The sequence below is a fragment of the Vipera ursinii genome (assembly GCF_947247035.1).
Source record: "Vipera ursinii genome assembly, chromosome: 4".
NCBI classification, from domain to species: domain Eukaryota; kingdom Metazoa; phylum Chordata; class Lepidosauria; order Squamata; family Viperidae; genus Vipera; species Vipera ursinii.
In genome coordinates, this window is record NC_139514.1 from 54230170 (window position 1) to 54302258 (window position 72089).

A 72089-nucleotide genomic window follows, 5' to 3' on the forward strand; every position below is an offset into this window, starting at 1 on the left:
ATGGGGTCAAGGATGACCGACAGAGAGCGGCGGCGCTCCTCTGCAGCTGTGGCACGGAGACGTACCAGCTGGCGGTCGGTCTTTGCGCGCCCGACGACATTCACGCCGTCGGGTACAGCAAACTGATAACTAAACTAACGGAGCATTTTAAGCCCGAAACATCAGAAATAGCTTGGCGGTACCGTTTCGAGAAACGGAACTAGCATCCAGGCGAGACCGCAAAGCAATACATGGCTGCCCTGCGACAAGCGGCGAGACTCTGCAACTTCGACAACCTCGAAGTCCGTCTGCGGGATCGGATCCTCTGCGGCTTAAGGGACCGGAAGCTGCGGCAGAAGATGTTTGCCAAGCCGAAGCTGACCCTTCGAGACATCCAGGAGGAGTTCCTAGCCTGGGACGTAGCGGAGGAGTCCGACGCAAGGGGGAACGGGGCCATCCATCAGCTGTCTGGCCACGACGACGCAGAAGGGGGAGACTTCGAGGTGGACGCCATCCACCACCAGCAGCGATCGACAACCTATCCCCGGGACCACGTGAAGGAGCAACGCCCAGCGATGGCCGAGCAGCGGTACCAGGAGTGAGGATGCGGAACAAGCAGCCCCTGGTCTACCCAGTTCTCCGGCTGCAGCACCCATTGTTCCCGATCTACCCAGCAGTGCGGCGGCGGCCCCAGGTCTACCCAGCCCGGCTCACTTGGACAACACCGGTCTACCCCGTGCATCGGCTGCGGAGCAGGAAACTCCAATTGATCTACCCGTTGCGCCAGCTGCGGAGGACAGCACCCCCAGTCTACCTGCCATTTCAAATCGGCGAAGTGCAGAGCGTGCGGGAAGACCGGCCACATCGCGGCGGTCTGTCGGAGCCGACCAAGGGACAGTCTGCATGAGGTGGAGGCGGAATTCCAGCTGGCCACAGGTACAGGGGAGAGGCCGCTGAGGCTTATGGTCAGCCACACGGCGGAATGGTCGGTTGTTTGTGAAACCGAGGGACACCCACCCCTTATTCCAAAAAATCAAACTGAGGGTTAAAATTCAAGGGGTCCCCTGCGTAATGGAACTTGACTCTGGGTCAGCCGTATCCATTATCTCCGCGCGGACATTCAGCGAAATCTGCAAGCGGAGCGGCCAGCGGGTTCCCCTGAGGCCATCCAAACTGACCCTCTCAGACTTCCAGAACTCTCCGATTAAAGTCAGGGGGAGGCGTCGGTGACGGTCCACTACAAAGGGTTTAAGGGGAAGCTGAGCGTGCTGGTCGTCGAAGGACAACGGTCCAGCCTTGTGGGGCTAGGATGGTTCAGGGCATTGGGCATTGGGATCACCGGGATCCACAAAACGCAGAGCCACACCTCCCTGGAGGGCATCTGCAGGGAGTTTGTGGATGTTTTCGACGAACGGTTGGGGAAGTACACCGGGGCCCCGATCTCTTTTAAATTAAATCCCCTAGTCCAGACATGTCAAACACAAGGCCCGGGGGCCGAATGCGGCCCGCGAAGTGGTTTCATGTGGCCCGCGAAGCCATCCTGGAAACAGTGAGGGAACGGTCCCCACTGCCTTGGCCCTGGCTCAGAGACCCTCCTTCTGCCAGAGACCCTCAGATCTGTCCCACTCTTGCCCAGGCCCCCATAGGCACCCTTGATGTGAACGATGTAGAGCTGGCCACGCCCATCCAGTAGGCCATACGCACTCTAGCCACGCCCACCCTGGCCATACCCACCCGGCCCCCTGAGGGCAACCGCAATGCTGATGCGGCCCTCAATGAAATTGAGTTTGACACCCCTGCCCTAGTCCCACTGGTTAGGATGAAGGCGAGGAGAGTTCCCTTTGCGCTCAAGCATAAAATTGAGCAGGAATTGGATAAGTTAGTGGAACAGGGGGTACTGACGCCGGTAGATGGGGCGGACTGGGAGACCCCCATAGTTACCCCGTTAAAGGCAAATGGGGACATTAGAATCTGTGCAGATTATAAGGGGACAATCAACCGGGTGTTAAGTGCACATTCGTACCCGGTTCCCGCCGTAAGCAGCATCCTGGCATCCCTGCAAGGTGGGGCGGTATTCGCAAAATTAGATCTTGCCCAGGCTTATCAGCAGCTGCCAGTAGACCCCGAGGCAGCAAGGGCCCAGACCATCATCAACCACAAAGGGGCGTTCTGGGTAAACCGACTGCAATTTGGGGTGAGCGTAGCCCCGGGGATTTTCCAGGAAGTCATGGAAAAAACGCTAAAGGGGATCCCCGGGGTTTGCCCGTATTTTGACGACGTCCTTATAGTGGCCAGCTCGGAGGACGTCCTGGCATCACAGCTAAAAGCGGTACTCGGTCGTTTTAGGGATGTGGGTCTAAGACTGAAAAGGGACAAGTGTAAAATTGGGGTTACGGAGACGGAGTTCCTGGGATTCAGGATAGACGCGCAGGGCATCCACCCGTCAGCCTCCAAGGTGAGGGCTATCAAGGAAGCCCCAATTCCCAAAAACAAAGCGGAGCTGCAAGCGTTCCTTGGTCTCTTAAATTTTTATCATACATTCCTGCCGCACAAGGCAACCATCTCAGAGCCCTTGCACAGGCTCCTGGACAAACAAACGCCCTGGGACTGGACTGCCACACACACAAGTGCGTTCAGGACCCTTAAAAACATGCTAGCCGGGGACGCAATGGTCACTCACTTCAGGGAGGACCAGCCCATCTGCCTAGCATGCGATGCATCCCCTTATGGGATAGGGGCAGTTCTCAGCCACTTAAGGGAGGATGGCACGCAGGCTCCCATAGCATACTATTCCCGGACCCTGTCAGCGGTAGAGAGAAACTATGCGCAGATAGACAAGGAGGCGTTGGCAGTGGTCGCGGGGGTAAAAAAGTTCCACGACTACCTGTACGGGAGGGAGTTCCTCATTTACACGGATCACAAGCCCCTGCTTGGATTATTCACCACGGAGAAGCAAACGCCACAGATCCTCTCACCAAGGATGCTCCGTTGGTCCATTTTCCTTTCAGCATACTCCTGTAAGCTGATCCACAGACCAGGAAAGGAAATGGGACACGCCAACGGTCTCAGCAGACTTCCCCTAAGGGAGGCTGGACCGGATCCCGCTCCTGCTAATCAGATATTAGCAATACAGGAGCTCGCTGAGTGCCCATTAGACGCTAGCGACATAGCAGCCGAAACTCCAAGGGATAAGATTCTTAGCAGAATTCAGTCCTGGGTTAGCAGCGGGTGGCAGGACAAGTCACCGGGACCTGAGTTCACAGCATTTTTTACGCGGAGGCATGAGCTGTCAACTCATAAAGGCTGCCTGCTGTGGGGGAGCAGGGTCATCATCCCCACAAAACGTAGGGAGAAAGTCCTTCAGTCCCTTCACGAGGGTCACCCGGGAGTGGTAAGGATGAAGGCTCTGGCCAGGAGTTACCTGTGGTGGCCTGGGTTGGATAAAGAGATAGAGGGGTTGGTAGCAGGATGTTACACATGCCAAAGGTCTCGCCCTGAGCAGGCACATGCGCCAGTCCACAAGTGGGAACAGACTCACACCCCCTGGTCCAGGGTCCATATAGATTATGCGGGGGCCATTTCAGGGACACACCTTCTTAGTCATCGTGGATAGTCACTCCAAGTGGTTAGAGGTGGTACCTGTGTCCAACATGACATCAGCAGGCACAATACAGGCACTAAGGGGAGTATTTGCCACATATGGGTTACCAGACGTAGTAGTATCTGATAACGGAGCGCAATTTACCTCCTCAGATTTCCAGGTGTTACTGAGGACCTTGGGGATTAGGCATGCCACTTCAGCGCCCTTTCACCCTGCCAGTAACGGGTTGGCAGAGAGGTTCGTGCGGACTACCAAGGATGCACTCAAACGAATAGTACAAGGGGACTGGAAACAGAGACTGGCCACATTCCTCCTCCATCAACACGCAACACCCTGCACAGCCACAGGAAAGAGCCCAGCGGAGCTCAGGTGGGGCAGACGCCTCATAACTACGTTAGACAGACTCCACCCAGACAGGGTTTCAGCAGACACAGAACCCCCAACCCTCAAAGCAAGTTTTAACATAGGGGAGCAGATCTGGGCCAGAAATTACAGCACAGGCCATCCATGGGTGCCTGGTGAAGTGGTGGAACAGACAGGCCCCCTCTCCTAGAGAGTAAGGGTGGAGGGGGACTCCTGTGGAGGAGACACATAGATCAACTAAGGAAGAGAGCCCCTGAGAGGACGGGTGGAGAATCTAGGGAAACAGCAAGGGAGGAGGCAGAACAAACACACACACAGCCACAGTCACAGTCACCCAGAAGAACAGCAGGAAGGGTTTTGGGGCAGCCATCTGCCTGGCAGGGAGCTGACAGGGAAAGTAGGCAAGAGCCTGAGGGCAGCAGGTCACAAAGAGCCAACACAGAAACACCCGCACACACACAAATCAGACCAAAACAACCAGACCAAGGAACAGGAAGCAGAACCGAAACCACTACAGAGCCAAGCCTGAGAAGATCAAACAGGACACACAAAGCCCCCAGCTACCTCATTGATTATGTTCGCTCTTAAGCCTGGGGGAGGAGGAATCTGGAGGGTTAAATGTAAAAATTGTAAATAAGCTGTATATAGTTAAGAAGGAATGACAGAGGATCCTCCTCACTATGGGGGAAGGGGTGCAGTGTATGCCTCCCAGCATACACAAAGGACAGCACAGCAGGAGGCTGATGGGGCAGATCAGCAGGAGGGTTGGACAGCTCTGGGCGATAAAGATCACCAGGGATAAGCCTAACGACTTAAGCTGTTGACAGCCGCAGGCATGGTCAGCCTGGCAGGAAGCCCAGGGTTGAACTGATTGGCTGCCAGCCACCTGGGCAGGTACAAATAGATGCCAGGTTCCCCTGTTTCCCCAGTTCGTTCTGATCAGAATAAACTCATCGTTACCCCCAGCTCTGTGTCCGTCTCTATGTGAAGCACGCGACTTTACAAGCATAATAATAATGCTTCTGCCAGGTCCTTGAGAATGACTCAATTACATGGATAAAAATTCCAAATCCACTCTGGACATCTCGCTGTGATGAACCATAATAACATAGTTGTAACTGGAGGAATCTGAAATTTCATCATAATTAAAACACAACGAATAATTAGTAGAAAGCCATTTTAATATACTAAAGCTACAAGTTATACTATACCTTTCAGATGATAAACATAATGCTGACATAGAGGTGTGAAGAAGACGAGAGCAAAATTTTGTTCATTTCAATTCTAATAAAGCCACAATATGCTTTATTTTTTGTCTTGATATAATGCTAAGTAAGGTAGGTGTAGCCATTATATAGTTTTCAAAGTGCTGGCTAGGTCCATGTCATCTGAGTAGTTAAAGCAAGAGACATTCTTACCAAAATCTCAGCTGCACCCTGCTTACATGTGCAAAAATGAATTGGCAAGAGTAAAAGGTTTTGCACAACATTCACTCATAACACTGAGGTAATGTTTTTCAACATTCATCTCTGATCGTATGCTGAAAATAAGATTCATAAGTAATCAGCTTAGCTACCCTACCAGTATCAATTTTAATACACAATTCCCTGTGTCTAATTATAATCTTCTCTTGGTTTTTCCTACATTCCTCTTTTCCAATGATATCTTTTTTTGTATCTAGAGATTTTCATTTCATTGACGGATAAGAAAATTTATCACTGAAACCTTCCTCATTGCGTAGTTATGCAGCTTTTCTTTCTGTTACAGGACTGATAGAAGGTTTGTAAAAAGCTGGCATTATACAGAGCCATTGAAAAACCAAGGAGAATTTTGAACTGGTTTTAAGCACTTGAAAATCATATTTTTCTTTTTCATGTTGTAAGGCAATATAGGTTTTTTTTTTCTTTCAGGATTTTACAGTTTGGAGAATTTTACTCTGACCAGAAGAGTAAGGAAGATCCTTGAGCCCTAAGTCAAGACCAGTTTTTTGTCTTACCAACCCTCTCCTCCTACTCCTCTTGGGCGCTTCATTCTCCCCACCACACTCACTCCAGCAACTTGCAATGATTGGTGCCTTGCAAGTCCCTGGCCTTTTAAGGGCTGCCAACCGGTCAATCTAAAGTGACAAGCAGGTGAAGTCCCTCGCAACAGATACTCTCACAAACCAATCGTCTCTTCGTTCATCTGTTCTGGAAATACCCGAGAGCCAATGAAGTGAGGCAGGGGGAAGGACGAGGGACCAGCTGAACTTAGGAGAAGCGGAGATGCCCTGGGGATTCTCTCTGCCTGCCAAGCTGCTGCAGGGCCTCTAACCCTCCGCTTTTTTTTGTGCGCACTGGAGCCTGCAGCCGTGCTGTTTCTGGTGCCAAGTCTCTCTGCAGTGCTGTTGTCAAAATGGTGATCAAAGTGTTTGTGGCAACGTCCTCGGGGTCGACAGCGGTAAGTATATGCATGTGATTTATGCGTGTCTGCAGAAGTCTTCGGAAGCTACTTGTTGGCTTGTTTAAGAAAGGGGCGTGATGCAAAGATGTGCCCCCATATCACTCTCTGTCTCTCTGTCTCTCTTCCCCCCCCTCCTCTCCCCTCTCCGCTTTGAAATTCTGCAAGGGAGCAGCCTTGTTAGTCCGTTGTTGCAACCACAGTTAGTGTCCAGAGCGTCAGAGAAAATATTTTCTTTCTTAGCTTGTCGATTCCTGTAATACAAATTAGTCTATTCACCATGTAGTGAAACGACAAAATATTTATTTCATACAGATGAAAAAGGCACAGCGTGCTAATGTTTTATTTTTAGCAACCTTGGTAAGAACTGGTTAAAGTAGGCTAATTACATATTGGAAGATAATAACAGTCTCTGATCACATTAGGGGAGAAAGCACTTTCTTTTAATAGAAAGATGCAGTGGATATATTAAGGGATTCCTTTCTCCAGCTATTACACATATTATCTCCAATTTCTGTTAAGGTTATTTTAAGCTTTCCTATATTACTATCCTGTATCTTGGTGGTGGTATCTGTTCTTAGAACCATTATGTTTGCTGAAATAAAGAAAGAGTAGGCGAAGGGAAGGTGGGAACTGGCAATGAACAGTTTCCTTTTATATCCAGTTCCCACATGAGCTCAAATTACTGTCTTGGCTGAGCAATCAGTCACAGTGACATCTCTAAACAAACTGGTTGCAGTCGCACATAACTGATTTCATTGCTTGCTGGCTTTCATGAAGACAACCTCAAGAAACCTCCAGAGAAAAACTGTTGGCAAGACTAGATTAAAGAAATTTAGCTGGTGTTTGTTTGTTTTTTCCCCAGCCTGAGGTCCACCAAATAAATAACAGCAGTAGTCTGTGAGAAAGTTGTCTATGTTTCCTGGTTGTGTTAGAAATTCAGAATTTTAACAGGGCAATTAATATGGAACAATGGAAGTTTCAATGGAAAGTAAAATGTTACATAGAATGAACATGATAGAAATTAAAAGCCTTTGCTCTGTCCCCCTCCCCTCCTTTTAAGAGCCTTCTGATCTGAAGTCAGAGAAACCCATCTCCACTGATAAAATGCAATGTTTCCTTAAAGGCAATAAAATGCTGACAGACAGCCCTGTTACCAATCAACATTTAAAAAGCATGGGAGTTTTAACACTTGTGCCAGTCCTCTTACACCTCTGCCTAGCCAGGAAGATCTCTGCTGATAAAGAAGATGACAGAATATTTCCTCTAACCATAAAAGCTATATTTCCTGCTTTCTTGTCATAAAAACATTTCACTCACACCCAAGGCTAATAGCTGTATATAAACCTTGCTGATGTGCCAGTGTGTGGTCAGCTGTTCCAGGAACAAGCTTTGTGCTGTTTCTGACCCAAATATTATAAGAAGCCTCTTCCCAAGCAGCTGCCTTTGCATTTTTTTCCCCCGCGGAGAAAGGATCTCGGGCAGATTCTTGCAACAATTGGCACCTCCAAGATGGGACTCTGAAACTGACTTGATGGACAGACCTGGGCCGCATAAGCTTTTCACCACTGCCAGCAACAATAGACCCTTTTGTCTGTAGGTAAGCTTTCCCGGGCCCTGCCTGTTCAGGGGGAGGTAGTAAAGGGAGTCTTGAGTTCATCAGCTGCTTGGAAAGAAGGTCAGAGTACCACCAAATTTTTGTGCTCAGCGGTGAGTGTGGATGTGTAAGTAAGTACATGAAGGGGGAATCTCCTTTTCTCCTCTGCAGTAGGATCTTGTCTTTTCTGTGCTATTCTTAACCACACCTGGCTTCTTACTAGCCCAAAAAGCTGTGACCAAGGGAATCTGGAAAGGAAGGGGTTTTGGCAAAAATACAAGCCCTACTGCAGGAGAAGAGGACTGTGTGTGTGTGTGTGTGTGTGTGTGTTTGAAAGAGAGAGAGAAAGCTTGCACCTGGGCAACTACCTCCTGATCCCTGAGTAGAGTCCAGCTGTATTAGAAGAAAAATCCCTTACTCTAGCCCAGGGGTAGGCAACCTCGGCTCTTTTATGACTCATGGACTTCAACTTCCAGAATTCCTGAGTCAGCATAGCTGACTTAGGAATTCTGGGAGTTGAAGTCCATGAGTCATAAAAGAGCCGAGGTTGCCTACCCCTGCTCTAGCCAAGCCAGAGTCCTTCCAGACCTAAGGTGTGGAAGCAGCGAATGGGTTCAATACATAAAAACAAAGGGATGCTTACCTCCCTAAGAGGTCCCTTGGGTGCACGTGTGCACTCCAAAAAGACAGGCGACCACGGTTGGATAGAATGGGGAACACCTTGTTAAGAGTTCTCCCAGCAGCAAGACTTTTAGTAGCGCAATATTGTAAGAAGGAGGAACTGCCTACTATAGAAGAGTGGACTTTGAAAGTTTCTAACTTGGTGGAAATGGCAAAGATTTCAGCATATTTGAAAGAACAATCGCAACAGAGATATATTGTGGAATGGAGAAGATGGATCGAATATATTCAGAATAAATATGGGACTAAAAGTTTCATTTAGTATTTGAATAAGTAGTGGTTTTATAAGATGTATTATTAGTTACTTGTTATTTGTTAGTAATATAGTTATGTTTATGGAGAGTTAAAGTGTGATAGAATTGAATGTTTTATTTTTGTTGTTAGCATATTGTAGCTTAAGTTTGTAAGTTTATACCCTGTATTCAGCTCTGGGAAGTCGGGGAGGGGGGAGGGCAGGGGAGGGTTGGGGGGAGGGGAGGGAGGGAGTTTTTTCTATTTAAAAAATGTACTGTAAAACTTTTCAATAAAAAAAAAGATTTCTCCCAGGATCCCCATAGGGGAGGCTGCTAGAAGCATGGGATGACAAAAGTGGCCCAAGCAAAGTGCACGCACAACAATTATGTAGAGAATGGACCCGGTTCAGAGATGCAGCAGGCACTCAGATTTGGCAAAATAAAGGTACTTTCACAATTGAAAAAGAAAAAAGAGGAAAACTCTGATTTCCCCCCATATCTGTGTATTTTGCAATCATTGAGCAATGGATATCTTTATTTAGCTTTTTTGCCTTTGAAAATGAATGTCAGACCCACCCTAGCTGGCCCCTCAGGAAAGTAAGACTGTTGAATCCACTGAGTTGAATCAAAATAACTATTACTGAGAGAAACTTGATGCAGTAAAGTCTGGTGGAACCTGAAGGTCCTGCGCAAAGCGTAAAACAGTTCTTTCGGTTTCCCTGTCCCCACCCCCCTGACCAATTCACTGGCAGCCAATTTGATGCCGAGAAGATGTTTTGAGAACACTGTGGTGCTAGACACATAACAGTTCACACTCAAGGTGTGAAGACCTTGGAACTTGGCAAAAACTGGCTGGGAAGGAGTCCTTTAAGTCTCCAAAAACAGTCCCTCTCCCTAATTCCCAAGTGAACAGCAGAAGCAGAAAAATCCCAAGCATGGGAATGGGGGGGGGGGAATGAGATACTTATACAGTTGATGGCAAAATTGGTAAGCCTTCTTGAAAAGTACCTTCTGAAACAGGAATCAAGCTAAGATCTAAGATGAAATTGACTATGGTGTATAAAACTAAGAGCTCTGATTTTTCTTTCTTTCTGCGTATGTATGTGTATTCAAGTCTTTGTGTGTCCTTGAGGTGAAAGAATAATGAAAATAGTACAGAGAAATTGATGACGCTTTTATGCATCTGTCAAATATCTTTAATCACCAGGGACAAGTTTTTTTTAAAAATTCTGTTAGTAAAATGTTAAAATAAGTCAAATATATATCTTCACCCTTGTTTGCCTGGCTAGGAAAACAGGGCGAAGGGAGCCATGTTCCCTTTTCTCTCCCTGTGCTTTTAAGAACAGCCCAAGTCTGTCAGGAGGGAATGTTCTAAATTCATTTAAAAGTAAAGTTTTATTTTCGATTGTATGTATGTTTTAGGTATGTGTATTGTGGGTGGATTTTGTCTGTAAGCCATGAAGCATGCCTATCTGCAGATGCCTACTTATTTCTATCCTCGTCTGTTTGTGTGTGCATGTCTTCTCCTGTTAGCTCATTTCAGTATACAAGCCAGAAAATAACCTCTTTTTCCCAATAATATCTTTAAGCCTTGGACTTTTCAAATTCTGCTTGCAAACTATTCACCCCACCCCATTCCACTTCTCCATCTCTTCTCCTGACTCTCTGTTCCTCATCCTCTACTCAAATTCTCTACAAGCTAAATGACAATAGGATCTGAATGATTCCCACTGTAGCTGAAGGAACAACTTTGTTGCAATTAAACTTGCATTTGAATTGGAAAAAAGAAAGTAGCCTGTTATAAAAGAGCGGAAAAACTTGGTGCTTGCAATGAAAAGACTAAACTCTCAGTACTCCTTGTACAGCATGTTGAGTTCTGGAAAGTGGGGCTGGTTGGGATCATATCTTCATGATATTCTGCGTGTTTCTTTTTTTTTTTTGTGCTAAGGTATGCTTGATTTTTAAAAGTATATGCTTTGTTTGTGGGTAAGATGATTGATGGTTATGTAAATGGAATATTGATAGCAAATGGAAAGATTATGTAGTGCGTAATGTGTGTGTGTGTGTGTGTATCAGGATCTGAATGATTTCTCTCTGGTTCTAGCCAAAGGACCAAAGATATAAAGCTTGACGTGCTTCTGCTTAATATAATTTAAGATCTAATAAAGCATGTGCATTTGGAAGCCCTTGCTACTACAAAAAGGGGTGACAATTATCATTAAATGTAGATACTAAATCTGCTGTCCTTTTCCTTGGAGCAAAGGGAAAAAAGGCAAAGTTTTTTTTTTAAAAAAGGAAAGAAACAGAGCTACCAATAATTTGGTCTAAGTGGTTAAGGCACTGGCTGGATGACTTTGGGTCAATCATTCTCTCTCAGTCCTAGGGAAAGAGGCACCGGCAAGCCACTTCGGAAAGAGTTGCCAAGAAGATGGATTCAACAGCATAAGCTTAATATTTTTTAGGAAATTGTTATCTAAATTTTCCTTTAATCTTCAGAAAACAAGGCTTTTGTAATAGTAATTTTTTTTCTGCCAAACCTGATGGGGCTGCGGAAAGGTGTGGGGGGGTACATTTATTTGTCTCCCCAGCTACCCTATTCCTACCTGCTGTGATTTACATTCCAACTTAAGGCTGGGCTTTGAAATGCATAACTCTTACCTGTGTCTTTTATCTTCTGTGTGCTTTACCTTTAAAACCCTAGAGGGTCATGAGAACAAGTTTATTGGATTTCCTTCCTGTCCCTTAACATGGCATCTGATAGGGGAGAAAGCGGGGAGAGAAGAAAGTAAAGTTTGGAACATTTCGAAAGGTATAATCTAGGGGTAGGCAATCTTGGCTCTTTTATGACTTGTGGACTTCAATAGCCAGAATTCCTGAACTAGCCATGCTGACTCAGGAATTCTGGGAGTTGAAGTCCTCGAGTCATAAAAGAGCCAAGGTTCCCCACCCCTGGATAATCTATCTGAAGATTTTTTTTTCCTTTCATTTCTTCAACTTTTGGCTCTGGAAGCAATCCATATACTAAGGGGATATACAGTATTGCTATGTATATTCTCCCAGCTCTGCTAGATCTGACCATAGGAAATTAGTAAGGAAATGGGAACGTATAAAAATCCTTTGCAATTGAACGGAGTGGGGATGTGATGGTCAGTCCAGCTTTGCCTCAGGATTATTTGAATCTATTTTGCAATCACGTTAACCTCTTCTAATTTAAAAATCAGCCTAGCAACCTCATCATAAGCAATGGGCCATCCCCATGAAAGGCAAGAAAGTTACTGAGATTTTTCCATCCTCTGCATTGCAAATTCCCTTTTTACAAGTACTCTGGTTACTTCACCAACAGGAAAAATAGAAATGTGGACCCATCAATTTCCTCAAAGTTTTTTCCCCCAGCCTATCTGCCTCCTGTATGACCATTGAAGGAGGGGAATCACCTAGTTTATGCAACAACAAAAAAAGGAAAAAGGTTTGAAAACAAGAGCCTGTTTTCCTACTAGTAGACACAATAGAGAGAGAGCTGCAGGAACCTGGTAAATAATTCCTGTTGTGGAACAAGCCTAACACTAATGGACATAGATGTATGGTGTATGGTGTATGAGGACCCTAGTTTCCCCACAATAACAGTTGATGGTTGTCTTTTTTGGTAGACTTCAATAGGATGAGAAGGACTGTAGTTGCTTCACACGGAACATTGATGCTTTCACCAGAAAAAACAAAGCCTGCCTTTCTCCCTCTTGCATTTCAGTAGCTAGATTCCAATCATTGAACAATATCAACAATTGATTTGTTTTTACTGGGACTACTGCATGTTGTACTCTTTAGCAGATTGACTTAATAGAATTGGGGGTGTGTGTGATAAAAAGTACTGATCTCTATGCTTGCAATTACTGCTATGTTTTCACCTATTCTGTGCAATTATTATATCGTGTAGTTACAACACACACACACACACACACACACACACACAGCCAAGCCAGACCTTAACAAACCCATCAAATAAAACTCCAGAGAATAATTGCAGAAGACCAAGTGTATATATTGTGAGGGTTAAACCTGTTGGTGTAATCTTATAATTTCACACAAAATAAAAGGAATTTGGCTGGCAATAACAGTATTTTTCTACGTCAGATCTGGGAATGTCTTCCATACAGGACAGACCATGGCTCCCATAAAGGACAAACCATGGCTACCACAATTATTAGGGACCTTTTATTGATGTGCAAAATCCAATAAATTGGATATGCATAAAGGGGGGATTGAAAGAAGTTAAAAAGCCTTTGTTCTGCCCCCCCTCCTTTTAACAGCCTTCTGTTCTGAAGTCAGAGAAACCCATCTCCACTAATAAAATTCAATGTTTCCTAAGGCAATAGAATGCTGTTGAATCAATCAACATTTAAAAAGCATGGGAGTTTTAACACTTGTGCCCATGCTTGTACATCTTAATACATAGATCATTATTTGATTTGCTAAAGTAGGGTAGGATTTTTAGTTGAGACAGATTATTGTAAATTTTATTTTGATTGATATCAGACTCATTTTTCTTTGTAATTGTACTAACTTGGTTTTAGTTTAAAATTTTAAAATAATATGATGCTGAAATATGTAGAGCAATATTAACATTTTCCTGAAATGTTTTGATTCAATGTTTAATTCAACTTTACAATACTTGAAAATTTCTATTTATCAACTGGATGACCTAGGCAAGTCACTCAAAGTAAACAGGCCACTAAGGATCTTCCCCAAGAACTCAGTGGGACTATGGAAAATAACATTGAAAGTCAACTTAAGTCAGCTTGCACAAGTGGCCATCAAGTGCTGTCCTGCATAGGTTTGAACCTCCTCAGACAGATAATCAAAAGGACTATATACAGGTATAAATTCAAGAGTAGAACTATCACCAGACATCTCTATTTGAATGACATCAAGCTATATGTTTCTTCTAATATGAATGTATAGTGAGGACACTGGGATGTCATTCAGACAAGAGAAGTATGACCAGATGATGGTCAAAAGAGAAAAAGTAGTTAAGACTGATAGAGTGAAACTTCCAGTGGGCTACGTAGCAGACATAAAGGACAGCTACAAATATCTTGGTATACCATAGTCACATAGGAACCATGATGAAGAACCCAGAGAGACAGCAATATCCAAGTATCATCAAAAAATAAGACAGGTCCTGAAAAGCCAGCTCAATGGGAAGAACAAAAAACATGCAACAACATGTACAATACATCCTGCTATAGCAGAGAAATTGACCTATATCCTTCATCTGTGTTCTGGTTAAGCTAAGGTCTTCTCAAATGACTGGCCTTATTTTATATCTTCAACTAATTAGAGGACCCATAATAGTCTACAAAAGTAACAAATTATAGGCATGTAAATTACATTGTAAAGTCAAACCTTTGGTGGATTCTGTTCACGCAAACCAGTAATATGGTTTACTTGGTTTGAGCTTAATTGGTTTGTGAACCACAGTGATCTATAAACTATTGTTTAGCACTCGTATAAGAGACATATGGATTCTTTAAAAATCATTATTAAAACATACAGTTTACTGTAAAGTGTAATCCTTTCAATTGCCTTCCAATAATTTTTGCCCCACAAAATACACCAACTGAGTCAGAAGTCACCATTTTGGGAATGTAGAAGTCACTGTCCACTTTTTCAGGTAGTGTATGGTATCTCTTGCATCAACAGAAGACTGACAATACTTTAATAATCCCCCACTCAACTGATCATGTAAGGGACACTTTGATTTGGGCCACTACTATATCTATGGCTTGGGAGACACTGATACCATATCCTCTACTAGAAGGTTTGCTTTCTTTTGCCCTTTTGCTCTTTTTCTAATCCTGTTAGGCATGTTCTGGGAATAAAGCCACTGTGTAAAATGTCAGAGTACTAGTTTGTAGACTAGTCCATGCAGGAACATATTTGGTATATTAATAATCTATTTGATTTTTTTTTTCAAATCAAAACATATCACTTCAGAAGTTATGCATTTTATTATGTATATCTGCTTTAAGAGGTGTAGAGTTTTATACGATATAACTTTTTAATTTACAGAGTGGATAAATGATTATGCTGAGAATGATGCAATTATTTGTATTTATAACCCTAAGTGTTTATTCTTTGATAATGTTGCTAACTCTTATCCGTCAAAGGCTGTTGGGCAAATAATTTAACTCTACAAATCTTTTTTTGTAATAGGAACAAGCATTTGTTGTTTTTATTCTAAAATATTTATGTTAGACTGATATATATATATGTGTGTGTGTGTGTGTGTGTGTGTGTGTGTGTGTGTGTGTGTGTGTGAAAGGCTTGAAAATTGGGCAAAATGTTGTTCCCATTCTGGTTGATGGATCACAACTAGATTCATTTATAGGTACCTTGCCATGTCACTTTTAGGAAACAGTTAAGTCAATAGTATTTTCAGGTAATTAATTTAATCTAGGTTGAAGATGACATATTTATCAGGCTCATCAAGTAAAATTCATGTCTAAACAAGGCTGTTAGCCTGGAATGCCATGCTCAAATTTCACATATTGATAGTTAAAACACACTAATGCAGTTTCTTCTCAACCTCATTAGTTTTGCTTAACTTGAAAAGAAATGATAGGATTAAAATAACAGATTCTCTCCCTCACCATTTTTTTATAAGAATAGAGAGAATATAAAATACATGTGCACATAAATGGAAATTATCACCTCTGAGAATCCTGGATCGAAATGGATATAGACCAGTGGTGGAATTCAGCCAGTTCGCACCAGTTGGCAGAACCAGTAGCTAATTTTTTGTTGCCCAGAATTGACTTCCAGAAGCAGTATCTGAACAGAGAACTGGTTGTTCACATATTTGATTCCCACCACTGATATAGACCCCTTTTTCTTGCACTGTATTTTAACCACATTTGCAGATACCATTTTTTTTAATAACGATAAAATAGGAACTGGCCAAGAAATCTTATTTTAAAAAAAGTTAAATTTTTACCTGTTAACCTTTCTTCCTGAAGTCATCCAGGTAACAATCAAGAAGTGAAATTTATATATAGAATATGGGTAATCTTGATTTACAGACATTCATTTAGCGAATGTTTGAAGTTGCAACAGCACGGGAAAAAGTGACCTATGATCATTTTTCAACTTACAACCACTGCATGGTCATGTGATCAAAATCCACATCGTTTGGCAAGTGGCATGTATTTATGACAGTTGCACTGTCCAAGTGCCTATGATCACCATCGTTGACCCAGAATTAGGAGACAGCATAGGAAGTATCAATTGTGAATATGTGCAGATGGTCCTGCTGTCGTTGGGCACTTGTAGAGTCATGGATGCAGGGTCACGAAAGGACGGCAAGGAAAACACCCAATGTCCTAATCCACCTGGGAACGTTCGATGTCTTTAGGGAAACACCCAAAAGGGAACATTTTTAGCTACTTCTGCTTTCTCCCTTCTTATCTACTGGGTGAAATCTTTATCTTATGTGTGTCAGCTTTGTTGGGTGGATTGCTTATGTAATCAGAAAGAATAAATTTAAGGATTTCTTGTCATTCAGGGCTTTTCTCTTTTAGAGGAGCCCGTCTTTGTTCAGCTGAAGAAAAACGTAAAGCTTAAAGGCAACTTCTGGTTTCCTGTATTTTTTTTATCAAGCAAAACCTCAGAACCTGCATATCACCACCTGCAACCTTCCCAGCCAGCTTCTGGTAAACAGAGTCAATGGAGGAAGCCAGATTAGCTTAACAACCATATGATTCACTTAACAACTGCAGTGATTTGCTTAACAACTGTGGCAAAAGTCATAAAATGAGGACAAATCACTCAACAATTGTCATGCTTAGCAACCAAAAATTTGGGGCTCAATTGTGGTTGTAAGTTGAGGTGAGGGCTACCTATATTTATTGAGCTTTCACACCAAACCATTTGTTATTGTTTATTGACATATAATAACTTGTTTGTTTATTTTATTTATTTAGCTGCTTCCATTCTTAAAAGGAATGAAGCAAATTAAAAGTGGAAGTTTGTATCCACATCTCTCCTCACTACACAGCATGTTCTATTGCAAGGATGAGCAGTAATAGGTTCTCATTGGCACCCTTGTGATGGACTCCTACTTAGGGCTAAGGAATATGATTTGCATTCAAAAAGATCCAGATTCAATCCCAAGCACCTTATGGTAGGCCTGCAAGAAATGCTTCTTGAATCTGGCGAGCAGCTGCCTCTGAGAATCCTGGATCAAAATGGATATAGACCAGTGGTGGGATTCAGCCAGTTCACACCAGTTCGGCAGAACCAGTAGCTAATTTTTTGTTGCCCAGGCCCAGAATGGACTTCCAGAAGTGTCATCCACACAGAGAACTGGTTGTTCACATATCTGAATCCCACCACTGCCAATAGAAATTCTCTCTCTCTCTCTCTCTCTCTCTCTCTCTCTCTCTCTCTCTCTCTCTCTCTCTCTCTCTCTCTCTCTTGTCCTTTGAAATTACAAAAAAGTAATACAGGATGTGGAGCCAAGGAACTGAGGAGAGGACGCCAGGGGAAAAGGAAATTTAAGACCTCCAATCTTTCATCCAATAAGCCCCACCATGGCACTAAGGACCTTGATTTCAGTACTGCTAAATCTCTGTGCTGAGTTTTCAAATTAATTTAGAAATAAAAGCTGCTTAATTAATTGAGATTTAGGTTTATTGATTTTTTTTGGTTGTTGTTGGATGTACTCTTAGCATTTGGAGCTGATTTAAAATCTGCCTGATATTCAGGACAGTTTCCGAACTAGATTTATAAATAGAAGTCATAAGAAATGTATAGAAGGCTTGATTAAGATTAAGGGCCGGATTTGAATCTTGTCTTGTGGGTTAAATGAATATGTTTCTATTTGTAAATGCCTGGAAATATGACACATTGAAATTACTGCATTACAAATGCAACGTTGCAGGTACATTAATATTTTTATTTACCTGGACATTTTCATATGGAGTTTGTTCATAGGCTAATCCAGGGGTGTCAAACTCAATTTCATTGAGGGCCACATCAGCATTGCGGTTGCCCTCAGGGGGCTGTGTGGGTGTGGCCAGGGTGGGCGTGGCCTACTGGGTGGGCGTGGCTAGAGTGCGTATGGCCTACTGGGTGGGCGTGGCTAGCTCTATATCATTCGCATCAAGGGTGCCTATGGGGGCCTGGGCAGGAGTGGGACAGATCTGAGGGTCTCTGGCAGAAGGAGGGTCTCTGGGCCAGGGCAGTGGGGTCCGTTCCCTCACTGTTTCCAGGATGGCTTCGCGGGCCACATGAAACCACTTCGCAGGCCGGATCCGGCCCCCGGGCCTTGTGTTTGACATGTCTGGGCTAATGTAATTTTATTTTTCTTCTGTTGATTTATTTATTCATTGCTACTTATCATTTCCAGTTGCCATTTCAAAACTGCTTACATCCAGTAAGTGCAAGATTTGGGGTTAGAGAACAGGAAAAAGGTACCCTTAATCAATCTCCCTTTCTCAGGACACTCATCTCTTCCTTATTCAGATTTGGTTGCTTACTCCCACTGAGTACAACAAGCATTGAAGGAGACAGCTCCAAACAAATGAGGCTATTGCTTCATCTCTAAGTTTAATAGTGAAGCACTTGCAAAAGTTCAGGCTACAATGGATGACCAATGATCCTTATTGGTGATGTGTGCTCTGCTCTTGGAAATCATCAGAAAAAGTTCTTGCCAAACTAAAACATTCCAAGCCCTGTAAATGTGAGACATTCCTCCATCTCCTTATAAATGAACATTGCTAAGTGGGTGCTGACCAGGGTGGCTAAAAACAACTCTGTTACTGTTGTGTCAACAAATTATTCTGTGACAGGAGAATTACATATATGCATTCCAAGAATGCATGACCTTGTCTTCCACAGGAAGAACAATGTAGAGAGACATTTTCTCTCTTATTCTTTTACTTACCTGATATTGTAAGATAAACTGCCTATCCTGACCACATCTCATATAATCAAGTAATTCTACTTGTAAGTAGTGGCTTGCAAAACATCCTATATTCTCATAATCCTAAAAATCATCTGGACTAAAAGCTGAAGTTTACTTCAGTGCTTGCAAATGGGGTAGAATTCCCCTTTGCACCTGAAGGCAGTACAGGACAGTTGATGTCATATAAGAACAAAGGGCTAGTTATGAGGGCTGGATTGGGAAAGAGACAAGGCATTTGATTGGTATCCCTGCTAGCAGTCCATCTGTCAACTGTCAACCCTATCTCTTTCACATCCAGCAATGCAGTTCTCTATGGCTCTATTTTCTTTCTGTAATGTTAAAGTTGTTGGCTGCTGCTTCCTGCCCATTTAGAGCTTGTTGTCCAATGATAGCAATCTTCAGTTAGCCTTTGCTATTTTTGTGGTATAGTGTTAAAAAAATAATCCATGCTCATTTCCATGTCCAGCTATGGCTACACGTAAACAGCTTAATAATTACAGACTAAAATACTTACTCTCTCTCTCTCTCTCTCTCTCTCTCTCTCTCTCTCTCTCTCTCTCTATATATATATATATATATATATATATATATATATATATATATATATGTATATATATATATATATATATATACATACATACATATACATATACATATACATATACATACATACATACATACATACATACATACATACATACATACATACATATATATATATATATATATATATATATATATATATATATATATATATCGTGGATATTTATTTAAACCTTGAGATCCAAATTATTGTGGGAAGCCAATTAGCACATTAGCCCAATGCGTATCTACTCTACTTTGATAGGCAAATTCCCTGTTGGAGATCATTGGGGGGGGGAAAGCCATTAGTATGGCAATATCAGCTTTGTCAAGACTCAGAACTTATCTTCATCATGGCAGTCTCCTTTACAAGAAATAATCATGACTAATCTTGCTTAGTTAGTTTTTCTGAGATCAGCTAAGATTTGCTAATGGAGCTACCTGCTTTGGACTTACCAAGTAATAATACACTTCTAAATACAAATTGGCAATAAGTTGAAATCAGTGAGACTTAATTATATATAATCATGCTTCTGCTTGCTTTGCAAAAGTAACATCCATTATTAATACTCACTCTTACTCTCTCACATTAGCATCTGCTCTGCCCTCAGCAAGTAGTTTTTCTTTTTCAGTTTCCTTGTTAAATATTCAACTGCAGCTATAATTTGAATAAAGAATTGGGTTTTTATGCCTCCATAAATTGAAATATGAAATAATCAATTCATTTTCTCTCTCTTATCTGACCAGATTAAAAAAAAACAGCAAGAAGTAGTAGGTTTTTTAGAGGCCAACAAAATTGATTTTAAAGAAATGGACATAGCCTGTGATGAAGACAACCGGAAATGGATGAGAGAAAATGTTCCAGGTGAAAAGAAGCCACAAAATGGGATTCCTCTCCCTCCCCAGATATTCAATGAGGAACAGTATTGTGGGGTAAGAAAAAAAAGTTTAATGTGATTAAGGGATAATGTGTTTACGAAATGCACATAACATGCTTCATAAAGTTTGTGAGAAAGAGATTCCTTGATCTAAATTAATTTAGGCCCACAATGCAGGAGAATGTTAACAGGGAAAGACTATGCTAATAGGTCGGTCAGATGGATAGTTGAAATAAGTGACATTCCACTATCCTGCTTCAGTTATTTTTCTTTACTGTATTGGATTGGCTTAATTTGAAAAGTTAAGATCATGTTTATGTTTTTTTGTTTCCTTTTTAGGATTTTGATTCATTTTTCTGTGCAAAAGAAGAAAATTATATTTATTCATTCCTAGGACTTGCTCCTCCGCCAGGCTCAATGGTATGAATTTATCTTATCTTATTTTTCTTTTGATTTGTCTTATAAAATTGATATGCTGTTTTTTTTTTAAAAAAATGAAGCTGCAGATAGCTGGAGACCACTTAGTTCTACTGCATAGTCCAGTGAGCCCTTCATCTCCCAGCTCTCTCTTTTTTAAAAATGTATACATTGGACCAGGGCAGGCAACCTGTAGGCCCTTCAGATATTATTAAACCCTGTATTAAACAGATATCTGGGAGTATAAAGTAAGATCAAGAAGCTAAAATAATATCAAGAAATTTATGAAAAGCCAAATAATTATTCCTTTCCATAAGAGAATGTCCCCTTTCTCTGATAACCTTAAAGCAGGGGTGGGGAATGATGGAACTTTTATGACTTGTTGACTTCAACTCCCAGAATTCTTGAGCTGGCTCAGGAATTCTGGGAGTTGAAATCCACAATTCATAAAGGGGCCATTGTTCCCCACCTCTGCTTTAAAGGACAGTAGCATGGACATATTGTAAGATTATGAAGGGAAGTGAGGAAAAAAAGAAAAAGAGCTGGATGGAATATACTGTATTTCCTAATAAACTTTCACCACATTTGTGTGCTAAATTAAATTTCTGAGAATTTTCTTTCCACCCTTGTAATGCAATTAATATAATTTGAAACACAGTGATTATATGGGGCAGCTGGCTGTCCTGCAAGGATAGACTGATATTTCTGCTTTCAGAATCTTTTCTTAAGGACAATTAACGCATATACAGAACAGTAGATGCAATTCTACACTCCTATGTCATAATAAGGGGGATAATAAATTAAAGGGAAAACAAGATTACTTTTCTTTTAAGTCAAACAGAGCTGGAATCCTAAAAAAAACCTTAAAATTTCTTATCATTGAAAATAGATATGTCATTTTTTAAATAAATACCAATGCCCCCAACCTTCGTTCATTTCGCCGTGACCTGAAGACCTGGCTCTTCGAGCTCTCCGGCCCAGGCTGAGAATTTTAATTTTAATTGGGGTTTTTATTTTTTTTCAGGGATTGATTTAATCTTTTTAAATTGTTTTTAACTTTTGTATTGATCTTTGTTTTAAATACCCTGTAAACCGCCCTGAGTCCTTCAGGAAAGGGCGGTATATAAATCCAATAAAATAAATAAATAATGAATACATAAATTCTATGCAGGACGAACAATTCTCTTACATTCAAAAAGGAAAGTGTTTTCATGTAAAATGCAGCTTGCCTCTCAAAACTTGTTTCTGCCATCTGTATTCAGTTTGATTAATGCTAATTTACATTCCTTCTTAATCCTAACAAATATAGCATTTCTGCACTAATCTGCATTTGGAATTTCCCTGAATAATCAAAAGTAGACATACAGTTTGGTAATAATGCATTAAAAATGATACTCACAATGTTTTAATAGCAGGGTTATGATGATATTATAAGATGTACATTCTGTAAAAACAATCAAAATACTTTTCATCTCAATATTCATAGGACAATTCGTCTACTGCAGACATGTCAAACACAAGGCCCGGGGGCCGGATCCGGCCTGCGAAGTGGTTTCATGTGGCTCATGAAGCCGTCCTGGAAACAGTGAGGGAACGGCCCCCACTGCCCTGGCCCTGGCCCAGAGACCCTCCTTCTGCCAGAGACCCTCAGATCTGTCCCACTCCTGCCCAGGCCCCCATAGGCACCCTTGATGCGAACGATGTAGACCTGGCCATGCCCACCCAGTAGGCCATACGCATTCTTGCCACGCCCACCCTGGCCATACCCACCCGGCCCCCTGAGGGCAACTGCAATGCTGATGTGGCCCTCAATGAAATTGAGTTTGACACCCCTGGTCTACTGAGAATAGTTTAGTTTAAGGAGTGCAGGAAGCCTACAACATTCACTACTCAACGGCTCTGTCTTTCAAAAGATGGGGAACTGGCCTTGACCACCATCTCCCTCCTCCCAAAATACCAACATATCCATGGATTCCTGGCTGAGTTCACATAATGCACTAAGCAATAACATAGCTTGTTTGGGTTTGGATCAGAGTGGTGTATAAGCCTAACCATTGCCATTTGCAAAGCATCATTCATACTTTAGGTGTAATATATGAAACCAGCCACTCTGTCTTTAGCATCTGTTGCCTGAAGCAGTATCCTCATTCTGCCCAATGAAGTCTACATAAGGATTATCATAACCAAAGAAGTGCATTGACTATCAATGAAGAATGAGATAATGCTTCAGTGTTTTCTCTAAGTTATGCTATGCCTTCTAATTGTTTTGATGTTGTGTATTCCAGAGAGTAAGATAATAAATAGCAAAAGTTAAGAGAACCTGTATTTGCTCTAGTTTCTGCTATATTTTTAAGGCCTAAGAATGCAACTAAATATGCTGAGTCCATCTATCACTGCACTGTATTCAGGCCATGAAACTGCCTGGCTCACTTGCTTCTACCTGTTTTTCAGAAGATTTCAATTATTTGTATCCTTTTGCACAGGAAGGGAGGATTACAGAGGAAGAATTGACTGTGCCAAATGGGGATATTTCTGGAGAAGAGAACAAAATTGCAGAGGCAATATATTTCTTTTCTGTATATCAAAAAATATTTAAATCTATGTTTGTATGCATGCACACATCTGTGCTGAATTTAGTTTCAAGGGGAAAAACAGAATTCTTAAATAATAGGTTTTATCTGCCTGTTATCTATAAAGGCTATTGTGATCGCAAAGGTGTGAAAGACACCGGGTTGCGAGTGAAATTCTTCTACTTGCATGCAGGGGTATAGGATGCTTATGTATATTGCAGAAGTGGGGTAGAATAGAGTGGAGTGGAGTGGAGTAGAGTAGAGTAGAGTAGAGTAGAGTAGAGTAGAGTAGAGTAGGGTAGGGTAGGGTAGGGTAGGGTAGAGTAGAGTAGAGTAGAGTAGAGTAGAGTAGAACTTTTTATTGGCCAAGTGTGATTGGACACACAAAGAATTTGTTTTGAGTGCATAAACTCACAGTGTACATATAGTTGTAGTTATAAGCAGATCTAGGCAGGCCAAATGCCAGACTGTGTGGCGATCCAAATTACAACTACGATTTCACATTCAGGCTTTCACGTTAAGTGTGGGAAGTCAGAAGACACAGCTAGCTCATAAGTGCAATATTAAGGGTGGATGAAAAGCATGCTCCCAGATCTGCCAATATATCTGTGTGCCCTATTCATTGGTAAGATATGAATAAGGCTTCTGTTTGAGGATGACAGCTCTCCAGGGATTAGTCAGAATGCTGCTTGAAATATAATGTGCTCCCATTATGTGAACAGAAAAATACGAGTTTGCAGACCTAACCATTCTAAACTTGAAATAGCACACCTGACTGAATCACAAAAATACTCATATTAATCTACGAATGTGTGTGTCTAACCAATATAACATGAAAGAGTATGCAAGCTCAGAACATAAAGGTATCACTCAATTATGCCTTTAAAAATTTAAGTGACCAAATCAGATTATTTAAAATCGTCATAGTGAGCCTCACTGAGCCATGTGATTCTGATATTACTCATGTTGTTGCCAGGAGACTGAAAAATCTTCAGTTACTGAAGAAAATGAGATACAAGCAGAAGATGAGGTTGAGGCCACGCCCGAGGCGGAGACTGAGGGTGAAGCTCAGGCTGAGACTACCGAAGCAAAGGTTATTTTCTTTCTCTTGCCGGTTTTATTCAAAACTTTTCTCATTCAATTTTATTCCTCTACATTTTGTGCAAGAATGAGTCTCTGAATATTTACAGATGTGACCTGCAGCAAGGTGGCTGCTGCAGAATTCAGTCTGTCCTCTTCTATTTTCTCTCCCTACTAGTTTGCCCTCCCTCTCTCCCTTGCCCCTCCCCCCGACCCCTCAGCATTCCTATATTCATGGACCAAAAATGATTTTGGGGTGTTTAGCTCCCCTTTCTTCAAAATAAATATTTTCTAATTGTGGGATTTCCACTAAACCTGCTGATACCTGGCTGTTCTGCAGGGGTGGTGTTACTTGACTGCATAAGCCAGGGGTGTTAAACTGCTGGCCTGCAGGCCGGACACTTCATGCAGAAGCTGCGCCTACCCAATTGCCGGCAATGGCAAAACTGTCCTGATACGTTGCGCAACGTCACGTGATGTCACGAATTTGACATGTCTGGCATAAGCTATTATAGAGGTAGTCTTCAATTTGTAACCACAATTGGGACCAGAATTTTTGTGGCTAGGCAAGGCAGTTGTTAAGTGAGTCACACCCAATTTTACAACCTTTTCCGCCATGAATCACTGCAGTTATTAAGTGAATCATGTGGTTGTTAAGTGAACCTTAAGCCAGGTGAGAAGGTCACAGACGGGGATCACATGATCCTGGGATACTGCAGCCATTGTAAATGCATGTTGGTTGCCAAGTACCCAAATTTTGATCACATGACCATAAGGATGTTGCAACAATCACAAGTGTGTGGAGCAGTTGTAAGTCACTTTTTCAGTGCTGTTTTAACTTTGAATGATTGCTAAACAAACGGTTGTAAGTTGAGGATTACCCAGACAAAAAGCCCCACTAGAGCTAATAAATCATCTTTTGCCCAATTTTCATTTCTACCAAGCACAGTTAGATAGCATGGTTTAGATTCACCAAAATGCATGAGAATTTGAGGCAGCCCCAAGGTTTTTTGTGCACCAAACTCACCTTTTTGTGAAATACTCTGAATATATTTGCCAAAAATTGGTAGTACAATGGCCTGCAATTGTAAAGTTTAAACCCTAAAACAAATGTTGAAAAGAAATCTGCTTCATCCACAGTTGTGATGGAGTTCCAATCATCTAGGCTTCTTCGGGATTCCCCAGAAAATCAAGTGTAGCCCTGGAATCTGTTCTTCATGACTGCAATGCTGGGAGATACAATATGAAACTGTACTTTATCACACACAGTCCCATTCCTTACATAATTCCAAGCCTCGCATTTCCAGGCAAATGACTGCTAAGGAGTGATAAGTAATTCTTCCTTCTGGAGGAATAAAAATAAGCCCTTTTATCTGTAGTTCCAAGCTGAAATTGGTTGCAGTGCAAAGAACAGGTTGCAACAAAAACAATAGTGTTCCCAGCATTGCTGCAGGCATAAAAAATTGCACAACCTCTGTCCCTTCTTTCCTTATATTTAAATTCATTTTCCGTTTAACTCAAATTAAGCATTATATGACACTTAGCAAGTCTGTTGTCAAGAATCGCCTTGGCAGAATTACACTGCAAATACTAACACTACTGCTGTTGCTCTTCTACCTGCTAGTCCCTATCAACCCAACCTCTTTAAAACCTTATAGAAATCTGGGCAAGTAAGTAAACAACAGAAGACCCATGGCCCTTGATCTCCTTCCCCAGGAATGGTAACGGGGAAGCTTAGAAGCAGAACAAAACAAGAAGAAAGAAAAGGCTAAGATTTACAACATTTGGCACAGGATTAACCAAAACTGTGCCAAGATGAGCCAAATTCTGTAACCTCTACTACATGCACACCGAAGAAATATTTAAACTGCTTTCATACAGCATATCAGTGTTTTTCAGCCAGAAGTGGAGAACAATAAGGACCTGCCCCATACCTTCTGATTTGTTCTCCAGTAGGTGGTTGATTTTTCAAGCCTGTCTTTTCAACAAGCATTTGGGTTTTTTTAAAAGAGAAATCTGATGTTCACCAAATGCCGAATTCTGTAGCCAGCGACAAATCCCATGCTATGCAACTGGAGAGTCACTAAGTGCAGGCAATGCTGATGGTTTTCATTTCGACAATAAGAATAACAATGCCCCCCTTTACATCGTGGAGGACTGTGTAGAGAGAGTTTCCTCCTTTAAATTTCTGGGAGTCTACCTCTGTGAAGTTCTGACCTGGAAAGTTAACACAACCCAGGTGGCTAGAAAGGCCCAACAGAGGCTTCACTTTCTCAGGGTCTTGCGGAAGAACAGGGTAGAACAACGGCTAATGACCCTCTTTTACCGGTCTACTATAGACAGCGTCCTCTCGTATGGTATTGTGGTTTGGTATGCTGGTCTGACAGCCGCGGACAGGAAAGTATTACAGGGATGACTCACACCCTGGACGGTATCTCTTTACTCTCCTATCATCAGGTAGGAGATATAGGAGTATAGCCAGCCGTACCAACAGGCTGAAAAATAGCTTTTATCCGTGGGCTGTTAGGCTTTTGAATGGGATATAATCTCTGTGAACTTATGCAGAATTGACTTGGGAGGCCGGTGTGTGGTGTAGTTGGTTCACATGGTGTGGTAGGATGGAGGGTTTGTTGTCACAGGGGAGGGAGCACGGGGGGGGGGAGGCTCAGCTAATCTCAATGTACACAAGTTGTACTTTGACAATAAAGGTTTATTATTATTATATGTATCTCAACGGTAGTGTTATCATTTTTTTGGCTTTCTTTTTAAATCCCTCTTTAGCAATAGTCTTTCACGGTCTGTTGCAGGAACAAGATGAAGAGCAGCCAGCAACAGAAGTACAGTAACAAGTCTGAATTCCTTATTTCACGTGATTTTTTTCATTGCGTTCATTCCTTTTAAATATATTTAAAATGTGCTGTGACAGCTATTTTTCTTCCAAATTAACTTTGGGAATATAACAGGACTGAAATCTAACAAGCAACATTTTTATTTAATTCTCATAAGCATGTTGAAGTTGGGCACAAACCCAGTGCCCTCTTCTGGTCAGAGGTAAGGATAGTTCAGAGGGTAGTGAATATCTGTGGGTGATTAGGGAACCAACGTTAAACTGAAGTTACCATTTCAATTGTAGTTGTATTATATACAACTATTTTATTTTTATACAACTATTGTATATATTTAACAAATTTATATGACCACCTAACATGCCTGTGTAGATAATCTAATGTAGATTATTTGCTCCAATGTATTCCAGAGCCATTCTTCCAATAAATATAACAGTATGGTGATGAGATTTCTTATAATTACCTAATTAAATAGAAAGGCTTGAAAGTCAAAGGGCCTATTCTAAACAACTCTTTGTACTTAAGTGTATGTGTATAGACTACTGTAGAAAGTTAAGTTGACATTTTGTAGCAAGAGAAAAGTCTCTGTGTTCTCATTTAATAAGTAGGGGTGATTACTTATGTCTGTATGTGTTTCTGTAAAGAAACAATATTCATAAAATGCAATAAGCGTTTTTCTTGAAGTTTACATTTTTATTTAGCAAAATGAAATTGCTGGCAATGCATTATAATTGCATATGGTATATGCTACATTCAAATGAAGGAATTCTTTCTTACTCACAATTTATGTCAGAATTAGAGGCCAGTTTATATGTGGCATGTCAAGAGTACTGAACTTGGTTACTTTTAAAATCAATATGAACTTTGCATTGTAGCATAAGCTTCTTTTTTTGTTCCATGAGAAAATATGCACATCTGCTATAACAGATGTTTCTTTTAACTTCATTGTTTGACTATTCTTCCATTATTTTGTGTAACGAAAGGAAGCAGAAGCAGGACAGGAAGAAGAGGAGGAAAAAATAAAAGAAGAGGAAGAAGAAAAGGAAGAAGAGGAAGACGAAGAGGAATCTTAGTACATTTGTTTGCTACTTTTTCTTCAGATGTTTCAGGTAAGTATAGGAATAGTAATAGCACTTAGACTAATATACCAACCCATAGTGCTTTACAGCAGGGCTTTGCAACCTTTTCACCGATTGTACCATTTTTAGGATATGGCAATATTCGAGTACCACCTGTCGCCTAGCAAGGTGTCAAAAACTTGATGGTCATAAAAAAGGAAAAAAAGTGATAAAGTACGGGTAGTCCTTGACTTAGAACAGCTCTCTTAGTGACTGTTCGAAGTTACGACGGCACTGAAAAATGAGACTTATGACCATTTTTCACACTTATGACCGTTGCAGCATCCCCAGGGTCATGTGATTTACATTGGGATGCTTGGCAACTGATTCATATTTCTGATGGTCCCAGTGAACCCCTTTTGCAACCTTTTGACAAGCAAAATCAATGGCTGGGGGGTGGGGCGTGGCCAACTTACTGTCACTCAGGTCAGGGGGTGCCTATGAGGGGAGGCGGGGTCGCTGTGGGGAGGATCTAGGGGTCTCCAGTGGAGGGGGTGGGACTGGGGTGGGCACCATGGCATGGTACACCAGAGGAGCCTCACTGTCCCTCTTGGGCTGTGCAGGGGACTCCCGGATTGTGGTGTGGGCTGCCCAGAGCCCTGCACAGCAGAGGGCAAGAGCCCAGCCTGGCCCTCAAGCTTCCAGGGCACCAGGAGCCTGCAGCTCAACCGAGTCCAGCCGCACTTCCCTGAGGGGGTGCCCGGCTGCACTTACCTCCTCCTCGAGGCTGCTGCTGCTGCTGTGCTCACTCTACTTGGCCATGTTGCTCATGGTGGGTGCAGGAGGGCAAAGTGTGTGGGTCAGAGGGAGGCCCACTCCCTCTCCATGCGAGGAGACCTGGCTTTGTAACCAAAGCATCCTTCATGGTAGGATGGGAGACCACCAGGATAGGCCAGGAGGAGGGGGCAAGGGGATGGTGAAAGGGCAGCAGGGCTGCTGGTGGCCAAGTGCTAAGGCAGGACATTCCTCACAGCCTCCCTCCCTCTCATTATAACCTTCCTTCCTTCCTTCCTTCCTTCCTTCCTTCCTTCCTTCCTTCCTTCCTTCCTTCCTTCCTTCCTTCCTTCCTTCTTTCCATTTCTTTTTTCCTTCCCTTTTCAGTCTTTCTTTCTTCTCCCTTCCCCTCTTTCCTTCTTTTTCCTTCCTTGCTCTCTTCCCCTCTTTTTCTTTGTCTTTCCTCTTTCCATTTCTCATTTCCTGTCCCTTCTTGGACGCTCAAATGCAAAAGGGGAAACATTTCTTGATGCCTCCTTGCCTTGTGATCAAATGCCACTTTTGCTAGTAGTTTCTGGCCACTTAAAAGATTGAGAAAAACTAGGCTCAGTTTATCCCGTGCTTGCATTTAAGGGGGGCATCCACAGACAACAGTACAGAAAAACTGTCAAAATTGTGGCGGTGATAGTTGATCAGAGCTCCTCCATTTTATATGTGCAATAGCTTTAGCATTTAGGAACAGAGGTAGCTTAGTTGCTTTTTTATTAATACATAGTCCTTAAAAGGGCTCTTCTGTGGGGACCCTGCCTTGGTTTAATTCAGACTGGAAATACAGCAGAGGAAAATATTTTTCCCCACTCTGCTTTGTCCTGTTTTCCCCACTGGAAATGGCTGTTTGCAACACACAAGGGGGGGGATATTTTCCTAAGAGCTCACAATTCAAGAATACCAATGTTAACTTGGATTGCCAACAAAGTTCTGACAAAACAGAACAAAAACCTGCTTTCTCCTTTGAATTAGGGCATTTCCAATCAAGTTGCCTCTTCCTTCCTTCCTTCCTTCCTTCCTTCCTTCCTTCCTTCCTTCCTTCCTTCCTTCCTTCCTTCCTTCCTTCCTTCCTTCCTCCAGTTTTTTTTTTAAAGCTGCTGAGGTTCCGGGCAGAGATGGCAACAGGCAGGCAGCGTTGGGCAGAGTCTTCCCATTTTGACCCCTCCCCTGTCATTGCCTCTGGTGGCTCCCAGCTCACCTCTCCCAGATCCACACTCATATGTGTGTGTGTGTGTGTGTGTGTGTGCGCGCACGCACGTGCGCACGGGGTGTGTGCATGTCTCACCCCTTGCAGCCCCACGCCCTCAACAGAGGCCATTAGCGATGGCAGGCTGCAAATTAATGACAACTTTTTTTTTGGTACTTGTTTCTTTTTCTCAACATGACGCCAATTGCATCATGCCCTGGCCCCCTCAGCTCTTGCCCCCCAGCCCTGTGGAAGGCTGCAAGAAGTTCCCATCGCAGCTTCTCTTATCTCTCCCATTCTTGTCCTCCCCAATGTCACAGTGTGAAGCTGCAAGGAGTGAGACAATCCCCCACGTGCATGCACACACACACACACACAAACAAACATGTGAATGTGTCTGGGAGAGGTGAGCTGAGAGCCATGCAGAGGCTCTTCAAGCAGAGGCAACAACAGGGGGGAGGGGTCAAAATGGGAAGTCTCCTGCCCAGAGCCTCAGGCAGCTTTAAAAAATGAACCTGCAAAGTGCTCAGAACATGGCTGTGCATGCCCAGGGGGCAAGGCTGAGGCGGTGTGGTGGCCCATTGCTGGTTCCAGGGCTGCCCCGTGGATCTAAGGTTCAGCGTGTTCTGGCTTTGATGGTAGCTACAAGGTGTAAATCAGCACCCAGTCGGCGTGGGCTTGCCTCTTTTCTTTTTGAGTGGTCAGCAGGGACCCTGGATGCTCACTGCCTCCTGTGCATGTACCCAGGGGGTGGGGCAGGGGCAGCCCCTCGGTGGCCCTTTCCCGCCAAAACCTCCTCTTTATATATCCTTTCCTCTCTCCCCTCCTTTTCCGTACATCTCCAGCTATGTGTTGCTTTCGTAAACGCCAATCAACTGGAGCCGGGTGCTGAGCCTCAACAGCTTTGTAGAAGCGCCAATCAGCTGGAGCCCGGCACTGATCCTGGGGCTTCTGCCAAGTCCCAACAGTCCTGCAACGCTGCCGCCACTTCAGCTCATTCCTCTCCCCCTCCCCGCTACCATTTCTTTAGGACGGTTGTGTACCACCTGCCAAGTGTCAAAGTAACACGGGTGGTACGCTTACCACCAGTTGAAAAACCCTGCTTTACAGCACACTCTGGGTGGTTTACAATGTAAGCATACTGCCCCCAACAATCTGGGTACTCATTTTACGGACATCAGAAGGATGGAAGGCTGAGTTAACCTTCAGCCCTGTCAGGATCTAACTCCAGGCTGTGGGCAGAGTTTGCCTGCAAGTCTGCATTCTATGTACTGTGTCACCAGGGCCCAAATCATAAATACAGTATGCTGATTTCTGTTTCGGTGATACCCTAATTACCTCAATTTTCTTTTTTTTATTGAAAAGTTTTACAATACATTTTATCTTTAACAATCCCTCCCCCCCTCCCTCCACCCAACCCTTCCTAACCCTCCCTAACCCTCCCCCTCCCTTCCACCCTCCCCCCTAATTACCTCAATTTTCTTAATTAAAAAAGCAAACAAAAATACCTGTAAAATCTGAATAATTGCCATCATTCTTGTTCTAATAAAACCACTTAAAGAAAAATTATTTCCAAATTGAAAATGAGGGATATTTCTTGGCATTTCTTCATCATCATCATCCTCTTCCTAGTGTTATTCCTGCAGGTGCAGGGTCTGCTTTTTGAATTGCTGAATGTCATCTTGCATGATCAAGCACAGCATCTGGGTCAAACTGGATAATTTTGATGTCTACATTTATTGTGCCTTGCCATTTTTGCTTCAGTCTTCCACATGGGCACTATTTGACTTATAACAATTAAGCCATACATACAGTAATGCTTAGTTCACAAATGGTGCTATGATTGATTTTGGCTTAATGTGTATGAACCCACTTACTGTGATTTTTAAATCATGGCTTACACTTTAGCTATATATGAAAACAGATCACTATTTGTCAAATAGTATTGAGAGTACTATTGAGAAAAATGCTACTGAAAAAGAAAACTGGACCCTTGAAAAAAATAGTTCAATTTTGCTTGAGAAGGGCAGCATTTGCATCTTTGTGGATTGCTAACAAGCTTAGGTAGAGCACAAAAAGAAACAAGGATACACCAAGGTAACAAAATATAGTGTAAAAAGTCAGAATTGACATCAAATTATGGCTTCCAGTTGAAGCTTGGCTGCTAACAAAAACATGTTTTGTTGCTTAATCTGGAATCAGGTATTGAAAAGAGCCAAGGAACAAATAGGCAAACTAATTCTAAATAATATTATTTCTGAACCATATTGTTCTGTGTAACCCTCTGAATGTATTTTCACTATAGGAACTGGGAACTGATGATATCACTCTGCAGTGAAGACAACAATCACTTTTCCTCCACAAAAACATTACTGTTTTTCTAGGCAACTTCAGATATCAGCACAGATATAATTTGAGACATTCAGCAGCTCCACATGTGAACTTTCTACATAAATTTTTGTTGTGTTGAATATGTACAGTTGTTTGTGCTATTCTGCCTTGGCGTCCAGTGGGGCTTCAAATCTTGATGGTCAACAAGCATTATGAGATTGGCTTTAGGATATGTGATACCTCTGAGCAGGGATTAATTCAGTCTCCATAGTGGCTTCCTGATAGGTACATACTAGGCTATTCTCAACTGGAAAACCCCAAAGAAGCTCTCAATGTATGTGCCACAATTTACTGATCTCTAAAATAGCTGCATAATATACAGCAACTGAAATAAACCCATTTCATGCCAGTGGCCTGCTTGTGCTTGTACAAGCATTCATTTGTCAATGTCAGTCATAAAATTAGACAGCTAAAAATCATTCATTTTTCCTTCCCTTACAAAAAGCATTATGGCAATCTCCGCCCCGTCTATTTTTGTGCCAGTTTTTACACTAATTGACATTTTCTTATCATAATTCCACTTTTAATAGAGGCAGGCCTTTTTCAAAAATATACTAATCACTGTATCAGTGTAAGTGAATAAGCTGGAATAATAGGTTTCCCTTCTGCTAGTGAAATATTATATAAAGCCAAAAATATCTGAAGATAATTGATGGAGGGCAAAATTGTCTAACCCATTCTCTCGCAACCCTTGATATGTTTTGTGGGAAGCTATGGACATTAATGGAAAACCCATTGGTAAATAAACTAGTAACATTACCATAAAGAAATTAACTGCAACCCCCCTCCCCCAGCACGATGTGATTACAATAAGGACGGGCATAGGAAAAATAATCAAATATTTGATGTTTGCAATTGATATATATGGTTTTCAACTTTCCAATCTGGCCTATTTCTGAAATAACCTTATGTAGCTACTCAGGTGCTAGCTAGACTAACCCCACTTAGGTCTTGCTCCGGCAGCGTAATGGTCAACGTATTGGAATTAGATTAGGGAGACTCAAGTTCATATTCCTGATTAGTTCATCTCTCAGGCTAGGAATTTCTTACAAAGTTACTGTAAGGATGAAATTAGGGGAGACTAGCTGAATCTTTAAGGCTCATCCCAACAAGCCACTTGGGGGTGCTCCTTTGAGTGAAGGTTAATTGTAAATGAGAAAGAAAAGGGTGAGAAATATTATTTTCCCATATACAGTAGTCATTCTATTTGAATTGTGCCTTTGTGATTTGGGAGTGATACGGGAGAGGAAGTTGAAAATGAAACAGTAAAAAAAAGAAAGAGGTAACCCTCCTAAATCGGTGTGCTGCGTTACTTACCTTGATGTTGCCTAATGACTTGAGAATAAGTGAAAAGAAGGAAGTGCAGCAACGTACTGTTAATTAACTCTACATGTAGTTTCTCTTTTAGCCATTGGGAGTCATTGTAATCATCAGAATACATCCAGAATGCATAACTTCCCTAGCAAAAGAATCTTATTAGGTTGAAAATAATCAGAACTGCTGCTGTTTACATCAGGAGCTGGACAAGCACAATTGTTCTAACATCTGTACACTCTCTGTAATTAGCTTAATAAATTGTTGAAAAAATGTGAAGGAACATTGAAATTGCTGCAGGACTGCTTTTATATATTAATGGCTGTCCCAATGTTGGTGAATTGCAGCTGCCATTAGCCATGCTGGCTGGGGCTGCTAGAGTTGTAATTCATCAACATCTGGAGACCTAAGGGTTTCCACCTGTGCTAGAGACAGTGTTAGGATTTTACCTATTGAACTTGAAATCCATCACCTACCACCAACCAACTTCTAAACTAGTCTCTTTCTGGATGGATGTGCATTAGCCTGTTTTAGAGTGAAGGTTTAATTAGCAACCCCATTACCTGTAATGATTGCACCTTGTGTTATTTATTTATCCCCTCCCCTTTGTATCATGTAAAAGCTGCTAGAAATCTCAATGTACTAAAAAAACACCTTTTCTATCCATCTGCCTGTGTTTTTGTTTATTTCACATGTCAAAGAAAGAATGTTAAGATATTGTGGGAGAAAAATATTAAGAGCACTTTTTTAATGGAAAGCAGTAGATTTATTCATGCTTCAAGGAATTTTAAGAATGTAACCATTTGAAAACTATAATAAGCTAAAATAGTTTGTTATTTCAGTGCCTATGCCTTTTAAAAGCTATCTGGATTTTTAAAAATAGCAGAATACCCATTTTGCTGGAGTACACAAAAAAGCAAACCAAATATACATATGTAAATATTCTTCATCATCCTCATGCCTTCAAAAAGTTGGGGATGATGTTCCTAAAATTCCCAATTACAGAATTCTAGTCCCAAGAAGTGAAGTGAGCACAAGTTTAGGTTTTAAAATGGTTTTAGAAATAGAGTTATCTCAAAATTGCATTTTCCCCTTTTTTTCGGAAATCTATATATACCCAGGCTCCTTTATCCCCATATTCATCAATGTTCTGTAACTTCAAGGAAATAAGTTTATCATGGCATAATAAATGTGTCAGAAATCCTTACCACCTCCTTGGCTCCAACAGGAAACAAGTAGTAGAGTTCACAGGTGGGTGGCTTTAATAATGGAACGTTCTGTTATGCGTTTAGTCACACCAAACAAAGCAAACAGCAAACAAAGTTAGCGCTGGGAGCAATCTCCTCCCAGCGCCTTACATATGTGTTTCCAACTGGCTCCCCCCCACCTAACCAATATCTGGTGTGCAAAGTGATATGAACACCAATGCAGAATGCCCTGCAGGCTTCCGGCTCTCTGTTCAGCCGTTCATTGGTCCACACTGCAGGTGTCTGGCCTCTTGGGAAGTCCCTGCACCGATCAGCTGCTCGTTGGGACACACGGCAGGTTTTCAGCTCCGTGATACCTCCCTGTGCTGAACAGCTGTCCAGCCGGCCAGCTGTGGAGCCGCTCAGCTGTTCGGCAGCAACCGCATGCTCTACCAGTCCAGGTAAGGGGGGGAGGGTAAGGCCGTTGCTGGCTGCTTCCCAGGCGTTGTGTGTCCCCCTTTCCCCCTCCCATAAATGTCGAGCCCATGGGGCTCAACAGGCAGCCCCCTCTACCAGGGCTCCACCTGGAAGACAAGGAGAAACGTGTGATTAATCGTGCTGTGGCGGATACTGCAGCCAACCCCCCTCCTGGGTTATGGGGACACTGTTGGTGGAAGAGCTGCAACAACTGGAGGGCTTGTATGTCTGCTTCCCCCACCCAGGACCCCTCCGTAACCGGGTACCCCTTTCATCGTACCAGGTACTGTAACTGACCCTATCGGATACGGGAGTCTTAACACCTCTTGGATCTCATAATGGTCCCCTATGACAGGGCCTGGTATCCATTTCACAGACCAAAAGGAGGGCGCCTCCACCAGCTTCAGTAAGCTGCAATGGAAAACTGGGTGTACCTTTCCCAGAAGCTGGGGTAGCTGTAGCCGCACAGCGATTGGGTTAATAACCTACATAATCCAGAATGGCCCTATAAATTTTGGCCCTAGCTTTTTGCAGGTTATTTTCAGGTGCAGGTACTTAGTTGACAGGTATACCATATCCCCCACCCAAAAAGGTTTTTGAGGCACCCTTTTCTTATCTGCCTGTGCCTTTAAGGCCTCCTCTGCTTTTAGTAAAGCTTTGTTCATGGTCTCACACACACACACACACACACACACACACACACACCAATGTGAGTTATCCAATCCTGGGGTGACGGGGAGGGGTCCCCCTGCAGACACTCGGGAATCGGGACAAACTCCATCCCATATACCACCCAGAAGGGGGCGAATCCAGTGCTGCTGTGAACTGCGTTATTATACACCACTTCGGTGAATGGTAACAGGTCAACCCAGTCCATCTGTTGGTAGGAGACTTTCATGGAAAAAACCCAATTGGAAAGAAAAGAGACAGCAACGCAAACCGATAATTCTTACTTTAAGATTCAGAGGTTTATTTCTGTAATAATTCGAACCATATGACAATAGCAGAATCCAATAGGACAGCTACAGGCCAATGGCAAATCAATCAGGTCCAGTCCCAACCTTTTATACCCTTTCTTGTTCTAAGACTATAGTCAGATGGTCTGCTGACTTTTGCTGACCTCTTACTGACCCCCTGCTAACCTACTTTCCACATATACCCATGTGCATTGGAACCGGCATCCATCAGCTTCTTTCAGTTCCCTATTTCTCCCATGGTTATAATATTCATGTTCCAAATATACATAGACCTATCTACTTCGCAATTTCATATTGCACAAAGCTCAGCAGATTACAGATAAAAAGGTATAGGTAAAGGTTCCCCCGCACATGCATGCTAGTCGTTTCCAACTCTAGGGGCTGGTGCTCATCTCCGTTTCAAAGCTGAAGAGCCAGCGCTTGTCTGAGGATGTCTCCTTGGTCATGTGGCCAGCATGACTAGACTCAAAGGCGCACGGAACACTGTTACCTTCCCACCGTAGTGGTCCCTATTTTTCTACTTGCATTTTTACGTGCTTTCAAACTGCTAGGTTGGCAGAAGCTGGGATGAGTAACGGGCTCACTCTGTTACACGGCACTTGGGATTTGACCTGCCAAACTGCCAACCTTCTGATTGGCAAGCTTAGCGTCCTAACCCACTGAGCCACCGCATCCCTTTTAGATTACAGATAGTATGTTTGTATTGTGAAATAGTATGAAGTTCATGTCAAAGCTTTGTTTTAAATCACTATTTTTTTAAAATCCCATTTATATTGTGGGGCCTATCACAGGTTTGTTCCAGCCTCAACTTGTTATATGAGGAGGAGGCTATATTTTCATTTCCCACAGTCCCCACTTCTTGTCCGTAAGGACAACACAAAACATAAGCAAAAAGATAAGATTAGAGAGATTCTGGGATAAAGGGTCTACAATAGGTCCAGAGGGGTATGTAAAGAAAGTATTTCATTGGGAAACACATACAACCTCAGTAGGTTTAAGACTTATAAGAAAATACAAATGCCAATAAACAACAACACAACTACGGTCCATACAGCAGGCATCAAGTATTTTCCTGATGCAGATCATTTCCTTCATGCACCTCTGGACTTCCACTGTGTCGGAAAAGATTGTATGAAGTTTTTCAATTGTCTGAGGATGGCAAAGCAGAGTTCACTTCTTGTTGGTGCTGTCCGGGCTGAAGATTGCATGCTGGTGGGAAGCAGAGGTTACTAGAACTTGCTCTTCTTTTGGGCAAAGCTTCAATCTTTGCCTAGGTGCAGTCAGGTGATTGGGGCTGGATGTCTTCCTCGTCTGGGGCTGGTACTTTCTTGCAGTGCAAAACATGCCTCCAGGAAGCCAAATCTTGATACTTCACAGCAGTGTTGGTGGTCAATAGAATCTGGAATGGTCCCTTTCCACAAGGAGCTAAACAATTCTTTTTTCCCCTCACTTTAAAAGTTTACTCCCCCTTTTTCTAAGTTTCTCTGCTGCCATGTGTGAACCATGACTCAGTTCCTGGTAGTACAGGACAAGCATTTTAACTTTATTTCTGTATTTCCTCTACTTGCAGTTTTGGTTGATATTCAACTGCTAGCTGCCTACCTAATATTAAAGCAGCTTGACATTTTCCATTTAGCATTTATTAAGCTCTTACTTTAAAACAACAAAAATTCCATGTTTTATTAAGTGTGTTTCCTTAATATAGTATTTTAGTTTGCAATGTAATAATTTTAGCACACTGATCTTCAATGTCCCAACCTGAGGTACCTGCTTGGGAAAAGAGCGTCCTGCCCCATTCCACAAGACACACCTGGGGATTAAGATTTAAGGAAACGCTGCGGGGTGGGGCATTTGCTGGGAACAACCAGGGTATCTTGGGACAGTTGTGAATTGTTCTCTTGTCTTTGTTTAACCTGGACACCTTGAATACCAGACCTGCTGGTTTCCTGCTTTATGACCGCAGACTGCATTCCTGACTCTCTCCTTGCAGACTGCAGGCAAGCTGAGATTTAAAAGGTCTCATTAAGTTTCTGTTTTGTTTTCTTGTTATCTGCCTGGCCTTGAGGATATTGAATACTTCTCTGGCTGTATTGAAATTGCCTTCAGTCAGAGGCAGCTGAAAGGAACGTGTGTGTGTGCTTTGGTTGAAGGCTTGCCAGCATATGTGGGAGCTCTTGGGGAACGTTGGCAATTATTAAAGGACTGTTTCTCTTGCAAGCCTATTGCTTTGCCCTCAGGCGGGGCCCTGGGTCATCACAGCAGGTACTGTTCCACCACTGTGTTGGCCCGTTCGGCCTTCCCGTTGGTATTGGAATGAAAAGCTGAGCTAAGTCCTTGGGACGATCCGATGGAACAGATGAACTCACACCAGAAGCGAGCAGTGAACTGCACCACCACCACCCCTGATCCGATATAATCCATTGGGGCACCCCGTGCAGGCGGTACACCTGTGTGATGAACAGTTTGGCCATCTTACGAGCAGACAGCAACCCCTTGCATGGAATGAAATGGGCCTGCTTAGAAAAGAGGCCGATTACTGTACATCCATGGCTCTCCAGTAGCTCCACGATGAAGTCCATGGCTATATCCTCCCATGGCCAGGTCAGGTCCGCCACTTTTTGCAACAATACTGGTGGCCTCCCTGTATGGGGCTTTGTGGTGGCACACACGGGGCAGTCCTGTACGTATGCCTCTATGTCCGGCTTCATCCATGGCCACCAGAATTGGTGTCTCACCAGGTGCAGGGTTTTTAGGAACCCAAAGTGACCAGCCTGTTTCACATCATGGCACTTCCATAGCACCCTAGGCCTTATTGCCTGTAGGATGTAGAGCTTGGTGCCCTTCCAAGCCAACCCCTCCTTCTCAATCAGCAGGGCCTGATGTCCCAGCAGTCAGGGATCACCTTGGTTCGCTCTGTGCAGCTCCTGGATCACCAGTTTGCGTGCAACCACCTGAGCGGCTGACTGCCTGAAAGGAGGCATAATGGCCTGTACCACCTCCCCCTGCCTATTATATTGGGGCATACATGACAGTGTGTCTGCTAAGAAATTACTACACCTCCCCCCCAGGCACATATTTCAACTGGACGTGAAATCGTTGGAAGTATGCACCCATCGTACATGTTTCGGGGACAGGTGCCATGGTATCTGCAAGGCCTCAAGGTTTTTATGGTCCATCTAGACCCTGAATGGCTCTTTGGCTCCCTCCAGAGAGTGTTGCCAAGTCAACAGTGCCCACCGTACTGTGAATGCTTTTTCCCATATCACCCATGCCCATTCTGTGCACATCAGGAAGTGTATGCACAGGGCTGTAGTGTCCCTTGCCCGTTCTGGAGCAGAACCACCCCAACTGCAACATCACTGGCATCAGCCTGTATGACAAATGGCAGGTCAGGATTGGGATGTAGTAAGACCGGCTCCCTTGCAAAGAGGGCCTTCAGGTCCTCAAAGGCCCTCTGAAAGGCCAGAGTCCATGTCAGTGGTTGACCGGGGTGTGGTTTGCCCACTGTATGTCTCGTGCAGAGCAGGTCCATTAGGGGTAGGACCACTTTAGCAAATGAGGGGATGAACTGCCCGTAGAAGTTTGCAAACTGCAGGAAGCTCTGCAACTGATGACGGATCTGTGGTGCCTGCCACTCCAGCACGGCCCTGACTTTGGTAGGGTCCACCTCCATACCTTCCCCCGATATCTGGTAGCCTAAATAGTCCAACCAAGTTTGGTGGAACTCGCATTTGGACAGCTTTACATGCAGGTGTGCCCCCAGTAGTTTTTCTAGCACCTGTCTTACTAGTCAGATGTGTTCCATCATGTTGGAGGTGTAGATCAGGATATCGTCCAGATACATGAGAACCCCACAGTATAAATGCTCATGTAACACCTCATTGATAAGCTGCATGAACATCGCAGGGGCTCCCTACAAGCCGAATGGCATCACATGGAACTGGTAACTTCCTAGTGGGTGGTTAAACACCATCTTCCACTTGTCCCCTTGTTTGACTTGGACCCTGTAATATGCTTCATGGAGGTCGGGTTTAGTGAACACCCTACCCTTTTCCAAATGGGTCAATAGATCCTTATCAGCAGTAGGGGATACCTTGGTAGACACATGCCTAGCACAGGTCACAGTCCAAACCAGCCTGGAACTGGTGGGCCAGCAAGTGTTCCGGCCACGACCAGAACCACCCGTGTGTCACTCACCAGTCCTACAGGTCAGGCCTTATGCACTTTGGGCCGCACCACCAGCTGGGCATCTTCATCTCCAGCATCTGAAGTTGGCACTGCCACCCCAGCCTCAGATGGTGATATGCAGGTTCTGAGGTTTTGCTGGTAAAAAATACAGGAAACCAGAAGTTGCCTTCAAGCTTTATGTTTTTATTCAGCTGAACAAAAAGATGGGCTCCTCTAAATGAGAGCAGCCCTGAAAGACAAGAAATCCTTGTATTTATTCTTTCTGGTTACATAAGCAAGCCATCCAGCAAAGCTGACACGCATACGATAAAGATTTCACCCAGTAAGTCTGGTATACTGTAGATAGGAGAGCAGAAGTAACAAACATGTTCCCTTTTGGGTGTTTCCCAAATATTGTAAATTGTATATTGTATATTCTTGGGCGGGTTAGGATATTGGGTATTTTCCTTGCTGGCCTTTCATGACCCTGCATCCAGGACTTTGCAAAAGCCCAAAGACAGTAAGGCCATCTGCACATTCACAATTGATATTTCCTATACTGTCCCCTAATTCTGGGTCAACATAATCCCCCCTTTCAGACTTAGAGCAGTGCGCAAAAGTATGAACATGGGATAGGCTTCCGCAGTATGCGGACCACATTGTTGAGGGCAGGCAGAGGTGAGTAGGGGCAAGCAGTGAATGGCACAACAGGATACAAGAACAAGGAATACCACAAAGAGAGTACCAAGATTAATTCCCTAAACCATCCCCATACAGTATCAGTAGAAATCTTCAGATCTTTAGGGTAATTCCTAATTCCTTCCTCCATGAGATGAATGGTATCCTTATGTTGGATAATATGAACAGAGGGAAAGATAATCCCTATGGTACATGTACCAGATCTGTAAGCTGGCAAAGACTTACAGGTAAACTGACCACAAAGGAACCACCAGTCCGGGTAGTTAGCAAGATAAATGCCTGGTTTGCCTTCCAACTCCTCAGGCATATAAGCTCTAACACCAGACATATAAGTCATGAGTCCCATTGCTGCAAACAAACCTCAAAGAGCAGAGGGGACCTTCTTGTAGTCAAGGCCAAAGGTCTGATGACATCTATGCCAACCATCTCACATGCCAGTACTGACCTTCCATGTGACTGTGCAAGGTGTATAGATCCCTAACTTATCTCTGGAAGAACTTTCCTGCCCCAAACAGGAAGAGTCCAGCCCCTTGTTACATTGGTCATGCTGAACATGAAGGCTTTCAAGGGTGTAGTTTCCATGGCCAATCCATGTATACCAGTGGGGGATATAAGTGCACAGCTTTAGCAATCTGTTACATTCAAAAGCTGAACCCATGCTTGCATATCCAGTGCATGGGTGTTGGAGCTCCAAGTCCCCAAAGAGGGATTGGGAAATTTTGGGGACCACCTCCCATAACTGAACTGACCAACGCCCATAATCTGCCCATAATCCCCCCCGCAAGAGACCATGGTGTAGGGAAAGAAAAGCAAGGCAGAGTACCAAAAAAAAGGATGAACAACCCAAACAAAAACCAGTGGATAAGGTAAATGAGAAAGAAAGGGCTGACCATGTTGTTGTTAGCTGCGAAGTGGTGTCTGACCCATTGCGACCCTATGGACAATGTTCTTCCAGGCCTTCCTGTCCTCTACCATCTTCTGGAGTCCATTTAAGCTCATGCCTACTGCTTCAGTGACTCCATCCAGCCACCTCATTCTCTGTCGTCCCCTTCTTCTATTGCTCTCAATCTTTCCCAGCATTAGGCTCTTCTCCAGTGAGTCCTTCCTTCTCATTAGGTGGCCAAAGGATTTGAGTTTTAGCTTCAGGATCTGGCCTTCTAAAGAGCAGTCAGGGTTTGTTAATGAAATTTATTGTGCAGAGGTCTCCTTGTGCTACCAAAGAGTTGCACAGACAAGAAAGGGCACTGAGAGCAGTAAAAGTCACACAAGAATACACTGAGTTATAAAAACAAAAAGTAGTTTACTTTTGAGGTGGTGTAAAAACAAAAATGCACAATCAAAAATAAACAGTCCAGGACTTCCGGTGGCGACGCGACGTCGAAAGACAGCCGTTTTCGGGCTGCCCGCTCCGCAGCTGTGTTTTTCCATCGTAAACAGCGTCTATCAGCTGTTTAGATGGATTTGAAGCCCCCTCCTTGGGAGAAGAGGAGGGGGTGAGGCCCCAGGTAGGGGTTGAGCTCTCTGGGGCTGCCTGAGCTGAGAGCTTGGGCGGCTGAAGGATGAGCCCCCCCGAAGCCTGGGTTGCTCCGAGCTGCGCAGCGCCTCTGCTCTGGGATTCTTGGAGCAGAGCCAGGCGTTAGCAACCACCCCTGCCAAAAGGAAATACTTTTGATTATCAAGATGCAGGCAGAGCGGTACAGGAGGTCAAGGTGAAGTGGACTCTTTATTTTTACTCTCTAGCTCAATGGATTTTATAGCTTTAAAGTGAAAGTGCGTAATAAGTGAAAGTGGGGGAAGATGGCGGCTAAAACTTCTAAAGCTCTTCGGAATGCGGGGTCTTCCCTGGTGCAAGAGACCTCACTGCAAGCTTTGCTTCCTCCTGCATCTCCTCCGGTATTGACGCTTAAGGATTTACAAGACGCTCTTGGAAAGCACGCACAACTGATGTCTGATATGATGGATGAAAAGTTGAAAAAGCTGGAGGAGAAATTGGAGGAGAAAATGGAGGAGAAAATGGAGAAATTGGAGAAGAAGATGGAAGAGAAGCTGAGAGCAATGAGGGTGGACATCTTGTCTAAGGTTGTATCCGTAGCTGAATGTGTGCAACAGCTGGATGTAAAAGTGGAGGATCTCAGTCAAAAGAACTCTATATTAGAAGCAAAGGTATTAGAAAATGAAAATATAAGGGATAAAATGGATGAAGAATTGAGCCGTGCTCAGTATAATCAGATGCAGAATGCTATTAGAATTAGGGGTTTAAAGGAGAATGGTAAAGAAGATTTAAAGCAGCTGATTTCTGAGGCTCTGGAAGGGGTACTGGGCCAGTCAGCATCTGAAATTGAGGGAAATATGGACAAAGTTTTTCGTGTAAATTCATGGATTGCAAGACAGAGGAAGTTACCCAGAGATGTGGTGGTCTATTTTACAAAGAGAGTAATTAGAGATGAAGTCATTCAAGCTGCTTATGATACTAATTTGGTAGTGGCTGAGCAAGAAGTTTTGGTTTTAAAAGAGATTCCTCCGAAGATCCTAAGGAGAAGGAAAGATTTTGCATTTCTAGTACAGGAACTTAAGAAACGTGATATTAAGTTCAGATGGGAGATCCCAGTTGGGTTGGTGACAACGCACGAAGGTAAAAGACATCGTTTGGTTACTGTGGCTCAGGCACGTGATTTTTATAGTAATGTGTTAAAAGCAACCCCCCTATCATTTTTGGAAGTTGCAAAAGGACACGGTGTGGGAAAGTTTCAAGATGTTGCAGACAGACAGACAGAGGACAATGGTGGTGGAGGGGATCAAGCTACAGTCTCATCGGTTGCTGCAGGAGGCCAGAAGATGACGCGTGCCGCCCTAAGAAGAGCGAGACGAGAGCAAGAGCAAGACCAGCGGAAAGTTATGGAATCTTCAAAGTGTGCTTACAATGAATATGTAGGAGGAGAGCGGTCTAAAGAAGTTTTGGGGGTCATGACAGAGGTGCTCCAAAAGTTTTGGGGCGTTAAGATTGTTGATTAAATTTTTAGATTAGAATGTCAATGGAGTAAAATTATTATAGAGGAGAAAGAAAGTTTTTTTTCTTTTTTTTTAATATTTTATATAATTTAAGATTGATGTTATTTGCTTGCTAGAAAAGTATATTAGGGTTACAGACTTAAAGTATGTGTTGAACTAAGAGTGGGTATGTAAGCACCTAATTAATAACAAGTTGTCTTAGAGATTGCTTAAAAATTTTTTTTTATATATATACTCTTTTTATTTGAACTTTTATTTGAACTTAAGGATGATTTGGAACTGTGAGACATTTGGCGTGATACACGCAAGAACTATTTTAGATTATAGTTTAGTTTGGTTGGAGATTATTAAGATTAACAGAGATAAGCGCTTTTGGTGCGTAACTGAGAATTTGTTTGGAAATTAGAGAAAGGTGGGAGAATGCAAATAGCAGGTGAAAGTTTTTTTTCTTTTCCCTTTTTTTTGAAATTAATATGAATAAGGACTGGGATTAAGAAAATTTATTTTGAGTAAAGATCTTTTTTTGTTTTCCTCTTTTTCTTCTCTACTTTATTTGTAATATTAATATTGTTTGTATTCATTTTATATGAGCTAGAGAGAGATAGAATTTATACTTTATTGTTGATAATATAGGGGTGTTTATGTTTGTTTTTTGATTTTATGCCCTGTATTTAGCTCTGGGAAGTGGGGGGGGGAGGAGGGAGTGGGGGAGAGGGATAGGGGTGGGGGAGGGGGGATTAAAGTTAAAATGTATTGTAAAACTTTTTAAATAAAATAAATAAATAAACAGTCCAGGTCATAAACAATAGCAACAGTCCAAAGAGTAATCCAAACACAAAGTCTTCTTACCGGTCCAGAGGTCAATACACAGTTCAGGTTTACAACAGTAGTAAACCAACAGCAGAGCAAAAACAGTAATAGTAGAGATCAGTGAATTCAGAGAGAGAGAGAAGCTATGTTCCTAGCTTCCTCTTATGGCCATGAGAACACTTACACACCCATTGGCCAATTAACAACTTAAAGACATAGCATTATGGTTAATATATTTTCAACCCAACATTGTAGGCTAACACCATATGCCTAACAGGGTTGATCTCCTCTAGGACCGACCGGTTTGATCGCCTTGCAGTCCAAGGGACTCGCAGGAGTCTTCTCCAGCACCATAGTTCAAAGGCCTCAATTCTTTGGTGCTCAGCCTTTTTTATGGTCCAGCTTTCACTACCATACATTGCAACTGGGAAGACCATAGCCTTGACTGTACACACTTTTGTTGACAGGGTGATGTGTCTGCTTTTTAGTGTGCTGTCTAGATTTGCCATTGCTTTCCTCCTGAGGAGCAAGCGTCTTTTAATTTCTTGGCTACAGTGATCTTGGAGTGATCTGCAGTGATCTTGGAGCCCAGGAAAATAAAATCTGTCACTACCTCCATTTCTTCCCCATCTATTTGCCAGGAATTGAGAGGGCCGGCTGCCATGATCTTGGTTTTCTTAATGTTAAGTTTCAACCCAAATTTTGCACTCTCCTTCTTCACCCACAATATGAGGACAGTACCAAAAGGGCTGACCATACACCATCCCAAAGGGGAACAGGCCTCCGCATGTGTACTGAAGACTGGAGCCTATAGGACAGACAAAACCACCAAAAAACACCCAGGGCCTGAATTTCCTGCAGGATAATGGCAGGGAAAGGCCTCATTCCCTCTAGAAAAAGCATCCACAAAAACTTGCAAGTACCTAAAACCCCGCATCCATGGCAACTCAGTAAAATCAAATTCCCCAAAACTAGCAGGATTCTGGCCAGCCCCAAGCCTCCCCAAGGGGAACTTAATAATTTCCACAGGTCGTTACATCCACAAATCACACATCACCTGATCATTGTGAGGGCCCTGTTATAGATCCCAGGACAAATATAGTCCATAATAAGAAACTTAGCCATGGCCTCGTAACCCCAATAAGTGCTGGCATGCTAGTTTTGTAAGAGGGCCCATAATACATGTTTTGGGAGAAGGTACTTCCCATCCTTCTCCAGCCTATGTCACAATAAACAGCACCTAGCTCTGTGCCCATCTAGTACATACATGTTGGAGCCAGCACAGGCAAACATGGGGGTACAAGCACACCCATATACCAAGGGGACAGTGGACCTGATGCAGCAGACTTTAAGGTGCAGTTGGCCAAGGCACTTCCTCTTCCATGTACAGTACAATCCTAACATGGGCCCTCACATGCATGACAGCTACCTTATGTGGGAGCAAAACAGCATCCAATAGCTATCATGATGCCTCCTTGACGAAAAATTTCTGCCTTCATGCGTGGTCACCAGAACTGCCGTCGCGCCAGGTGTAAAGTCTTTAAATAACCGAAATGCCCGGCCTGTTTGGTATCATGGCACCGGTATAACACAGTAGGCCGAAGCGCCAGGGTTACGTACATTCTGTCCCCATGCCAAGTCAGGCCATCACGTGAAGTGAGGAGATGTGAATGCTCTTTTAACCAAGCATCCCCTTTAAGTGTCTCACGGAGAACATGAGTCAGATCATCCTTCACCTTGCCTTGTCATCCGTTGATTCAGTGGGAGGTATGAATGCCTGGACTACCTCCTCTTGTTTGTGGTCGTATTGGGGCAGGCGTGACAACGTGTCGGCAAGGAAGTTTTTTCCACCCGGAACATATTTCAATGTGAAATTAAAGTGCCGAAAGTAAATAGCCCACCTGACGTGTTTCGGTGCCAGTTTCCTTGGTGATTGCAGAATTTCCAAGTTTTTATGGTCTGTCCACACTCAAAGGGATGGGCTGCCCCCTCCAATAGATGACGCCATGTCTCTAGAGCTGAGCGGACAGCGAATGCTTCCTTCTCCCTTATCATCCATGCGCGCTCAGTGGACGTCAGTTTTTTGGAGGAGTATGCACACGGTTGGAGTGCACCGTCAGCATTTCGTTGTAACAATACAGCTGCACCGCAATGTCACTAGCATCCACCTGTACTACAAACGGGACATCTGGGTTGGGATGCAACAGCACGGGTTCTCTAGCAAACAAAGCCTTAAGAGACTCGAATGCCTGTTGACATTTGGTGGTCCATGCCACTTTTAGTCCGGGACGTGGTTTCTCCCCAGACCACCATGTACGCAGTAGGTCTGTTAATGGTAGCGCTATTGCTGCGAAGGCTGGGATAAATTGCCGATAGAAGTTAGCAAATCCCAAAAAACTTTGCAACTGTCTACGTGTTCGGGGTGCCTGCCACTGCTGTACGGCTTCCACTTTCCAGGGGTCCATCTCCAACCCAGCCACTGATACCCTGTACCCCAGGTAATCCAGGCTGGATTTATGGAACTCACATTTTGTGAGCTTCACGTATACACGAGCAGCCAACAACGTATTCAAAACCTGCCGAACCAGGGTGACATGTTCCTCCATAGTGTTAGTGTATATTAATATGTCATCAAGATAGATGAGGAACCCTTGGTACAGGTGTTTGTGTAGTACTTGGTTTATGAACTGCATAAATACTGCTGGGGCTCCCTGGAGACCAAATGGCATCACCCGGAATTGGTAACTGCCCAATGGGCTATTGAATGCTGTCTTCCATTCGTCCCCAGCCTTAATCCATACTTGATAATATGATTCACACAGGTCCAATCTTGTGAATACCCGACCTTATATATATATGCTAAAATGTCTAAAATATTTAAAAGGGGTTTAGAATCAATCCTATGGCATAAAAACCCAATTACTGTGCTTGGTGGTGGACAGAGAGATAGAATCAGACTGATCTGATAAGAGCATTTTAAGGTAAAATAAATTAGAATGACCAGGGTATTTAATAAGAAGTGAAAATAATAACTTCTGCATAGGAGGGGCAATAGAGCATAATGTGTTTCATTGATCCAATTATTCCACCATCTTATGGATAGTCTTTATTTGAAGGGGATTTTTTTGTATCTTTCTTCAGTAACGGCTGTTGGAAGGGCATTGAATCTGGCTAAAGAAAGAACCCTTCTGAATTTTGGGATACTTGGCTGGCTGGAGAGGTGTGCAGAGGGGGGTCAAGGAGATATTTCTGGGTAGGATGAAATGAACAAGCGTTTTTGTGTATGAACAAAAGTGTAGTCCAATCCGGAGGGAAGCATATACCTCTGAAAATAGGCTTGAAAACTGACAGGTTGGAGGCTTGTTATCTACCCTGGAGAATGGACAACTTAAAACAATAAAGCAGGAAAAAATATTGCTACCCAAACCCAGGGCAATGCACATTAACGACAGCAGAACAGAAACATATGAACTCAATGAACTAGGACCCCATTCTCACAAAGTTATAAAATGCTCTCATTTTGTAGAACTAGTTAAGTTTAAAGCAAATTCTCTATACCAGTGATGGAGAACCTTTTAGGAACCGAGTGCCCAAAGTGCCACCTAAAACCCACTTATGTATCGTCGGGTGCCAGGTGGGCGTGGCCCATTGGGTGGGTATGGCCAATTGGGTGGGCATGGCTGCAGTGGTAATGGCAGACTGGGTGGGACTAAAACGTTCAATCAATTCCAACTTTGTGAAATCTTTATTTTCCCACAAGAAATTGAAAGTGATTTATTGATTGAACCTTTTTTTTCCACACGGCGGCAGAGGTCTAAAGCGAAAAGGTTTTATAAAACCCAGCTGAAGGCCTAGGACTGGGGCGACGGAGCGCGTGCCCACAGAGAGGGCTCTGCGTGCCACCTGTGGCACACATGTCATAGGTTCGCCACCATGGCTCTATACAATTCCAATTGGTAGTTCTCAGAAAAACAGAAAGCAAAAAAAAAGGTAAATTATTGTCTCCTGACCAACATAATCCTCGGGATATTGAGTTGTTTGCAAAAACAAAAAAAAGAAGTTCTTTGGAGAAAATTTCCTCAAACATATTAGCCTGACTTCAGGGAGACTCACCCTCTGATAAATTGAAACCGCTTAATGCTCCTTCCACGGCAGAAACTGTCTCCCGCTGCACGCCTTCAGGCGACCACGTTCTTCCCCCCCATCTCCCATCTCCCCCTTCCTCTTGCCTTACAGATCTCGTGGCTCCGGCAGACTTTGTTCTCATCTTGTGCCTGTTTCTCTACACTTCTCCCCGCTCTCCTCCTCTCAGTACTTTGCTGAGCGCACAGGCGTTCCATTTGCTTGCTTTGCCTTTTGGAAAAAAGCAAAACCAACATAATATAGAAAACAAAAGAACGCACACGAAAATGGGTGAAACTTTAATCAGCAAATACACACTTTCTCACAGACAGGTTTCTTCCCCCCCCCAAAAAAAATAAGCCACAGGAAGGCCAATTTAAACTGACCAATCTAAAGTCTTGGGGAGCATTTATGACACTTCTTGTTCCTCTATGACATCTCCAGGGCATCAGTTAATCTGCTAGCTCAGAAATCAGTTATAGTGAAAGGAATACAATATTATTCAGAAATTTCTAATGAGTCTAAAGGACATTAGAAGAAGCCACCTGAAAATCCTAAGTAATAATGGTTGTCTCTCTAGCTCAGACATGTCAAACACAAGGCCCGGGGGCCGGATCCGGCCCGCTAAGTGGTTTCATGTGGCCCGCGAAGCCATCCTGGAAACAGTGAGGGAACGGCCCCCACTGCCTTGGCCCTGGCCCAGAGACCCTCCTTCTGCCAGAGACCCTCAGATCTGTCCTACTCCTGCCCAGGCCCCCATAGGCACCCTTGATGCGAACGATGTAGAGCTGGCCATGCCCACCCAGTAGGCCATACGCACTCTAGCCACGCCCACCCAGTAGGCCACACCCACCCTGGCCATACCCACCCGGCCCCTTGAGGGCAACTGCAATGCTGATGTGGCCCTCAATGAAATTGAGTTTGACACCCCTGCGTCTAGCTCATCTAAAAGTTGACAAGTACAAATGTGATAAGCTGAAAATGCTAGCTAACCTAAACTGCAAGCAAAGGAAATACAGAAATAACTATAGGAGCCGAGCTTTGTTAACAGAAAATTAGATGGTGATAGATAGGATGTGTACAAAGGGGCTTCCTGGAACATGGGAGGGACAGTGGTTTTGGGCGGATAGAAGTAGTTTTATCAGATGATTAGGGAAGGGGCGTTAGGATATAAAAATGTGTCAAACAGCTCTGTAAGGTGTGACTGAACTTCTGTGTGGCTTTCAGTTCACCAAGCCTGTAGTGTATGCGACTAAAAGCATACACAGGATGTCAGCACAGCAGGGGGCTGGACAGCTCCAGGCTATAACCGCTTTTAGCGGGAAAGCCTGGTTCGAACAAGCCTGACAACCCAAGGGCATGGTCAGCTCTGGCGGGAAGCCAGGGTTTAAATCTATTGGCCACCTGCACTGGCAGGAAGCCCAGGTTTGAATCCATTGGATGGTATTCACCTGGGCAGGTATAAAGATACGCCGGGTAAACCCTTTCCCCAGCTTCATTCCTGACCTCAATAAAGAAGTTACTACCCAGCTGAGTGTCCGTCTCTGTGTGCGACCACGCGACATTGCAAAGCCTTTACAAACACTTCTTTTTAAATAAAACTTTTTTGCTGGGATTCCAAGTGAGTTTGTTTGTTTAGGGATATTGAGTCACATTCCAAACGATAGTAACCAGGTGTTACCCCATCCACCCAAGAACATTCTTATATTCATTCAAGAATCTCCAAGTTTAGGAACACGCCTTGTCTGTGAGCTGGTTCAGGGGAGAGGGACTTGCAATTCATCCTCTAGTCAGCTGAGCAAGGTTCAAATTATATTTAGGAGTTTTAAAAATGTCTCAGCCGCCTTTGAAATAAGCTACACTTGCGCTCGAGCGTGTTTCATTCCCGTAAGTGCCCCCGAATAATTTCTCTTACGGTTCTTGCCTAGACAAGCTGTCAATGAAACCTCATTTCCCCCCCCCCTCGTTTTCTTTATGGCTCGGTTAGTCATAAATTATGACCTCACGGTCTGGATTCTTTAAAAGGTGGTCGACCAGGTTGTGGTTTAGTATATTGCTCCGGGGACGTTTTTAAGACTGGAGGCGAGAACGGTGGAATATTGCCTGGCATTAGCTCAAGGTGGGCCGGCTTAATCTCTCATTTTTCCCCTTGAATATGAAGTGAGAATATTTGCGGGCAGTTGCTAACTCCTCTTCTACTGCCAATCAGAGGTTGCCGCTGTTGTGACTCAGGGCCAGCCTGTGGGTCCGACAGCCGGGTCCGATGTATCGGAGGACTCAGATGTGGGGGAGGAGGGAAACGAACCGGCTGATGATGATTTGGAGGCTTTGCAGAGTCCTCAGCCGGGGACCTCTTCTCAGCTGTGTGAGCCCGAGAGTGCGGAGGATGATGACCCACAGCTGGCCCTGTTCAAGGACGCCCGACGCAGGAGGCAGACGAGCAGGGACAAACAAAGAAAGGCTATGGGACTCCTCGGGAGGAGGCACAGGGAGACCACGCCCTGAGCTCTCTATAAAAGAAGTGTTTGGGGAGGGGCTGGTTGCTGAAAGCAACTTTTCCGCTTGAGAAGACAAGCTCTTGTGTTTTTGTTAACTGCGTAATTAAATCTTGGCAGAAGCCTTTTAGCCTTGGACGCTTTCCAGACTCTTCTTTTGATTAGGGGTGCGAGAAGAGGGCTGGTTCAGAACAGTTTGCTTTCAGCCACCCACCCCTTAATACTACGATGGAGCAGCTTCTTGCCGAGAATGCCCAGCTCAACCAGCAACTCACCTTGCTGGCCACTCAGGTGGCACAACTGCAGGCTCAGGTACATGCTGCCCCCCCACCCAGGAGGAAATGTCAGATAGCTATGCCGGATAAATTTGCTGGTAAACCAGAACTGTTTCCTGCCTTCCTGGGACAATGCCAGCTTTATATCAGCGTGAGAGCAGCTGATTTCCCCACTGACCGAGATAAGGTGGGATTCGTGTTGAGCCTTCTGTCGGGAGATGCAGCTCGTTGGGGCACGCCTCTGTTGGCACAGCCTAGCCCTTTGTTGGATAACTTTGGGGGGTTTTGTGACCATATGCGCCTCATGTACGAGGACCCGATTAAGGCGCAGACTGCCACCCGACGCCTGAAAGCTTTGAGGCAGGGTCAGCGCCCTCTACAGGCCTATATCAGCGATTTCCGGCTGCTTAGCCAGGATTCCGCCTGGAATGAGGCTGCGCTCGTGGATGCCTTTCAGGATGGCTTGTCAGAGGAGATGTTGGATGAGCTGGCCCGCGTGGACATTCCCTCAGACCTGAATGGGCTGATCCATCTTTGTCTGCGGATCGATGCCCGGCTGCAGCAGCGTAAGAGTCGCCGTGCCACCCCACAGACCCCTGCCGCCCCTGTTGTGCGTGAGCCCCCAGTCCAGAGGGAGGAGCCAATGGAGCTGGGTGCCGCCAGGTCCCGTCTATCGGTGACGGAAATGGACAGACGACGATCAGAGGGGTTGTGTTTTTACTGTGGGGACCCTGGACATTTGGCTGCTTCTTGCCCGAAGAAGCGTCAGCGGGCGTCAGTGACCAAGCCTGCCCCGAGAAAGTCCCCTGCTTTGCTATCGGGAAACGGCCCGAGCCCGATCTAGACGGTGTGAAAGATCGGGCGACCCACAACGATCACGCCGAGCGACGCCGTTCCGACGGTGCCTGTGAACCTCCACGGCATTTGATTTTGGAGGCACGACTGATCCTCCCTGGCAAGCCAGAGGGGATTCCGGTCCATGCCTTAATTGACTCTGGGGCTACCACTAACTTTATGGATTCGGCCTTTGTGGCCAAATGGGCTGTTCCCCAGTGTCCAGTGGATCCGCCCATGCTTGTGGAGACCATCGATGGTCGAGTGCTCCTGTCCGGGCCTATCACGGCCGCCACGCAACCCGTGTGTATGGCCATCAGTACCCATGTGGAGGCCATTCAGTTCTACGTCACTTCGGATCTGCACTTCCCCGTGGTCTTGGGACTGGCGTGGCTCCGGGCGCATGATCCACAGATCTATTGGTCTCAGAACTTGGTCACCTTCCCAAGTTTGCAGTGCGTGGACCACACCCGCCATATCTGTGCCGGCCAGGTGGAGGGTTCCCCAGGGGTTTCCTTGCCTCCCGAACTGTCCGACTTTGCTGACGTGTTCAGCGAGTCAGAGGCGGACCAATTACCCCCGCACAGGCCCTACGACTGCTCCATTGACCTAGTCCCTGATGCGCCTCTCCCAGTGGGGCGTTTGTACTCCATGTCGGAGCCCGAGTTGGCTGCATTGCGGGACTTCCTGACAAAGAACTTGGCTCGTGGTTTCATCCGGCCCTCGTCCTCGCCAGTGTCTGCGCCCGTGCTCTTCGTCAAAAAGAAGTCGGGCGAGTTACGGCTTTGCTGTGACTACCGGAAACTCAACGCTATCACGGTGCGTAACCGCTACCCGCTGCCCCTCATCCCCGAGCTCTTGGACCGACTCCGGGAGGCTAAGATCTTCACGAAACTGGACCTGCGTGGAGCTTACAACCTCGTCAGGGTTCGGCCGGGTGATGAGTGGAAGACGGCGTTTGGTACTCGCTATGGACATTTCGAGTACACGGTGATGCCGTTTGGCCTGACCAACGCCCCCGCTGTGTTTCAGCATTTTATGAATGACATCTTTCGGGATCTGTTGGACCAGTTTGTTGTGATTTACCTGGACGACATCCTGATTTACTCCCCGTCGCGTGAAGCGCATCATCAGCATCTCCGTCAGGTCCTGCAGCGCCTCCGGAAACATCGGCTGTTTGCCAAGTTGGAGAAGTGCCAGTTCTACCAGGTGACCATTGATTTCTTGGGTCACCGCATTTCTCCTGAGGGCATCGCCATGGAACTGAGTAAAGTTGAGTCGTTGCAGAGTTGGCAACCCCCGCGTCGCGTGAAGGATATTCAGCGACTTCTTGGATTTGCCAACTACTATCGGACATTCATCCCTGGCTTTGCTGCCTTGACAGCCCCCCTCACCCGGCTCCTGCAGAAGAAGACTCGGTTCCAGTGGAACGCCCCCGAACAACAGGCGTTCCAAGCTTTGAAGGACGCCTTCATGAAGGAGCCCATCTTGAAGCATCCTGACCCGCAACGGCCGTTTGTCGTGGAGGCGGACGACTCCGACATTGCCATTGGGGCCGTGTTACTCCAGGCAGCGACGCCCAACGGTACCCTTTTCCCTTGCGCGTATCACTCACGGAAATTGAATCCCTCGGAGCGCAACTATACCATCTGGGAGAAGGAGCTGCTGGCCATCAAGGCGGCGTTCGAGGCTTGGAGGCATCATCTGGAGGGGGCGCGGCATCAAATCGAGGTCCGGACGGACCACAAGAATCTGGAAAGCCTGCAGACCGCTCGGAATTTGAACCAACGCCAGATCCGGTGGTCCCTCTTCTTTGCGAGGTTTGACTTCCGGGTGCGGTACATACCAAGCGGGCACAACCAGAGAGCGGATGCTCTGTCCAGGAAGCCTGAGTACACCCGAGTGGAAGACAAGCTTCCGCCCAGGACCGTGATCCCCGTCGAGTCTTTTGCTGCGGTGCGGGAGCCGGTGGATATACGGGCTCGGATCCGGGAGGCGCAGCAGCAGGAGGCGTGGGTGGCTCAGCGGAAGGAAGAGGTGGGGCCAGATTCGCCTTGGTCGGTCACGGATGGACTCCTGTATTATCGTGACCGGCTCTATGTTCCAGGAGGGCCACTCAGGGGACTCGTCCTCAGCCAATGTCATGATAACCCGGCTGCGGGGCATTTTGGCCTGTTCAAGACTCTGAACCTGGTCTCCCGTACATTCTGGTGGCCCCGAGTCCGACACGATGTCCAGTCTTATGTCACCTCCTGCGTCCCATGCAGGCAGGCCAAGTCAGCGACAGGGGCCCCGCCTGGTTTACTGCAGCCTTTGCCAACGCCCAAGAGACCCTGGGGGGCTGTGTCCATGGACTTTCTGACGGATCTACCCCCATCCTCCGGCTTCACGACAGTGTTTGTGGTGGTGGACATGTTGACCAAGATGGCGCACTTCATCCCCTGTCGCGGCTTACCGTCAGCTCGCGCCACTAGTCGCATGTTCATCCAACAGGTGTTCCGGCTGCACGGCCTTCCCGATAGAGTCGTCTCCGATAGGGGGGCCCAGTTTACAGCCCGCTTCTGGCAGGAGTTGATGCGGGCGTTGGACATTAAGGTTTGCCTCTCGTCCGCGCATCATCCTCAGACCGACGGGGGTACCGAGAAGGCCATCGGCATCTTAGAGCAGTATCTGCGCTGCTACGTTAACCTGCAGCAGGACAATTGGGTGGACTATTTGGCCATAGCCGAGTTTGCCTTTAACAACTCGCAGCACACCTCCACGCAGATGACACCGTTCTTGGCCAATGTGGGTTATCACCCTCGGTTTTTCCCCCTTTCTCCCGTGGACTCACCGGAGCCGGCAGCGAACGAATTCATGGCGGAGTTACAGGCGATCCATCGGTTGGTGCGACGGCAGCTGGAGAAGGCCAAGGCCGACTACAAGAGGTTCGCCGATCGGTCGAGAAGGGATACGCCTCCATTATCGGTGGGGGATCGGGTCTGGCTGTCCACCAGGAACCTACCATCCACTCGGCCGGCGAGGAAGCTGGACCACCGTTACCTTGGACCGTTCCCAGTCGAGGCCGTCATCAACCCGGTCGCCTATTGTTTAACTCTGCCACGTTCCCTGCGCGTGCACCCCGTCTTCCATCGGTCCTTGTTGGTCCCCGAACAACCGGCTTGTCCACTTCGCCAAGCGGAACCTCCCCCATCAGGACCTCGTGATGGCGACAGCACCCCCGAGTACGAGGTCGCCAGCATCAGGGATTCCCGCTGGCTGAAAGGTCGCTTCCAGTACCTGATCGAGTGGAAAGGGTACGGGCCGGAGGACTTCACATGGGAAGACGCGACCGCCGTTCATGCCCCTGCGTTGGTGACTGCTTTTCACGAACAGTTCCCATCCCGACCGCATCCGGATCGGCAGACCCGGGGGAAGGGCCCTGCGGTGCGGGATAGTGTTGTGACTCAGGGCCAGCCTGTGGGTCCGACAGCCGGGTCCGATGTATCGGAGGACTCAGATGTGGGGGAGGAGGGAAACGAACCGGCTGATGATGATTTGGAGGCTTTGCAGAGTCCTCAGCCGGGGACCTCTTCTCAGCTGTGTGAGCCCGAGAGTGCGGAGGATGATGACCCACAGCTGGCCCTGTTCAAGGACGCCCGACGCAGGAGGCAGACGAGCAGGGACAAACAAAGAAAGGCTATGGGACTCCTCGGGAGGAGGCACAGGGAGACCACGCCCTGAGCTCTCTATAAAAGAAGTGTTTGGGGAGGGGCTGGTTGCTGAAAGCAACTTTTCCGCTTGAGAAGACAAGCTCTTGTGTTTTTGTTAACTGCGTAATTAAATCTTGGCAGAAGCCTTTTAGCCTTGGACGCTTTCCAGACTCTTCTTTTGATTAGGGGTGCGAGAAGAGGGCTGGTTCAGAACAGCCGCGGCAGGAGACTACAGACAAGCGCGGGTTTCCATTTCATTATCTGGACGGAGCGGATTTATCTTCCGAATCCAATCAGTTTAAAGGGCTGTTCCTGGTGGAATTGGCCCCGGGATGGCTCCAGGAACTGAATGTCAAAAATGTGATTTTTCCGCTTTTTCGGGTTTTGGTGCCCTTTGGAGAAAAATCCGAGACTAACCACATGAGACTTTATGCAGCACAGCTAACCGGGGATGGGACTGGGGGCCGCGTTGTATAAAGGGAAGGGAAGAAGGAACTTCGGAATTTGCTCCAATCGGTACTCGACTGCCTGTGTTTTGAGAGGCGGTGGAATATTTCAAAGTCTGAGCTATTCTGTTTTCTTGTATGTAAAAAACTGAATCATGCTTTGATTCAATGGAAACCTGATTCACGCGGACCTTTTTTTTATTTGCTGAAAAAGAAAGAAAGAAAAGGAATTAAATCTGCCAGCTTTCTTCAAAAAGGACAGCTAAAATGCTCTGAGAATGGGGGAACTACCAATAAATCAACCAGGAGAGGAGAAACGGTCTTTTGTCAGAAGAGTGCTGCAGTTTCTGGATTATTATTATTGGAGAATTCAAAAAACAACAACACACTAAACCTGGGATACATTCTCTCTTCTATAGGTTATGCAAAAGGAACAAAGGCTCTGTCTTCAGGTCTGGCTAGGAAACATCTAAATCTGAAGAGCTGTTCTCCCTTTTTTCTCCTCCCCCCTCCAGCTTTTCACAGTTTCTGATTAGGATTGGTCCTATTTAATTACCAAGTAAGATAGGAGCAGAACTTCCAGCAATAAATTGAAGGAAGGCTAAAGTTTTAGCTTTCCTAGATACACATTAATCCTTGAGTGGATCAACTGTGGTTGCTGTTTTGCTCGGGAAGGCCAGAGACTTGGAAATGGTTCATTGAATTCTAGCTGATTGTACTAACTAAACAATCAGTTTAGAAATATCTAAGATACTTGCAAACATTAAGGGGGAAAAAAAGGATGTGGGTGTGTTCTTTTGCTGAATAATTTTTATAATATTTTTGTCATCTATGCCCATATCTGATAAATATGTTGTTGTTAGCTGCGAAGTCATGTCCGACCCATTGCGACCCTATGGACAATGTTCCTCCAGGCCTTCCTGTCCTCTACCATCTTCTGGAGTCCATTTAAGCTCACGCCTACTGCTTCAGTGACTCCATCCAGCCACCTCATTCTCTGTCATCCCCTTCTTCTCTTGCCCTCAATCTTTCCCAGCATTAGGCTCTTCTCCAGTGAGTCCTTCCTTCTCATTAGGTGGCCAAAGGATTTGAGTTTCAACTTCAGGATCTGGCCTTTAAAGAGCAGTCAGGGTTGATTTCCTCTAGGACTGACCGGTTTGATCGCCTTGCAGTCCAAGGGACTCGCAGGAGTCTTCTCCAGCACCATAGCTCATAGCTGATAAATATACTGCTTACCAAAATATAATCAAGAATTTAATCTTTTGCTTAGGACTATATGTATGCATGAACAATAATATGGTAGATTTTGAATTGAGAGAAGTACCTGGAAGATCAGAAAACAGAATGCTCCCAGTATTCAGTAAGCACATTAAGCCTGTATCAGGTGAAGTGCCTCTGATCAATAGTCTGCAACAGTCAGAAACAACTCTTGATATGCTATTGTAGGTCAGGATGACCTAAGTAACTTCTATAAAAGTTCTTGTGTTAAATTATGTGAATTTGGAGGCAGATGTCTGAGGAAACATCTGGTAGCCTTCACAGGCAACTGCTCTCGCCTCTTCTGGAAAACACCTAGAAACACATTACCTTCTTTACATAAATTTTGCTGAAATTGTTCATTAATAGGAGGAAATGATAAGGATAGTTTGTTTTACAAACAAATGTTTCCTTTGTAATTAGTTTATATTTCCTTACTTATGTAACTTAATAAAGTATAAATACTGGCTGAATCATTGTACATGTTCCCAGCTTTATTGGAGGAGCCATCTTTGTTCGATTGAATAAGCATGACACTCAGACAGAATTGCCTCTTTGTCCACACTGGGCTGAGGTAGAGAATGTGCAAGACACCAGGGCTTTTTTTCTCATAGAACGCTCAGAACGGCGTTCCGGCACCTTTTTTGGCAAAAAAACAAACAAACCACCAAACCCCCCCCCCAACTCCCTTATTGGCTTTCCTAAGCCTATTGTAGGGCTAGCAATCTTGGCTCTTTTTTACGACTCGTGGACTTCAACTCCCAGAAACCCTGAGCCAGCCATGCTGAGGGGAAAGGGAGAGGTTTCCAAGCTGAGCCATGCTGGCTCAGGAATTCTGGGAGTTGAAAAGGACTTCAAAAAAGAGTCATAAAAGAGCCTGTACTAGAGGAGGACATTAAAATTATAGACAGGATTACTTCTTTAGGAACTAAACTTTTAGAATCTAAAACAGCTAATTCAAAAAAGCCAACAGGAAAGAACCTCACATTTTTCATCTGCTTCTACCTTTTAGAAGGTAAAATTAGATAACAAAATAATCTGTTTCCTATGTTAACATCTCTGCAATGAAATCAATTAAAGGTAACAGGAAAGAAATGAGAAACATTTTTCTCAATGTAATATGTCTAATTTAGCTGATGCTAGAAAAAAATAGTATCTTTTGTACATACTCTGTTACAACTAAACCACTTTAAATTAAATATTCTTAATTTGGACTTTACTTTTACTGTTTGGACTGTTGTGTGTTTTGAAAAATAGATTATTTAGAATCTAGTTATGTTGCACTTCAGTCTTTAAATATTTAACCTAGTATATACATAATAATATATGATGTTTTCCATAGTGAGCTTAACATCAATAACAACATTTATTAAAAAGGCTAAAATAATTTCTGGTGGTATTATCTGTACATTAAAATTTTGTTTAGTCACAATCTTTCACTTTTCACATTCTGGACAAGCAACCTAGCAAAAGATGTTACATATGTGCATAAGCGTAGTCAGTAGCATATGACTTTTTAAAAATATCAGACATGCAAAGAAACAAAAATAAGTCCAAAATATCTGTATTATATCCAGAAATGCCAACTTTGCAACCAATATTTCTCATCCATAACTATGGCACCCTAAGGATACCTGCATACATGCAAATGCTTCTCTGGGATCAGTAACGCAGCAGGGATTGCTTTTTCCTTTCAGTAACATATACCTAAAACCAGTTTATTGCATTTGGCAATTGTACTAAAAAAATCATTGTCAACCAATATAATTCATTTAATTTGAAATCAAGTGAAAAATTGATTTAAATTATTTTATTAAAACAAATTAATGGCAATTCTTTTATAAGAAGTTGCCTCAAACAAAATGAGTTTGACATGCCTGCTCTAGATAGTTGAATGCTCCAAAATAAATTCTAGACCAGACCTGTACATGCAGCCTACCAAGCACCCTTGGACAGAGCACAGACTTTTTTTTAAAAAAAAGTAATAAAATCACCACCACTGCCCTGAAAGTCATGTTGCCTAGTGCCTCCATGGCTTACCATGACCACAGGCTCCAACACTGTAGATGCTCCTCTAGTCACCAAATCATTGATTAGCCCACCAGCATTCCTTTGCAGACCACAAAGATTTTTAATTTATCAGTGTGGGCCTTTCCCTTCTACAAGTTGCACAGATGTCTTCTAGATTTTCCTCTTGCCTTTCCGAGTTAACTCCTTGGTCTGTCATTGAGCAAGAATTGACTTTGTAGGGAAGCATATTATCATTTGATGTATATTTAACATATGTTCTACCTTTACCAATTACTGTATATAATATTTGTATGCAATCCACATGGCGAGGTTTGGGGCAATTTACAGTAGAAAAAAATATTTTTTAAATCAAGATTAAAACATAAAAGCAGGGCTTTTTTTCTCATAGAACGCTCAGAATGGCATTCCAGCACCATTTTTTGCACACACACAAAAAAGCTTTTGCACAAGCTATTCTACTCCCTCTACTGCAGACATGTCAAACACAAGGCCCGGGGGCCGGATCCGGCCCGCGAAGTGGTTTCATGTGGCCCCCGAAGCCATCCTGGAAACAGTGAGGGAACGGCCCCCGCTGCCTTGGCCCTGGCCCAGAGACCCTCCTTCTGCCAGAGACCCCCAGATCTGTCCCACTCCTGCCCAGGCCCCCATAGGCACCTTTGATGCCAATGATGTAGAGCTGGCCATGCCCACCCAGTAGGCCATATGCACTCCAGCCATGCCCACCCAGTAGGCCACGCCCACCCAGTAGGCCACGCCCACCCTGGCGATACCCACCCGGCCCCCCGAGGGCAACCACAATGCTGATGTGGCCCTCAATGAAATTGAGTTTGACACCCCTGCTCTATTGGCTTTCGAAAGCCAATACGAATTGCTGCTGAGCGCACCAAAAGACCTGGCTGACAAACGTTGAACTGGCTAGTCTGCAGCGAAAGTGAGTAGGCAGGAACTTTGCATCCCTCCCTGCTGCCCAACTACACCATCTCAACTAGGTAAGTAAGAGAGGACAAGGAGTGGGAGGTGTGTTCTGCGGAGTCCATGTGCACTCCTTCCTTGTGCTCACCCGTGTCAGCCAGGCTGGTGGCCTACCTGGTGCTGGACCTGCACCACCATTGCCTTGCCCTGCGTGGCTAAGTGGCCGCCCTGCATCTCCTGGCCCGCTCTGCCTCTGCTGCCTGCACTGTGCAGCCCCACCATATACAGCGGGCCCTGCTGCTTCCACAGCCCCAGCCGCACCGACTTCGGCCCTGGGGGGGAAGCCTGCCGCCAACACCCCTTGCACCCGTGACCGCAGCAGCACCGCCCCACCCCACCCACCCCCGCCTCCTGCGCCTGCCAAGATGAGAGTTCTGGCACTTTTTTTTTTTAGAAAAAAAGCACTGTAAGACACTGTTCACTTTTTTGTCTTCAGATATTTGAAGAAGACTATCACACTCATTCAGTCTTTCCTTCTCAACGTTAAGCCAATCTGTCCTTCAAACTTTGTATGTAGGGTTTGGTTTCTGATCCCCTGATCATCACTCTTGTCCTTCTTTTGACCTGACCACCTTCCCTGAATTTTTTTAAACTTGTGATGGGGCTAACTCATATAGCATAAAGTATATTAAATTATTCAGGAGGCTTCCCCAAATAACATTACAAAAATAGTTATCTCTATCTTATATCTATGCATTTGATTTTTTTTCTCTTTGTGACAATTAGATGGACCAGTTTTCAAAGTTCTGACATGACCACACTTCATGGTTAAGGGTTAGATTTGGTTTGATGGAGCACAAATCTGACAGGAAGATGCACCAAAAGTAGAATAAAAAGGCCCAAAGCAGATATGATGTTAATGCATTTATTTAATTAAGAGGTCATTTAAAAAACAAAATAAAAAGAAACCACAATTCTGACCAATCAAGACAGGTGGCATAATTTATTATTTCTTTTCTTGCTATTATCTTTATGGAAATTGTTTTCTGAAACTGTAACAAAGGCATCTACATTGAAATGTGCACCTAATCTCACTTCCATGGGTAAACTATCTTCAAAGCCGACGAAAAGAAGGCCAACATAATATTAAAATGAAACATGGTTTCAGAGTGTTAATAAAAGTGTAAATGCTCTAGTAACATGTCCTGATACTATATTCTAAAATTACAATGGATGCTCCAGAAGCTGTCCAGACAATGATGAAGAACCAGCTTCAGAAACTTTGGAGCAGGACTCACAGAAACATCTAGAAAACATTGGGGGGGGGAGGAACTCTGAACTAGGAGAGATGGGCAAGAGAAAGAAGAGAGGCCAGGAACCTCAGAAGGGCTGGATGAGTGACCTGATGAGCAGCTGGCTGACAAAGAGTGGCAAGAAATGCAGCTGCAACTAGGAGTCTTGGAAGACCAGCCAGAAGCAGAGGACAGAGAAGAGGCACAGCTGCAGCCAGTCAGTGGGGATGAGGAGGAACTGCCTCCTGTGCTGTATTCCAGGGCACAAAGGGCTGAGAGGACAGGCACAATGGAGGTCGGTGAGGCTACTCATGAGGAGGCAACTCACCCCTCCTAATGAGTTGCACCAACAGGTGGCTATTTAGCCCAGCATGTGGAGCAAAGTGATGCTAGGAACAAGTCTTGCTGTGCCTTTGTTCAGCCATCTTGATTCTTGCCTTGGGGGGTTAAACCTTGAGTCTGTTACTGGATTGTAGACTTTGCTTCATAGACTTTCGACTTGGATTTTGGACTTGTCTTTGGACTTTGAGGCTGGGGATGACTTTATGGACTTGTTCTGTGTTTCCAGACTGGAGAATTGGACTCATTGGGTTTTGTGCTGCTCCTTTGTAGGGTGAATCCTGGGAAATACTGTTTGGGACTGGCAAAGCCTCAATAAAGACTTAAAATCCTTATGATGTATATGTGTGTATGAGCAGGACATGACAAGAATGTACTAACAGTTTCTTCAGGATTAGGACAAAAGGGGGAAAAATATCTCTGCTCCTGATGTTCCACTGAGCCCAGTGTCCTCAGGCTTTTTAGATTGCTTTTTACACAGTAAAAATGTGGCTAATCTGCCTTTGGAACAGTATAATTTGCAATTCAGAGTGCAATTTAGTCTTCAGAGTTGTAATTTCTTCTTTGTTCCTTAAATTGGAATGAATGAATCTATCAGTATCAATTTTGCTAAGCCTTTTTCTGTCTTTTTAAATTATTTGATATTGAGTTACTTCTTTATAAGGCTGATATTAAAAAAAGATCTGCATTAAAAACTTTACTCAATGTGCTTGTATGTCTTCTAATACAACATTTTAGCAGACATTTCACCCACTAATAAATATATATATATTCCTGCTATACTTCTTTTTCAGACATTTTATTATATTAGGATTTTTTGTATGCAGTTTTTTCTAACATATATTATTGAATATGTTTTTTTTGAACTTCAAACTGCATCACATGACTCAGAAAATTGTGGATTTTAGGTCCAAACTGTGTTCTGGTTTCTATGGAGTTTTGGGAAGTACAAATTAGAGAAGTTTATATTACTGCATAGTACGAACACATTTCTCTTATTTCCCTATATCCAGTTGAAAACTCTTGTCTAAATTGTAAGTTGGGAAAGATTAGCAAGCTCTATATACTCTCTCTGTGTGTGTGTATATACATGTATTTATGTATATGTATATATATATATGTATATATGTATGTGTGTGTATATGTATGTACGGTATATGTGTATGTGTATATGTATGTATATGTGTATGTATATATACATATATACATATACATACATATATATATATATATATATATATATATATATATATATATATATATATATATATATATATATATGTTTTCTGAGGTTTTCGCGGGTGTTTATATGTGGATCTTCGGTCATTCGGGTTTCTTCCCGTGTAGAACTAAAGGTGTAGGTGCGACGTTTTGACGGAATCCCATCCGTCATCATCAGGCTGGTGGCTTCTGCTTCCTTCTTCTGGGAGAAGCATGTGGCTGTTTGTTCCTCTTTTTTAAACTGCCAGAGGGGGTGTGTTCTGTGTGTGGAGGTGTGCTCTGATTGGGTGGGGGAGTAAGTGTGTTCTGATTGGGTGGGAGTGTGTTTTGAATGGTGGGTGTGTTCTGATTGGGTGGGGGTGTGTTTTGAGTGGATGGGCTGGTCTCAGCTGCCAGCCTTAGACCTGAGCTGGTGAGTTGTGCTGCTTTTGTTCGGCTTCGTGTTTGTGGTGGTGCCATGTTTTTATAGTGGGTGTCAGTTTGCTTATTGTGTGGTTTGGAGGGGTTTAAAAACAAAACAGAAACCTAACTACAGCTGCAACATCAGCCACTTTAAACCCCTCCAAACCACACAATAAGCAAACTGACACCCATATATATAAGGTAAAGGTTCCCCCGCATATGTGTGCTAGTCGTTTCCAACTCTAGGGGCCGGTGCTCATCTCCGTTTCAAAGCCGAAGAGCCAGCGCTTGTCCAAGGACGTCTCCGTGGTCATGTGGCCGGCATGACTAGACGCCAAAGGCGCACGGAGCGCTGTTACCTTCCCACCGTAGTGGTCCCTATGTTTCTACTTGCATTTTTACGTGCTTTCGAACTGCTAGGTTGGCAGAAGCTGGGACGAGTAACAGGCGCTCACTCTGTTACACGGCACTCGGGATTTGACCCGCCAAACTGCCGACCTTCTGATCGACAAGCTCAGCGTCCTAACCCACAGAGCCACCGTGTCCCATATATATATATATATATATATATATATATATATATATATATATATATATATGTCAAATGCTTGTTAACTATTTTTAGATTACCTTGCTAGGCCCCAAACATGGGACAAATCTTTATTTCCTGTGTCAGCCTAACCTGAAGGCCATCGACAGGCAGTAGTCACACCGGTGACATATAAAATGTCACACCGGTGATATATAAAATGTCTCCGGTGATATATAAAATGTAGTCACACCGGTGATATATAAAATGTCTCTCTAGCCAGTTTTGTATTACAGATAAACAAAGAGAAAGGCAAAAAATGTAGGAAAAGTAGAACAAAAAAAAGGGAGCATGGCACCTCCACTCTTGTGTTGGAAGAGTATGTAAATTCAGACTAAGAATTTATGATTTTTTTCTCTTCTAAGGATAGATTTATATCTGGTGTTTATTCAAATATTTTCTTGGTCTGGATTTTCTCATGCTGACCTGGAAGACAAATAATACATTCAACAAATATTCATGGCAACAGGAGTCTGTAGCATATATTTTAAGCACTATGTTTTGAACAATCAAGTACAAAATTGGGTACCAGACAAATGATTCATAGTGACCAAACAGGATTTATAAGTGGTAGACAAGTGAAAAATAATGTGAGACACATTGTAGATTTATTGGAATTTTTGGAAAGAAATAACCAGGTCTCTGCAGCGCTGATTTTTTTGGATGCTGAAAAAGCTTTTGATCAATTGGACTGACAATTTTTTATTTAAGGTACTGGAGAAAATGGAGTTTGGGGATAACTTTTTGCAACCTATTAGGGCAATATATCAGAAGCAAACAGCTCAAATAATAATTAATGGTAGTTTGACAGAAGCATGTAACATTGAAAAGGGGACAAGACAGGGGTGTCCGTTGTCACCTTTGTTGTTTGTTTTAACATTGGAAATATTGATTAAGATAAGAGACTCAAATAAAATTAAGGGAATTAAAATAAGAGGTCAAGATTATAGATTGACAGCGTTTGCGGATGACTTGGTTATTACATTAAGTCAACCGACTTACTCAGTTGTAGATTTGATGGAGATAATATTGTTACCGTATATGGAAAAGTTTCTGGATTTAAGATAAATATGCAAAAACTAAAATATTGTCTAAAAATATGACTACAGAACAAAAGGTTGTTTTAGAAGAGCTAACTGGATTTGAAATAGTTAAAAAGACTAAATATTTGGGGGTATATCTTTCAGCTTCAAATGTGAAATTATATAAAAATAATTATGAATTGTTATGGTTAAAAATACAAAAAGAGTTAAATAGTTGGAAAAAAATTACAATTATATTTATTGGGAAGAATTGCAGCAGTGAAAATGAATGTTTTGCCAAAGTTTTTATTTTTGTTTCAAATGATACCTATACTTAAAAAGGATTTAAACTTGGAGGAATGGCAGAAAGGTATTAATAAATTTGTTTGGGCAGGGAAAAGACCAAGAGTAAAATTTAAGATAATGCAAGATGTACATGAAAGAGGTGGTCTTAAAATGCCCAATTTTAAATTATATTATGAGGCTGCTGCTTTTGTCGTGTCGAGCGACCGATCAGGGTTCCGGCCTCAACTCTTAGAGCCCCGTAACAGGGGTGAGAATTTAGAGGGACCCTCGCAAGGGTGAACACCTTGAATATGGAAGGATTTTGCCCTTTGCCACCGACCCAGTGTGCCGGACGTTCCGACGGTCACACTTGGGAACTGCGATAGCGCAGGAACAGGATCCTAGGACAAACTGAGGCACCAACACAAGTTTGTTCAAGGTGAGAGAGCACAGAGTGCCCGGGGTGGATGGTGTTGCCCCCCAAACAGCTCTGCACAGCACTCTTTTATTGAGCAGTTTCATCAGGGAGGGGGAAGTACACACATGAGGAAGCAACATATGGAAGGTCATAGGAAAACATAGCTCATTGCATACAACTGCTAATGAAGAGGGCAAAGGTCATCACAGGAAACAATAAAGCATAACTTATCGTATACAAATGCTAACAGAGAAGACAAGGGTTATCACAGGAAGGCATAACTTGAGGCAAGGACAATTACAGGAGACAGGAAGCCATATCTTGAGGCAAGGGCAATTACAGGAGACAAGTCTTGTTATATACAATTGTAAATGGAGGAGGCAGAGGTATTTGTTGTATACAATTGTAAATGGAGGAGGCAGAGGTTTTTGTTGTATACAATTGTTTTTTTTATTGAAAAGTTTTAAAATACAATTTTCCTTTAAAAAGCCCCCCTTCCCCCTCCCTCCTCCCCCCTACCTCCCCCCTACCTCCCCCCTCCCCCCCTCCCTCCTCCCCCCTACCTCCCCCCCTCCCCCCCTCCCCCCCGACTTCCCAGAGCTAAATACAAGGTATATATATATAAAAAAGCAATCATAAACAACCATATACTAACAACTATAAATTCTAAAATCCATCACTCTCTAACTTATATATGATAAAACAAACCTTAGCACTATTAAATATATATAAAAAACTAAAATAGAAAAAGAAAAAAAAAACGAAAGAAGACTTATTCGAATGCTACATAAAACTTCTTTACCCTATACTTGTTCTGGATAAACTCAATCCATTTTCTCCATTCCATAATATAACGTTCTTGCGAATGATCTTTCAAATAGGCCGAAATCTTCGCCATCTCTGCCAGGTCGGAAACCTTTAAAGTCCACTCTTCTATGGTCGGCAGTTCCTCTTTCTTCCAATATTGACCTATCAAAAGTCTTGCTGCCGTAACTAAGTTCAACATCAACTTGGAGTCCACAACTGTAGCGTCGACAATTATTCCCAACAAAAAAAATTGCGGACAAAACTTTATCCTCCGTTTAAAAATCTTCTGCATATTCCACCAGACTTTTATCCAAAAAACCTTAACCTACTTACATGTCCACCATATGTGAAAATATGTTGCATCTTCATCACCACACCTCCAACATTTAGGCTGATAATTCGGATACATACTTGCAAGCTTCTTAGGATCTAAGTGCCATCTATAAAACATTTTGTAAAAGTTCTCTCTTAGGTTTTGAGCTTGAGTAAATTTTACATTCCTCACCCAAATCTTTTCCCACGTGTCCATTGTAATAACTTCCTGAATGTTTTGGGCCCATTTTATCATACAATCCTTAACAAGCTCTGTTTCTGAATCAATCTCTATCAGTGCAAGATATATCCGTTTGATATGTGCTGGTCCCTGATTTCTAATTTGCTTTATCAAATTTTCATCAGTCATTGCAAATCCATTTTTCTGGTCTTCTTTCCACCTGGCCCGTAACTGAATATATTGAAACCAAGTTTGAACAACCTTCTCTTCTCGCAAGAGGCTATATGATTTCAAACACCAAACATTCCTTTCCAAGCTTAAAATTTCCTTGTACGTAGTCACATCATGTTTGAAGCCAGCATGTATATTTTCTATTGCGTGTTTTGGAATTGCCCACAATGGTATCTTGCTACTTAACTTATGTCTATACTTCTTCCAAACTCTCAGCAGTGCCTGCCTTAAAATATGCATCCTAAACACAGTATCTACCTTCTTATCATACAACAAATATGCATGCCAGCCAAACAACAAATCATGGCCCTCAAGATTTAATAACCTCGGTTGCGTCAAATTAATCCAATCGCTTATTCCTACTAATGCAGCAGCTTCATAATATAGTTTAAAATTAGGCAATTTAAGGCCACCTCTCTCACGAGTATCCTGCATAATCTTAAGTTTAACTCGTGGCTTTTTCCCTGCCCACACAAATTTATTGATACCACGCTGCCATTCCTCCAAGTTAGAATCTTTCTTAAGAATCGGTATCATTTGAAATAAAAATAAAAATTTGGGCAGGACATTCATTTTCACTGCTGCAATCCGTCCCAACAAAGACAATTGCAATTTTTCCCAACTCTCCAATTCTTTTTGAATTTTCCCCCATAGTTTTTCATAATTATTTTTATATAGCTTTGTATTAGAGGGCGACAAAATCACCCCCAAATATTTAACCCTTTTAACAATCTCAAATCCATTTAATCCTTCTAAGAGAGCCTTCTGTGAAACTGTCATATTTCTAGCCAAAATTTTAGTTTTCTGTGTATTTACTTTAAATCCAGAAACCTTCCCATATTGTGTTATTATCTCCATCAGGTCCACAACAGAGTTCTCTGGCTGGGTCACTGTAACAACCAGATCATCTGCAAATGCTCTCAATCTATAGTCCTGATCTCCAACTTGTATCCCCTTAATTTTTTCCGAATTCCGAATCTTAACCAATAATATCTGTAATGTCAACACAAATAACAAGGGCGATAACGGACACCCTTGCCTTGTGCCCTTCTCAATATTACATGCTGCTGTCAGGCTATTGTTAACTATGATTCGGGCAGTTTGTTTTTGATATAATGCCCTAATCGGTTGTAAAAATTTTTCCCCAAAATCCATTTTGTCTAAAACTTTCAACAAAAATTGCCAATTCAATTGATCAAAGGCCTTTTCAGCATCTAAAAAGATTAGCGCTGCAGAGATCTGGTTGTGCCTTTCCAAAAACTCTAACACATCAACTATATGTCTCACATTTTCATTTGCCTACCACTAATAAACCCCGTTTGATCCCCATGAATCACCTGTTGCAGAACCCTCATCAGTCTATTAGCCAAAACCTTAGCAAATATCTTATAATCTGTATTTAAAAGCGATATCGGTCTGTAATTTTTAACTTGAGTAGCATCCTGGTCTTCCTTCGGAATCAAAGAGATAAAAGCTGTTCTCCAAGACGGTGGCACCTTTCCCCCCCCTCTGGATTGTCTGGAACAGTTCCTTTAACGGTTTTATCATCTCTAATTGTAAATTTTTATAATAGGCCGCAGTCAAGCCATCCGTGCCTGGTGCTTTATCCACCTTCAGTTCCTTAATTGCTGTAAAAATTTCTTCTTCTGTAATCAGTTGATTAATCCCCTCTTTTTGTACTTGCGTAAGAACCGGGATGCTAGCATTCTCCAAGTATATATCAATATCTTTTGCATTAATTTCCTCTTTAGTATATAATTTCGAATAAAAATCCACAAAAGCATCCTTAATAAAATTCTGTTGAAACACAACCCTTCCTTTATACTCAATCTTATCTATATTAGAGGCCCTTTGTTTTTTCCTCAGTCTATAAGCTAACCATCTGCCTGGTTTATTAGCGTTGCAAAAAGTATTATGCCTAGCAAACCGCAGATTGGTCGCCACTTGATCAGCCATTAATTTATCAAATTGTCCTCTTAGCAGTCTAATAGCCTCCTTGATCTTCACATCCTCTGGGTTCAAAATCAAAGCCTTTTCTTTTTCCTTTATTTCATTCTCCAGTTCTTTCCTTCTAGTTTGCACTGCACGTCTATGTTTATTATTCATATATATCAACACCCCTCTCATATAGGCCTTGCTAGCATCCCAAACCATGTCCATAGAGGTACCCTTATTCATATTAATCTCAAAAAAATCCTTCATCCGCTGTTTGCATTCTTCCACATTTCTCTGATTTCTAAACAAATTCTCATTTACGCGCCACGAGCGCCTATCTCTTTTCTCCTTATCAATCTCCAACCAAACTGGACTGTGGTCAGAGATAGTTCTTGCACAAATCTTCACCTTTTTAGTTCTCAAAAAAAAAATCATTAGTCAACAAAATAAAATCAATCCTCGAAAAAGATTGGTGTCTGTCAGAATAAAAAGTATAATCCTTCTCCTGCAAGTGTCTCTCACGCCAAATATCTCGCAATTCCAGGTCGTCCTTCATTTCAAAAAAAGATTTAGGCAATCTAGCATGACTTGGAATGCGCTTAAAAGCTCCAGCCTTATCCAACTGTACATCCAAAACACCATTCCAGTCCCCCATAAAAATAAAGGATTTATAATCCAACTGGGTAAGCTTTGTGTGAAGTAAGCTAAAAAAGTCAGCTTGTTGTTGGTTAGGTGCATATAATCCAACTAAAAGCGTCTTTTTACCTTCTAACAACAGCTCAATCATAACATATCTTCCATGCTTATCTGCTTCAATTAAGTCTGCTGTTAAGGCACTTTTAACATAAACAACCACTCCATTTTTCTTATTCTCTGCAGAAGCAACAAATTGCGTACCCAGCCTCGAGTTCAGTAAGTGCTTTTGATCCAAAACTCTAATATGCGTTTCTTGCAGACATATAACATCTATCTTAAATTGTTTTAAATATTGAAAAACTTTCTTCCTCTTCTGCGGTGAATTTAGTCCATTAACGTTCCAGGTTAAAAATTTAGTTGCCATGCATATCCTCCAAAAGCTCCTGGACCACAGCTTTGATAGGACTAATTTCTTTAGGCCGTGCTCCTCCCACTGCTTGACTATGAGTACGTTGTGAAGAATCTGAAGACTTTTGCTGATCTTGTTCTTTTATTTTCTTTGCTCGTTTTAAAGCAGCACGCGTTACTCTTTGCTCTCTAGGATCATCCAAAGAAATTGTATACAATTGTAAATGGAGGAGGCAGAGGTTTATCACTAGAGACAGGAATGCAGAACTTTATAACTTTCAATATAGAAGGCAAAAAGGTCTTTGGGAGTCTAGGATAACTACAACTCCTCCTTTTCTGTTTTTTAAGGCCAATTACTGAGAAGGCCCCTCAATGTAGTCCAGAACTTTCTCTTCTAGGACACTTACGCGGGAAAAAGAGAAATCCTTCGATACCTCCTGTGCCGGCGCCAGTGTTCCTTTCAAAGAGTGTTGGTGTGAGGGTTCATCAGAGGTAAATTCTAAAAGAGGATGTTTGTATTCACTGTCAACAGTGTGTTTCATCAACAGAATGTCATTGCTAATGCTGCTCAGCCTTCGTTGTAGAAAATCTAAAAGTTTACCCATAACACATGGGCCAATTGC

General features: G+C 43.5%; 1 protein-coding gene across 4 annotated transcripts; it reads left to right on the top strand.

The window, feature by feature from the left end:
• The first annotated feature begins 5949 nt into the window (after nt 1-5949).
• Nucleotides 5950-34654, top strand: LOC310639653 (adapter SH3BGRL-like). 4 transcript variants are annotated; one of them, XM_083361460.1, is made up of 8 exons: nt 5950-6382; nt 20184-20369; nt 20654-20734; nt 23215-23289; nt 24278-24394; nt 27189-27218; nt 28211-28336; nt 32599-34654. In XM_083361460.1, the coding sequence occupies exons 1-7, from the start codon at nt 6338-6340 to the stop codon at nt 28298-28300; spliced, it is 624 nt and encodes a 207-aa protein (XP_083217586.1). In that variant the 5' UTR covers nt 5950-6337; the 3' UTR covers nt 28301-28336; nt 32599-34654. The 4 variants fall into 4 exon arrangements, with proteins under 4 accessions (XP_083217586.1, XP_083217588.1, XP_083217589.1 ...); XM_083361461.1 differs by lacking the exon at nt 32599-34654 and adding an exon at nt 31139-31537 and having other exon boundaries at nt 6159-6382; XM_083361462.1 differs by lacking the exon at nt 27189-27218.
• Nucleotides 34655-72089: the final 37435 nt, after the last annotated feature.

Bases quoted from the DNA above. Each gene is read 5' to 3' on its own strand.
- LOC310639653 (XM_083361460.1), top strand. From the start codon at position 6,338: ATGGTGATCAAAGTGTTTGTGGCAACGTCCTCGGGGTCGACAGCG. The intron at 6,383-20,183 runs GTAAGTATATGC...TTATCTGACCAG, and splicing joins CGTCCTCGGGGTCGACAGCG to ATTAAAAAAAAACAGCAAGA. The intron at 24,395-27,188 runs GTTATTTTCTTT...GGTCTGTTGCAG, and splicing joins CTGAGACTACCGAAGCAAAG to GAACAAGATGAAGAGCAGCC.